The 53463-nt window shown below is 34.6% G+C and overlaps 5 protein-coding genes and 1 pseudogene across 10 annotated transcripts; 5 read left to right on the plus strand and 1 right to left on the minus strand.

Annotated features, from left to right (window-relative positions):
* Positions 1 to 1700: 1700 nt before the first annotated feature.
* On the plus strand, positions 1701 to 3518 carry LOC120263897 (3-ketoacyl-CoA synthase 6-like). Its single transcript, XM_039271876.1, has one exon. It carries the CDS (start codon positions 1766 to 1768, stop codon positions 3179 to 3181), a length of 1416 nt encoding a protein of 471 aa, XP_039127810.1. The 5' UTR covers positions 1701 to 1765; the 3' UTR covers positions 3182 to 3518.
* Positions 3519 to 6475: 2957 nt separating this feature from the next.
* On the plus strand, positions 6476 to 17604 carry LOC120262993 (ubiquitin receptor RAD23d-like). 5 transcript variants are annotated; one of them, XM_039270918.1, is made up of 15 exons: positions 6476 to 6608; positions 7645 to 7803; positions 9653 to 9706; positions 11980 to 12068; positions 12905 to 13064; positions 14309 to 14443; positions 14672 to 14806; positions 15100 to 15207; positions 15496 to 15618; positions 15908 to 16087; positions 16164 to 16208; positions 16281 to 16328; positions 16422 to 16531; positions 16617 to 16695; positions 17220 to 17604. In XM_039270918.1, the coding sequence occupies exons 1-15, from the start codon at positions 6543 to 6545 to the stop codon at positions 17322 to 17324; spliced, it is 1596 nt and encodes a 531-aa protein (XP_039126852.1). In that variant the 5' UTR covers positions 6476 to 6542; the 3' UTR covers positions 17325 to 17604. The 5 variants fall into 5 exon arrangements, with proteins under 5 accessions (XP_039126852.1, XP_039126855.1, XP_039126853.1 ...); XM_039270921.1 differs by having other exon boundaries at positions 17243 to 17604; XM_039270919.1 differs by lacking the exon at positions 16281 to 16328.
* A 1007-nt stretch (positions 17605 to 18611) lies between these two features.
* Positions 18612 to 24173, plus strand: LOC120263327 (CTL-like protein DDB_G0274487). 2 transcript variants are annotated; one of them, XM_039271189.1, is made up of 8 exons: positions 18612 to 18802; positions 18892 to 19403; positions 20592 to 20775; positions 20898 to 21122; positions 21249 to 21365; positions 21971 to 22045; positions 22163 to 22396; positions 23763 to 24173. In XM_039271189.1, exons 1-8 carry the CDS (start codon positions 18758 to 18760, stop codon positions 23967 to 23969), a joined length of 1599 nt encoding a protein of 532 aa, XP_039127123.1. In that variant the 5' UTR covers positions 18612 to 18757; the 3' UTR covers positions 23970 to 24173. The 2 variants fall into 2 exon arrangements, with proteins under 2 accessions (XP_039127123.1, XP_039127124.1); XM_039271190.1 differs by lacking the exon at positions 21971 to 22045 and having other exon boundaries at positions 18614 to 18802.
* On the minus strand, positions 23951 to 31653 carry LOC120263328 (ultraviolet-B receptor UVR8-like). Its single transcript, XM_039271191.1, has 11 exons — positions 31534 to 31653; positions 28691 to 28835; positions 28502 to 28612; positions 28293 to 28353; positions 28049 to 28167; positions 26897 to 26982; positions 26600 to 26801; positions 25703 to 25756; positions 25152 to 25262; positions 24934 to 24990; positions 23951 to 24428 (listed from the first exon to the last, which is right to left on the minus strand). Exons 1-11 carry the CDS (start codon positions 31563 to 31565, stop codon positions 24246 to 24248), a joined length of 1161 nt encoding a protein of 386 aa, XP_039127125.1. The 5' UTR covers positions 31566 to 31653; the 3' UTR covers positions 23951 to 24245.
* Positions 31654 to 33401: 1748 nt separating this feature from the next.
* LOC120263330 (membrane protein PM19L-like) lies at positions 33402 to 34524 on the plus strand. The gene is made up of 4 exons (XM_039271192.1): positions 33402 to 33567; positions 33667 to 33844; positions 33970 to 34015; positions 34100 to 34524. Exons 1-4 carry the CDS (start codon positions 33441 to 33443, stop codon positions 34289 to 34291), a joined length of 543 nt encoding a protein of 180 aa, XP_039127126.1. The 5' UTR covers positions 33402 to 33440; the 3' UTR covers positions 34292 to 34524.
* A 5133-nt stretch (positions 34525 to 39657) lies between these two features.
* On the plus strand, positions 39658 to 43412 carry LOC120263636 (annotated as a pseudogene).
* Positions 43413 to 53463: the final 10051 nt, after the last annotated feature.

Here is a 53463-nt window from a genome sequence, read left to right on the forward strand (position 1 = left end):
ATATATATATATATATGAGCATCGATTCAAAATTAATTTAATCAATCAATTAACACAAGATTAGCTCTCATTGTACATTATCTTAATCCTACTGTTGTTGCCTGTGGACATCTGTGTATGTCCACAGAAACTCTTATATATATGCACTTAATAAAAAGTGTATTTTTAATATAAACAAATATAAGTGTATAAATATTTATGGCTAAATTATATCTCTAAAAATAAATTAGTTTGGCCAAAAATCTCTTGGTCTGTTGTATTGTATTTTTGGTGTTCCACTGAAAAAAATATATTGAAAATTTCAGTTTATATAAAGTCACATCACAAATGTACATATCAAGTAATTAATTCTATAGTTATGCATGATTTTGATTTGCTTTGTTTTTATGTCATTTAAAAAAAATAGAGTTGACTATTTAAACATTTTGGAAACAAATAGTTATTAGAAATCACATGATTTAGCATGTGGGTCAATCACTGATGTTTTTTTTTATAAAAATGGATAAACCATAAATTTATTGAAAAAAAAACACAACAAACAAGCACTGTACAAATAAACTCTCATCAGAGATGAGGTACAAGTACAATTAGAAATAAATGAAAAAAACAACGAGAAGATAAAACAACTCTATAGACAAAAACCACCAACAGGGGACACAGATCATCAAAGCTGAAAGCTCTGTAGACGAAAGCCACCAATCTCTGACCTTTTATTATCACTAATTAAACCTCAACCTTTCAAATTTATTTCGTAGAAATCACGCATTTGAACAACAAGCACAACATTTAAAAAAACAGTTGAAATAAAAATGGTAAAATGAATACTTTTTCCTAATAAGATTTGATTGATGGTTGATGAACTTGATTTAAATTGGATAAATATCTAAAACTAAATGTTTTATTTTTCTTGATAGGATGAAAATTCTTTCCTGAGTCTTCAGTTTTTTTAGACAAGTTGGAACAAGTCTTTCAACTCAATCAATTGTGAGAGGGACGTTGACTTGTCAACCTGTCACTTAATGGAAACAAATACCAGCTTTCTGATAGAAAGGCCTTTAAATGGTGTATTTATAATAACTAAACAGAATGGAAACTTCTAAAAAACTAATAAACAAATAAAATCCCATATAATTAATAATATAAAATTTAAAATAAAACCATATATATATATATATTTGATAAGTGAAACAACAAAAGTGGTTTTTTACTTAAACAGTAAATAACAAATTCATGATCAAATCCTTAGATCGATAATATTATTACAGTATTGTATTATTTATTTACTATTTTATTATGATCCATATGAGTGGATATTGTTTTATTCCTTCTAAAATTATAAGGTCTTCGTGGTAGAATTCTAATCTCACCTCATATTTAAGAATCTCTTATAATCTAAATTAAAAAAAATAAAAAACACACACAAACCCTTTGAACCGAGAGTGAGAGAGATTCCAAACTTCCACTTTTGTAGATTTGATAAATATTTTAATATAATTCATTTTTTTTTTCAAGTTTATCACCAAAAATATTTAAAATACGTGACTTTCAGCTAAAGTTAAAAACAGTTCCCTTTGGGAGAGAAAGATGAAGAGAAAAAGAGATGGAGATAAAGACAGCGAAGGCATGAGGCCCATGCATTCAAACTCCTTAACTGTCCTCATTCATTACCTACTATAACAACACTATAAACTCCTCCTTCCTCCTTCCTCCATTACTACCATCCAAACTAGTCCTAAGTCCTAACCATTCATCATCATTCACAACCATGCTCATCTCCTCCTCCTCCTCTCTCAAACCCATCCTTCTCTCCTTCCCTCTTCTCCTCACCCTTCTCCTCCTTTCTCAATCTTCTCATCATCATCATCATCATCATCATCATCTCTTCCTCACCTCCTTCCTCTTCCTCCTTCTTCTCCTCACTCTCTACTTCCTTTCTCGTCCTCGCCCTATTTACCTCCTCAACTACTCCTGCTTCAAACCCACACCCACCTGCCGTGTTCCCTTCTCCACCTACATGGAACACGCCCGCCAAATGCCCTTCTTCGACGACCGCAGCGTCCGTTTCCAAACCCTAATTCTTGAACGCTCCGGCCTCGGTGAAGAAACCTGTCTCCCTCCTCCTCACCACTACATCCCTCCAACTCCTTCCCTTTCTTCCTCTCTCCATGAAACCCACACTGTCCTCTTCTCCGCCATTGACCACCTTCTCAAACTCACTTCCATCCATCCTCACCTCATCGACATCCTAGTTATCAACTGCAGTCTCTTCTATCCCATTCCCTCACTCTCCTCCATAATCATCAATCACTACAACCTCCGCACCGACATCCGCAGCTTCAATCTCTCCGGCATGGGCTGCAGCGCCGGCCTCATCTCCGTCGACCTCGCTCGAGACGTCCTTCAGGTCCATCCTAACTCTCTTGCTCTTGTTCTCTCCACTGAAATCATCACTCCCAACTACTACGCCGGCAAAGAACGTGCTATGCTCCTCCCTAACTGTCTTTTCCGCATGGGCGCCTCCGCCGTTCTCCTCTCTAACCGCAGCTGTGATGCTTCCATCGCTAAATACAAACTCCTCCACGTCGTCCGCACTCACAAAGGCTCCGACGATAAAGCTCACAGTTGTGTTTTCCAAGAACAAGACTCTGAAGGAAACCTCGGCATTAATCTTTCTAAAGACCTCATGGCCATTGCCGGTGACACTCTTAAATCCAACATTACTTCAATTGGACCTCTTGTTTTGCCGGCTTCCGAACAATTACTCTTTCTCTTCACCTTCATTGCTCGCAAACTCATTAATCCTAAGTTGAAACCTTATATCCCTGACTTCAAACAAGCGTTTGAGCACTTTTGTATTCACGCCGGTGGACGTGCAGTTATTGATGAGCTCCAGAAGAACCTTCAGCTCTCGGCTGAGCATGTTGAAGCTTCACGCATGACCTTGCATAGGTTCGGCAACACGTCGAGCAGCTCGCTGTGGTATGAGCTCAGTTATATTGAATCTAAAGGCAGGATGCGGCGCGGTGACCGGGTTTGGATGATTGGTTTTGGGAGTGGGTTCAAATGCAACAGCGCTGTTTGGAAGTGCTTGCAAACTGTGAAAACTCCTGTTGAGGGTCCTTGGTCTGAGTGTATTCACAGGTATCCTGTTCACATTCCAGAGGTTGTTAAGCTCTTATAGTTACTTAATTAATTACTTCTTTATCTCTCTTTCTGTGAGCTTTGAATCTTTGATGGTGGTTGTATGATGAAAGGAAGATCAAGATGGTGATGAAGAAGAAGAGTTGAAGCTAGCTAGTTGTGTGGATCTCTTTCTTGATTTATATTTTTATATTTTATTTTTACTTATTTTTAGAAATATTTCTGTGTTTGTGAAAGGTGGTGGAGAGACGAAGAAGAAGAAGATAGTGAGCAAATTAAATGAATGTGATGTTAACGTTACGTGAATTGATTAGCTTTTAATGTTATTTATTGCGCTTATAAATTTGGATTGGGATTAGAGAGATCATGATTCATGACGACTGTTTGTGTTTAATTTGTACCACTGCATGCAACGCTGATTGTTATGATGGATAATTAAGAATGATTATGGGGGCAAATATATAGACTATGTCAAAAAGACTCTGTCAAATAAATAAATAAATATAAAAATATTAATTATAATTAATATTTCTGTTATTATTCAAGTTAATAATTTAGACAGCACGAATAATTAGTTAACTGTTAAAACAATGCGTAATTTAAAATAGTAATCCATTATACTGCACATACTATAATCCAAATCATAATAAGCACATATATTAAAAAATAAACAGTTATACATGTTTATTTATTTATTGTTTATGATTCTACTTCAGCATGCAAATTGTATATATATATATATATATATTGGATCAATAATTAGTTAAATATTTAAGTTAAATATATATAGTTAAATATATATAGTTATAAGCATCATTTAATTTGTGACTATCCAAATCATGTATTGGTTGCAAAGATGCTACTGAATTGTGAATACTAGTATATATATATATGAAAAAACGGTTGAGAGTGTGTAAGTCGGGCATTTAAGCTGCGAGTTTGTTACAGTGTACTACCGGTATTGCATGTGATTTGCTTAATTATTTCGGATGGTTCGCTGTCCCTCATGGCCACCTTTTATACAACACATGAATAGTTGTAGACTTTATTAGTGAACTTTAACTTTTTTAAATAGGGGAAACATATATATAAAGAAAAAGTTAGAGCAGAAAGAAAATCAGTGGGGGTTAGTGTATAGACGTTGGGGGGTAGATGATGCTCAAAATTAAAAACTGGTCCTCCATATATATATAACTTATGAGCTATGCTTTTAACACTCTTAAAATATGAAACTTTTGAAAAAGTGGATAAACAACATCGATTAATAAAAAATGCTTAATAGTTGACCCACTGGAAAGTGGGAAAAAAACAAACAGCATGACATAGCAGAAAAAAGACGACAAAAGAAAAACATAGGCACTGAGTGACAGACCCCCTTAGGGCAAGAAAAACATCAGAACACTACCCCTTAAAATATGAAACTCACTAATTAATTTTTTTAAAAAAATCTTTTATAGATTATTGTTGATAATAATATTATTAAATACATTTTTATAAAAAAAAAAAATTATTAAATACATTATTTTATTAACTAAGAGGGATGATACAAATGATAAGGATGTGAGAGTCACTTAAGTAAATTATTTTGAATTCTAGTATTCATAGAGAAAAGTTTAGCTACTCTTTTAGAGTCGGCTTAAGGGTAAGGTAAATGAAGTAATTAATTGCTTTAGTCCCCTAATTTTTTTAAGGCCTAATCTTTAATTTAGATTTTTTTAACAACAATTTTAACAACTCAAAATTTGGAAAGACTCCAAGTAATTATTGTAATTTAAAGATATTTTAATTTAATATTTAATTAATGCTTTATAATCCTAGCTAATTTTTAAAATTTTAAATAATATCATAAAATATTAATTATTTTTATTTTAATGCTAATTCAGTCTCATATCTTCTGTAACTAATTTTTAAAAATTTTATTTTGATCCCTGCTAACTAATTTTTTTAAATTTTATTCTGATCCTCTGGATATTTTTCATGCATTTTTTCTCCAAGATTAATATAATATTCATTTATTTTAATTATAACTAAGAGCTTTTTGTAGTTTTTATATTGTTGCAACTGTTGTTATATTTTCATGAGTTTTGCTTATAAATTTTAAATATATCCCTTTCATCACAAGTTTAGTTGCATATAACAAAATAAATAAATATCTCAAATAAGTATTTATTGAAATTAAATTTTATTTAAATTTATTTTTTTTAACTTTAGGCCTCTAGTTATATTGAGCGCCACTGTTTATACTTTGCTCTTCTTAGAAAATTTGTAGGTTAAGAATTTATATAAATATACACATAAAATAAAATATCACTATATTTTTAACTAATAGATTTGTTTTTAACATAAATTCTTAATCCAGTTGGGAGAGCTTTAATCCAATATCAACACAGTATTAAAAATTTAAAATGAACACATCAAGAAATTTTCTTTATTTAATGAATTTTAGAAATGTTTTACATATCCGTGGAAAGCATTGGCGTGCAGTTGATGCCCAGCACATTGAAATTGAACTACATCATTGGCTCAAAACATGAAATTTTTTTTTTAAATATATATACTCTAATGTAGCAAAATGGTGGACTTATCTTTTTAATATATATATATATATATATATATATATATTTCAAAAGAGTGTCTCTTTAATTTCGGTTTTATGTATCTTCACTGTATTTAAGATGAAGAATATACTTAAAATTTAGCTTGTAATCTGCAACATGTCATTTGTTTTTTATTTTTATTTTTTAAAATAAATTATTAAGTTGGCATCAATTGGATATGCACCATTCTGTTAACTGATTAATCTAAATAATCCATTTTTTTTCAACAGAATCAAGATTAATAAAATAAAATAAAATAAAATAAAAAAATCAAATCAAATCGTGGGTTTGATAAGTTCAAAAAATTTTAAAATCAAAATACTTTATTAAATATTATTAAAAAAAAATCAATAAATAAAAAAAATCGACCATAAATAATTAGTGGTGAATAGTAGAATTTTTTATGCCGTACTAACGCACTATTATTTGATCTGTCCTTTTGATATTCTTTTTGAAACGGTGGCAAATCTAATATAATGTAGTTAATCATTTGTTTTTAATAATTAAAACATTTGTTTTTAATAATTAAAACAAATTTTTATTGTTTTTGAAATGAGTTGTGTAACATTTATATTACTTTTTAAAATATTTTTCTCTTTTTCATTTTTAAGAAAATGAAAAAATATCCAAGAAAAAATAAATAATAAATAAATAAATTTAAATAATAACCGCCATTTAACCCTATAAAACTCCGAACAAGTCCTCCATCGTCGTCTTCATTCTCTCTCTCTCTCTCTCTCTCTCGCGTTCGCGAGCTCGCTCGTTTCCTCCGTCGACGAAGGTAGATAGGGAAAAAGGCGAGCTATGAAGATCACGGTGGAGAGCAGCGATGGCTTCTCGTTCGACATTCAGGCACGGCCGAACGACTCGGTATTCGCCTCGCCCTCGAGTTCTTTGTGGTTCTATTGCTTCCTTTTGATCTTCTCTCCGTAAATCATTCAAGAATCATTTGTTTTTCTATTGTTTGATCTTGGATTTTGAAGCATTTTTGTTTTTCTTGAAAGGATGGAGTGTTTTTAGGTGCTTTGATGTTGCTTATAGTGTTGCCTTTGATAGAATTAGGCTAGGGTTTAACAATGAATTTTAGGCATGGTTTCTTCTTGGTTTTATTCAAGAATCATTTGTTTTTCTATTGTTTGATCTTGGATTTTGAAGCATTTGTGTTTTTTTTTGAAAGGATGGAGTGTTTTTAGGTGCTTTGATGTTGCTTATTGTGTTGCCTTTGATAGAATTAGGCTAGGGTTTAACAATGACTTTAAGGCATGGTCTCTTCTTGGTTTCTTGATGGTTTGATTATGTTTCATTTTGTATTATTTGTTTTTATTGCCTAATTTCGGGATGGTATCAAGAATTTTTAGGTCTTGCTTTGATTTCGCTGGAATTTTTTTTTTCCATTTCATGCCTTGTTGATCTTGCGCCAAATTACCATGATTTTGTGTCATATCTGTGAATGAGACTCGAATTTACTTGTTGATGCAGCTTGCTGATGTAAAAAAGAATATTGTTATTCTTTTTGGTTCTATTGCTTTCTCTTTAATCGCTTGTACTCCGTGAATCATCCAAGGATCAGTTGTTTTTCTACAGTTTAATGTTGGATTTTGTAGGATTTTTGGTTGATAGGAGTGGAGTATATTTATGTGTTTAGATGTAGTTTCTTGTTTTGCCTCTAATGGAATTAGACAAGGATTTAAGGGTGAATTTATGGCATGGTTTCTTGGTGGTTCCTTGAGGGTTTGATTTTGTTTCTGTTTTTATTTTTTATTTTCTCTAATTTCAAGGTGTTATCAAGAAATGGTTTATGTATTCTCACTGGAATTTTCCTTGAATGTCTTGTCAATCTTGTGCTGAATGAGCATGATTTTGTGTGATGTCTCTGAATGAATTTCAAATTTACTCGTTCTTGCAGGTTGCTGATGTAAAGTGGAATATAGGGAAGAGATGTGGGCAAACTCTTTATCCAGTTCAGGATCAGAAGCTCAAATATGGAGAGAAAGTTCTTAAAGATGATACTACGTTGAAGGATAATAATATCCGTGACAATTGCTCTATTTACTTGACGCGAGTGGTATATTTATTTATTTATTTATTTTGTTTTTCGTAGGTTTTTGGCACATATATATATATATATATATATATTGGGAACATCTACATTGTTGTGCTAGTTTGGATTTCTTATTAGTTTTGGTTGATCCTACTGTTGATTATAACCTGATCATAATATCTCTCATGAAACCATTGGTACACATAAAATGCTTGAATTAAAAATATTCAATAGTGACTACATTGATATTGATAATGTGTAATAAGATCAAGCTTAAACAATTACACATTATGTCTTATATTTCCTGTAATTTGATTTTACCTGACTTGAGATGACACAATGTATAACCCAAACTATATCTTTAACCCCATGCCATCTGTGTATGGTTGGAGTTAATGGTGTTTTTACCTGAAAAACCACATTGAGCTCATAGCTTCATATCACCATGTTTTAAAGTGCTTTTCCTATGCAAACATACAGAATCCACAAATCAATTAAAGACAATTGTAGTATTTTTTATTCATTGGTATAATGCCAATATGAAAGGGGCTTGATGCTTTGCTCCATATTTCTGCTGAATTAGGTATAGTTGCAAAGATACATGGAACTCCAAACTATATTTCTAAATCCCCTTTCAGTTGTGTTTAGGCCAAAAATCATTCCTAGTAGAGGTTTCTTTTTCATTTTTTGTATACTTAGAGTTGATGGTCCCCAAGATTGTCATGATAGAGGATATACTTGTTAAGGCAAACCAAACATATTATTTGGGTTTGATTCAACCAAAAAGCTTAAGCTAATAGGATGAGAAACCTAGGCTTAGATATTCAAATTCATATTTTCCAAATTAATCAATGTGGGACTACTTTAGTTAATCTAGCACATTCTCTTGACACATGCTATTTTTATTTTAACTAGCTATGTTGCAAGTAAATTGAACATATTAAACACAAGCCTTGGTAGCATATTAGATGCAAATCAAACATATTATTTGGGCTCGATTCTCCTCAAAAGCTTTAGATGTTAGGATGAGATACCTCGGCTTGATATTCATATCCATATTTTTCAAAATAATATATTAGTTACTTTAACAATACTGCTTTTGACTGTTTAATGTGCACAAGTCTTAAAGCAATGAGTTTCAAAGCAAAGTGCCTTAAGTGCCATCCCGTGCGAACAGTTCTGGATATTTCTGTCAACTAGAAATTTCCTTAACTTATTTTTTTGGTCTTCAAGTGGTTAAATAGTCTCCAATGATGTGCGGTTTGAATTTAGTTTTGTTCATTTTACTATGGCATGTATGTGTACATGACTAGTGTGTGGCTGTGCAATTATGCTTCTTCATTGATTGGTTGGTCCAACCTTTATACCATGATTTTTGCATGAGCCAAGAATATTTCCTAACCTGCATACTGAATACATCAAGTTATATGATTCTAATTCTAATGTCTGTGTGGTGCACATGTATGGTGCATATTAGGCCATTACCATAAACTGTTTCTTCTGCTGCTTTTGTTTGAATCAACTAATTTAAATAATGTATAAATGGCGAGTTGGTATATTATGGATCTGTTTCTTCTGCCATTGTCCTAACCTTTGATGCAAATTTTTTGAACTTTTAAATTTCTCATGATGATCATGACCTGCAGTAATCCTACAAAACAGCTAAACAACTTCTCTTCTGTTAATTAATACAGAATTTTGTTTTTGCTGCCACATTATGCCAGAACCTAAAAGAGGAATAATAAATAAATAAATAAAAGCTTCATTTTTCATGAGGGATCAATCACAAATATGGCAATAAATGTGAATTATGTCAAAGGTCGATGGTTATTATATTTGCTTATCCTTTTCCTGACTCATTAACTGCTTTCAGATTCCACCCAGACCTTCTAGAGTTTCATCTACCACCACTTCTACTACAACTGTGGTAAGGAGGCTATCCAATAGAAAATATTGTATATTTGTATAATGAATAAATCTTCCAATTTCTTTTTTCTTTTCATTCTCGTTTATCTTGAATTTGTATTAGTTTCATTTATACCTTACCTAAATAAAATACCTATTATGTTTATTTGAGTAGCTTTATTGATACCTTTTGACTTATTTAATTTTGTCGCTGGTTGCAGGCCTTGAAAGAACAGCTCCTTTTATGTAAGCCATGATTTGGTAGTGTAGCCCTAAGTTTTTGGCTGAATAAATATTCTACCTCTTCACCTTTTTTGTAAATTTGATTCTTGAGAGACATTTTTCTTTACTAAAAACCTAGATGATGCCAACTTTAGAAGCTCAAGGTCCATAAAACTCACTTTCCTCTTCTTCCATAGCTTTGCTTTTGATTGTACTTGTCAACAATCCAAATTTTGAATTCTAGCTGTTAAGGTTATTTTGTTGAAAAGGCATGTGCTTTTCAGCTATGATTTTTAACACAAAGCTATGTTTTAGACATATAAATGTTCATTTCTGAAGACATTTTGTTAAGCAGTTCATAGATTTTCATCTCACAGCTTTTGAATTTCATCCTCTTCTTGAAAAAACTAGGAAGCTTTTTATAATCAGAAGTTTTCATTTTCTTGGTTCTGAATTTTCTATGAAATTTCATGCTCTTATCACGAGGCTGGAAAATAGTTTGCTTTCTAAGAAGGTCTTTGTTGGGCGCTTCTATATCTGAAATTTTTTTTTTGCAGTTAAATTGTTTCCGTCTCTTATTTTTGCTTTTATGTAGTATTTCTGATTAATGAGGGTTTTGAAACATTCTCTTATAAGATTGATGTGTCTCTTTGCTGGGGTTTCTCCCAGCAGTTCCTTGTTGCTTTTCAAGTTGACATTAGAAAATTACAGGGAAAATTAGTGAATAGATCAGCTCTATTCTGATTGCATCACACTTCAAGAGAGAATAATACTCTTTGGTTCTTCACTGGTGATAGGGATCCTTTCTGGATCTTATGTCTCCTTATGCATAGAGGAATATTGAACAGAGGGTGAAAAAATAAGAGTTAAAGAAAGAAGAAAAAGCTAAACGAGTCCCTTTTGGTGAACTAATACTTAAATGTGTTCCTCACTGCCTCATGTTATTGTAGTCGTGGTTTTTATATTGTTTTGGACAAGAAGATGAAACTACAATTACTGGTTCTACCTTTACTTATCCAAATACTTCTTCCAGTTTGTATTTTCCTCCCTTCTTGATGACCCAAAGTTTGTCTAGTTGTGGATTTGATCGTTATTGCTATATGTGGAAGTTAACCTATTCTGTGTGTGCAATTGATAACTTGAGGATTTATTTCTTTGCATATTCTTGACTAGAGAGAAATTTGATTACTTATCTATGACTTGGGTTTTGTGAAGCCTATCTGATACTTTGTCTGAAGAATTACAAGCTTAAGCTCCTTGAAGAAGTGCATGTTTAATTTTTTGCATGCAACTTTTTTTGCTTCTTTTGGTAACATCTTTAGAGGCTATTTGATGGTGTGGCAATAACTTATATAAAGTTGTGATTTGGGAAGGTTTTAGTTATCACAAATTAACTTCTCTGGCAATCTGTCAGATTGAAACAATAACTGCTGGTGGCGCAGCAGTTCAGGAGATACCTTGTTACTCTGACATCCTTTTTTGGTGAAATTGTCCACCGGCAACTCATATTCTTATTAATAATAATTTTTTCATTTATCTCTACATCTATTTATTGGCACCTCATTTCTTTGCTAACATTGATATATGATTATACTGATAAGACCAAACTTGTAGTGTAAATTAGTCATCCTTAGCTGAAGAATTTAAATAGAGTATTTACACTCTGATTTGAACCTATCTAGTGATGTTTACTATCTTTTTGTATTGCTACATCTCTTGCTTCAGAGTAACTTTGTGACAAGATGACCATTAGATAAACTCTATTATGACTACATAATAATTGCCGTTTTGTTGGTGAAACCAACTAATTTTTTCTTTCTTTCTTCATATTATAATTTATAAATAGCTAAACCATTTGAAATTTTAGAAGTATGGAGATGGACCATTACAAAACTTGCTGGTCTTCTTTTCTGAATCATTTACCTCTCCAAATGTTAAAAACTTTGCAAATTGTTTACAGTTACAATTTATTCTTCTATACAATCATTTTTTTTTTTTTGGTTTTTCAAACTATGCCTTAAAAATTTTCATATAAATTTCTAATTAGGATGCATTTCTCTTGATTTGATGCAGGTTCCATCTTCAAATTCTGTGCCTCCGAGCTCTACGAATCCAGATTCAACTCCATCTCCACTTACAACAGTAACAGCAAACTTAGATGTGTAAGTTTGTTGAGCTGCTGAATATTTATAGTCAGTGATGTCATTATATTCTTTTTGCATGTGCAATTTGCTATGCTTTTTGTTTTTATTATCTGAACTTTTTGTTTTTTTAATCTTTTTTATGTTTGGGTATTTGATTTTGATTTTTTGGTGAAATGGTTCCTCAGTTCTTTTATAATGCTTAGAAGGTGTTTGGTTGGGGGATGAGCCCAACACCTGATAAACCTTTTTTTTTAAATATATTTAATTATTTAAATTATATTTAATAGTTAATTGTAGAGACATTATTAATTTCAACAACCACTTGATATTCTTGAGAAAAATAAAATTGTTATTTTATAACGGCTAAGTTTGATTAGTCTTAAAATATGTTATAGTTTGGTCAGTCTAGATAAAAATTTTCGTTAAAACTCAAATTGAAAAAATTCTCTTAACCTTTTTCACTTATCCTCCAACCAAACATCCCCTTAATATGTTTATCTTGTCGAACAATTGCTTTCTCAGGCAGGCATTTTTTTTTCCTCCTAGGAGATGCTTCTCTTGTGGTTGATGGAAGAACAACACCAATCTGACTTGGATTATATACCTTTTAATATATACGCTTGGCTTGTAATAATTGTAACAAGAGTTGTGTCCTTATCATTTGGGACTTCAACTGGCTTCCTACCATAACCTGTCTTTTTTCTTGAATGTGCCCAAGGGCAATAGTGCATATCTGAAATAGGCCATGATCATAGTTATGTTATTGGCATGTTTCTTCCTTTTTCTTATGAGATTGTTTTGGTAATTTTCATTTTATGTGGGAATTTTTAATCACTGCCATTTCGTCTGTGTAGCCACAGTGCAAATCTTCCTGCTGGCAGTAGCTTTGATTTAACCATTCAAAGCTTTGATAGTGATATTCGTGAGGGGGCTTCGAGGAGAAACGATGTTGATCGTTCTTCATGTGATGCATTTGAAAACACTATAAAAAGGGCTCTTCGATACCAACCTACAGTAAGATTGGCTGTTTCATCCTTTAATAATGTTTGTTTTGGTTTTTACCAATTTTTTCATTTTAAAATTTTCCATAGATTATATGGGTAAAGATGGTTTCTTGTATTCAATGGTTTTAGTAGTTGCTATGGTAACGTTGCAGAAGAAAATCATTATCAGCTTTATTCTGCACTAATTATTTTTTAATCTAATTTAATTTCTTCAGGCATATCCACATCTTTAAATCTGTTATTGTTCATCTGATGCATTAGCAAATTACTTATTTTTGGTTATGTCACTCTTGCCCAAGTATTTTACTGCTTATAATTATATTTTCATTTAAATTTACAAAATTTCGGCTCCTAAAAAGATATGAATTGAGATTTAACTCAAGTATATTATGCTTTGAGAGCAATTGTTCTCTTCAAACAAGCAGAATGTTGAAAAGGGGGTCGTATGCCCATTACTCCCTATAGCTTTGTCATCAAACTTTGATGTGAATCACTGATTAGGCACTTTACATGCATGATGTAATTCAAAAATTGGAAGCTTTGTTTTTGTTTTCACTTCATCAAACTTTGATGTGAAACACTGATTAGGCACTTTATATGCATGATGTAATTTAAGAAATTGGAAGTTATCAAATCTGGTGCAAGGAAGTTCTGCCCCTCGAAAAATGTTGTCACATTAACTGATGATGCAAATGACCATATTTTATGATGACCTAATCTACTTCTATGCGCTAAAACTTTGTTTTTAACTTTTTATGTTTTATCATGATTATTCATGCCACATCAGTTTTTCCACATACACATTTGTCTAATGAATGTTCTCATGTTTCATTGATGGTATTATTTTGAAAAAATAAACATAAAAATATTTAGTCTCAGTAGGGTGAGTTTTTATTTCTTAGACAAAAGCACTGAATAAAGGTTGGGAACTAAATTGTTGAAAACTCAATACTGCAAAGTGGTTCACCTTTATACAGTTGCAAGTACAGCTACAATTTTAGTTGTGAGCCACAAAATGGAGGCTCAACACTGAACTTTTTGTCATGGAACAATCTGAATCATCCTAGTTGTGGTTAATATTAATACTCTGTATAATCACGCAATGTTATTTTTTAGTTACTGTTTGCATGTTTTGTGTCTTTCCATTTTATTATGATTCAGAACATGATTCTCAGTATCATGTGTTTTATGATATATTATTCTCCTAAGTTATCTCAACCATCAACACTCTTATATTCTGCTTTGTTGTATAAGGTTGTACCTGCACATGTGGGAGATTCGCCCGTGGCTTCTCAATTAGCACAGTTGGCAGCTGTCCAAGCTTCTCAACACACACAGACTGCAGCTGAAGCTTCTCAACCCACACCCCCTGCACCCCCTGCACCCGAAGTTAGTGGCAATGCCACTCCTTTTGAATCTCTTTAGAACTTGCTAATTCTTATTATTCTTAATACTAATGCACTGTTCAATCATACTTAGTTACTGTTTGCATGTTTTGTGTCTTTCCATTTTATTATGATTCAGAATATGATTCTTAGTATCATTTGTTTTATGCTATGTCATTCTTCTAAGTTATCTCAACCATCAACACTCTCATATTCTGCTTTGTTGTATAAGGCTGTACCTGCACATGCGAGAGATTCACCAGTGGCTTCTCAACTAGCACAGTTAGCAGCAGTCCAAGCTTCTCAACACACACAGACTGCAGCCGAAGCTTCTCAACCCACACCCCCTGCACCCCCTGCACCCGAAGTTAGTGGGCGCAATGCCACTCCTTTAAATCTCTTTCCATAAAATGTTCAGTTCCTTTTCAATTTCATTTCAATTGTTTGTAACAATAGAACTTGCGAATTCTTATTATTCTTAATACTAATGCACTGTTCAATCATACAATGTTATTTTCTTAGTTATTGGTTGCATGTTTTGTGCCTTTCCATTGTATTATGATTCAGAACATGATTCTTAGTATCATTTGTTTTATGCTATATCATTCTTCTAAGTTATCTCAACCATCAACACTCTTATATTCTGCTTTGTTGTATAAGGGTATACCTACACGTCATAGAGTTCTAGCACAGATTGCAGCAGTCCAAGCTTCTCAACTCGTACAAGCTGCATCTGAAGCTTCTCAACCTGCTACCCCTCCATACAAAGTTAGTGGGCCTAATGCTACTCCTTTGAATTTCTTTCCACAGAATGTTCAGTTCCCTTCCAATTTCATTGCAATTGTTTGTTACAAATAAAACTAGCTAATTCTTGTTATTCTTAATACTGATACACTCTACAATCATACAATGTTATGCTTGTAGTTACTGTTTGCATGTTTTGTGTCTTTCCGTTATATTTTGATTCAGAACATGATTCTCAGTATCATGTGTTTTATGCTATGCCATTCTCCTAAGTTATCTCAACCATCAACACTCTTTTATTCTGCTTTGCAGTATAAGGGTACGCCTGCACGTGCAAGACTTCTAATGCATCTTGCTGCAGGCCAAGCTCCTCGATGCAAACAGACTGCAGCCCAAGCTTCTCAACCCGCACCACCTGCACCCGCTGCAGCTGAAGTTAGTGGGCCCAATTCCACTACTTTGAATCTCTTTCCACAGAATGTTCATTTCCCTTCCAATTTCTTTACAATTGTTTGTTAAAAATAAAACTTGCTAATTCTTATTAATCTTAATACTGATACCCTATACAATCATACAATGTTATTTTTTTAGTTACTGTTTTCCATTTTATTATGATTCAGAACATGATTCTCAGTATCATCTGTTTTACACTATGCCATTCTTGTTAGTTATCTCAACCATTAACACTCCATTAACACTCTTATATTCTGCTTTGTTGTATAAGGGTTTACCTGCATGTGCAAGAGTTTCATTAGTCGCTTGCCCACAGACAAGCAGTTCAGCAGCTGATGCTCCACTCCTACCATCTCTTGTATCACAGCTTGCAGCAGCCCAAGCATCGCAACCAGCACCCCCTGCACCCAAAGTTAGTGAGGTCAATGCCACTCCTTTGAATCTGTTCCAGGTATGTTTAGTTCCCTTTAGATTTCATTACAATTTTTTTTTACAAATAAAACTTGCTCATTCTTATTATTTTTCAGGATATTCATTACAGAGGGCTTGACCATGTGAAAGACAATCCACAGGTAACTTGAACTCTGTTGGTTGGGATTTATGATTGTCATCAAGTAGCATTTTATCTTCATGTTCCTGTATAGCTCCGAGCATCGCGGGCTTTGGTGCAAGCAAATCCTCACATCCTAGAGGTTTGCACATGTCTATAAGTCGAGGCTTACCTTGTTCAGCATGCACTGATTTGATTACCTTACACTTACACTAGTTAATGTTGGTGCTCACAGCCAATGCTTGAGGAGTTGGGTAGACAAAATCCTGACGTTAGGCAGAGTATTCAGGATAATCTAGCTGAGTTTATGCAAGATATGCTTCAACTTTCTCAGAGACCAGTGGGGTCAGTTGCCTTTTCAGTTTTGCATAATCTATCCATTTATGTTGTAAGAAGTTGTATGGTGCTAATTATGTTGCTATTTAATCAGCAATTTAACAAACCAGTCAGCTGATGCAATTCCTCAAGAAATTACATTTACCTTAGAGGAGCGTGAAGCCATTGATCGGGTATGAACCATCTCTTTTTTTTCTTTTTTTTCTTTTTTAAAGTATTTATCTGATGAAGTTGATGACCATCTTACTCGTCTATGTAGTTTAAAAACTGATTCACAAACACAGGTGTGATAGGCCTTGATTATCTCTCTGGTTATAGGGTGTGTATAGAAGTCACAGGAATTTCTTTATTTTCTTAATTGCTAGTGCTTTGATAAGTTTAAATGCTCTCTAAGTATTTTATATTCAGAAGTTACATTGGCAATGTATTTTCTTTAGTCTGGTTGAATAAATTTTATTTTCCAAAAAAATCAGCGTGAGTAATCTTATTTCTATCAATGCTCATGCAATATGAGCTATATTGACCATCTCACTTAATTATCAATAAATCTTAGTTCTTATCAACATCTTGTGACACCCAATGCTATCATGATGTTGTTGAAGTTGCATTGGTGTCATAACCCACTAATAAAAAGATCAGCACAATGTAATTTGTCAGCTATTTCCTGATGCTATCTTTTTTGTTTCACATTTATCAGCTTGAAGCGATGGGTTTTGACAGGAAGATGGTAGTGCAAGTCTTCATCGCTTGCAACAAGGATGAGGCGCTGGCTGCACACAGTCTTTTGAACAATCATGACTGAACTTGAACATGCATGACAGAACTTTGGGCAGCTTTTGTTTTGTGTGGACAAATAATCTGATTAGAAGATAATAGTACCTTACAAACACTGCCATTATTCTTTTCTCCTTTTCAGCCTTTTTTTTTTTCTCTTAGATTTTAGCGTTTGGTGATTGGTTGCTTTGATGTGGACTTTGAAAATATAATGTGACATTTGAGGACGCACTATTAGTGTTGCAGAATATTCTCAAATGCTGCTTTGTGGGGCTTAGATTCTTAACTCCTAACAGGATCTTTTTATCATTTTTGGGAATATATTTGCAGAAATATTTGTGCCTTTGAAATGAATTTATGTTATATAATTCATGTGTATGTACATTTTGAGATTGAAGGGAAAAAAAACACTGGTCAGAACATAGATGTTATTATTGACCATAAAAAAAACTCTCTTTAAAGGTTTAAGTCTTCATTTTGAATGAAAATAGTATACTACTAAAAAGGATCATTGGAAAAAAAAGACTTTTAAGTTGACTTAGTCAAATGAATTAGGCATAATATTTAAATAATAAAAAAGCTACTAACTAATATATTTTTTATAAAAAGACTTCCTTTAAATATGAAAATCCATGAAGACTCCAACTTAGTCAAATGAATTAGCCCAATAGACAAGGCACTTGCTTCCATCAATCCCGATCAATTCTATGGAGACATCCCTCTTGAAATTCCAAGCAGCCCTAAAAACTAAAAATAAGAGGTTTTTTTTTAAACCATAAATCATTTGATAAGTATACAAAATTTATCAAGGGGAGGAATTTTTTTTACTACTAATATGCGACAAGCGCTTTCCATTTAAAAAATTGATAAAAAAATAGACAAATATAAAAGTGTACTAGTTATGATGGCTTTATAGACCATTTAGAAAATCTTCATGTCTAGCAATCATAGAGGATTGTTCTTTTCATGGGGGGATCTATGCTCATGCTCGTGAATAATATATAAATAGTACTATACCTTAATTATATAGTACAATAATAACACCGTTGGTTTTTTTTGCTTTTAAGTATTATATTATTGGATTATTTAATGGTTGTCTAGAGGAAATTTCTATTTAGATATATTTCATATAATTTTAATATAAAAAAATTAGAATAGAAATAAAAAACTATACCAAAAGGTCCAAAACACAGCATATGGAACACTCTCTTGCGCAAGCCAACTAAGCGCCCTAGTGAGGGACATGGCCCCGCCAAAACAAGTCAAATCAGAAACTCCAACGAAATCATGGAAAACGAACCAAATATCCCTCTTCTGCTTTGAAACTTGAAACCCTCTCTCTCTCCCTCTCTCTTTTCTCTCAACTGAAATATCTTTTACTACTTTCGTTTTATAACTCTTTCTTACTTTCTTGAAACCCATTCATTTCTCCATCGATATCTCGATCTATTGATTGATTCCATGAGCGATTCCTCCGCATCGACGACATCAATCGGCGAAGAAGAGGTTTTCGATCTTGATTTCTTGCTCTCTTCTTTGGAATTCCGTTGATTGCTTCTTGTTTCGATCTTGATTCGCGAGATTATATGGCGTAGGATGGAGGCCGGGGAGGTAGCGAGACGTCCTCCGGTGAGCCGGAGCGGGCGGCGGAATCAGGGCGGCGCTGGCGCGACGTGTTCTGGCTCTTCGTGTTTCTTGTCCATCTTCTTGCCTTCGGCTTCGCGCTGGGGCTTCTTGGGATGAATCGGTTCCAGGGGCCCGATCGGCTCAACATCGATCGGTATCGGAACATCACTGGCTGGGGCGGAGGCAATCGGACGGTGGAGTTTGGGGACCGAACTGTCGGCCATGTGCGGGTTGACCTGACGGAGACGTTCTGGCCACTCTATGGGCTCGCCGGCGGCGTGGGGACGGCGCTGGCGTGGGCTTGGTTGGTGCTGTTGGGTTCTAGGGCAAATCAGATGATGAAGCTTTCTGTGCATATCTTGACGACTTATCTTGCGGTGGTGAGCGTGTTGTGCTTCTGGGGCGAGCACTTCTTTTGGGGCGTCGCGTTCGCTGTTGGAGCTGGGCTGCAGTTCTTGTATGTCATGTCCGTCATGGATCGGTATAAAAACTTCTTTTTTCCTTCTATGATTTTATAATTGAGATGTTTTGATCTGAAGAAATTGTTTGATAGTTTGATTTTAATTGGGATGCAATAAAATAGAGCATGATCAAGAAATGCACCCACATGTGGTCTTGGACTGGTTCTTTTTTTTACAGGAGTATTAAGAATAGTATTTCTTCAAGTCTACATGAAATATGCTCATAAACATTTCTTGATCTTGCTGATTTAGGTTTAAATTTTGTTCTGACCATGAAGTGCCAGAAATTTGATCATTGAAAATTGTATTTGATATAGAAATTGTTGCCTATAAAGCTGATCAGGTTTCTTGAATCCATGCCATTGATACTCAATTTCTCCACTCGGGGGTGTGGTTGGTAATAAATTGCATTATATGCCAATTTAATTCCCAGCTCTTGATTCATCATGTAGACCATGTTCTAGTTGGAGTTCAGTAGTTGCATGTGAAGGCATCCAAATTGCTGCATCATATATCCTGTATTCAACTTACATTTGTTGGTGATCACGCATGTGAATTTTATCAAGTGGCAGTGGCATGATCTATTTCGTAGTTGTGTAATCATGAATTATTTGCTGGTTTTATATTACTGTAAATATAAAATTGTCTTTGTGTAAGAAAAACATACTTTTCCTTGGAGGAAATCATCATTATTGCAATAAACATGTTGGCTTGAGCTATATACTAAATGAATGGCTGAGGTTCCTTGTTATGCTCTGTGCCTCCTGTTTCTGTTTTAATGCCATGGATGATTAGAAAGAGTTCTTTTGGTCCCTCCCTCTCTATTAATTTTTTCTTTCAAGATATTCCAATATTTTAGCCATTTATAGACTTTCACACTGCCAATTTGATATGTGCTAATTGATTTCCTTTCCAGCCATATATTCTTTTTGCATTTCACAACACTCCATGTATAATGAATATATTAAATCTCTTAAATTTGAATTACTAATTTCGTAATTTTGTTGGCTATGAACAAGTGTAGTGGTAGTTAACATCAACTGACCTCTTTTTTGTGGCATAATGTTTTCTCTGTTTGTTCTTTAGATATTGAAGGCTTTATTTTTATTTTTATCTTCACTGGATGTTGTTGAAGCTAACATGTCGGTAGACATTATATTCAATGAGTCCATGGTATACTTGATCAGCTTTTCACTGAATGTGTCTAGGATCCCCTTTACAATGCTTGTGTTGCAAAAGGCTGTGAAGATGGTATGGGAACTACCTGAGGTGATGAGAGTGGCCTATGCCTTTGTGTTTGTCATGCTTTGTTGGCTTGTGATATGGACATTTGGAGTAGCTGGCACAATATCTTTAAGCGCGGATGATGGTGCACGCTGGTGGCTTCTTCTGGTGAGCGGGCAAGTTTTTACCTCATTAGTCTGTCAACTATTGCAAACTGCCGCTATTCTTACATTTGCATAATGCCTAAAAGCCTCTTGCTGGTGTAGATTATCTCTTCAATGGAATTGCAGGTCTTTTCTGTCAGTTTATTTTGGACAGGAGCGGTGCTTTGCAACACAGTTCATGCGATAGTCTCTGGAATGGTGTTTCTTGTTCTTATCCATGGTGGTCAAGGAGCACCATCAATGCCTCCAAAGCCATTACTTAAGGCACTTCAATATGCTTTGACAACTTCTTTTGGTAGCATTTGTTATGGATCACTTTTCACAGCTGCTATCCGAACATTACGGTGGGAGGTAAAACATCATTACTTAATTGGTGAATTTTGTTAGGACCTTATTTCTTGCTTTCAGTGCCTCACGGCCCTTTTAATCAATATCAACCAGCCCCATTCTCTAACATATTGATGTACTGTAATTCAGATCCGGGGAGTGCGATCAAAAATCGGCAACAATGAATGCTTGCTTTGTTGTGTTGATTTTTTGTTTCATCTGGTGGAGACACTAGTCCGTTTTTTCAATAAATATGCATACGTGCAGGTGAAACTCTTTTCCTACCGTTAAATCTCATTTTGCTGTTATGACAAGAATTTCCTGGTGATCCTGAAGCATATATGTTGATTGGTAGTGTTTTTTATGATGCAAAACCTGTAATGCACCTTGTTCTTGCCTCCTATTTAATATGATATTCATTTTTCTGATTGCTTTTATGATGTTGAATATCTACTGCTTTTTGGAAACCTTTGCATGTACAATTTGAATTTTCTAGTCTTCTATCTAATCAAAGCATTAAAGTTTTATGTGTCTTGACTGGGATAATATCATGGGGCGGTTTATTTTCTTTTGGGTTCTTAAATTTGGTGCTCCATGGGCCAATCCCATGCCATGACCTGGAGATTGCTGAATTGCAAGCAATAAACAAATTCTTTTTATGTCAACATCTTTAGCCGCGGGTGTAATGTCCATGACTCATCAAATATTAATTGTTGCCAATATCTATGAGGATGTGGCTGGTGGCCTTAGCTTATCTGGCTTAATGTTCTTGGTTACATTGTTGTTAAATAATCATGAGACTTAGGTTTATATTTAGCCTCATATCATTGAATTAGTTAGTGTTTAATTGGAAGTGTGCCTTTTCTTCTCAGTCTATAACAACATCTAGTGAATACACCAACCTTTACCTAAATTACTTGCCCCTTCTGGATTTCCCAAACAAACTGGTAAGCGTTTACTTTTGACCGTATTAGATGCTCTGTGCTTTCTTCTCTATCAGAAGCTAACGTTAGCTGTGGCAAATGAATGACTTGTAGAATGTTTATGTGATATCTTTTATTTAGATAGCAGTCAATGGCAAAGGATTCAATCATTCGGCTAGAGATGCGTGGGAGTTGTTCCAGTCCACCGGAGTTGAAGCCCTTGTAGCCTATGATTGTTCGGGCGCCGTTTTACTGATGGGCAGTATTCTTGGGGGGCTTATTACTGGAACCTGCACAGCAATTTGGACTCATTTTAAGAGGGATGATAGAGTTATTATGGTTGGTACCACCTCCATGTTGATAGGAATGATCCTGGTATGAGTTTCTTCCGCTTTACTTTTTAGTTGCTTTTCAACCTCATTTATCTCTTCAGGCAAAAAGAATCTTAGTATTAATTAGTTAGAGCCTCTGCACTTGATTAAGTTAAACAGCTTTTGTTTCAAGGTTAAGTTTGATTAGATACATCTTAAAATTTAGGGTAAAATTACTTTTCCAAATTTTTCATGAGATGTGCCCTGTTTTTTTGTGAGTGATTAATGGAGCAATGCGCATGAAACTGAATTGAGGTAAAATCATCAAAGTAAATTTTTTCTTATCAACCAATTTATTTATTTTATTAATAATTATCCGTGCAATAATATTGGGTGGAGATTATTTGATGGTTTCGCCGTTGTTCAGTTCCATGTGGTGCATGTGCGAAAAGACTGATGCACATTGTGATCAATAAGAAAGTAAGAGGTTTTAATTGATAAATATTAAAAATTCAGTTTTTAATTATTTTAGAATTTAAGAGACTAGGTTTTCCATAAAATTAGTAACTCTTGTTAGGTTCAGTCTAAACAGTTCTAAATTGGTGTAAAGTGGGCTTTTAATGGTTGTGCTTGCTGAGAGTCTCATTGTAACTGGTTGAGTTATTAATGATAATTACTATGTTTGAGTAATTACTCACTTGAATTGAATTGGATCCAATTTTTAGGTGGGTGGTGTGAATTAGAATGTAATTGCTCACATGACGTTAACATTTTTTTTTTTATAATAAACATGGTTTTGTTGATACTTTTTTTTTTTTCTTTTTGTTTTCACTCGCATGGCATGGCATTGTTCTTTTATAACATAATTAATGAATAACAAATTATTTGAGGTATGTTGGTGAAGGATGATTTCAAAGTGATAAATTTTTTTAAAAAAATTATTTTAAAAACACTGCAAAATACTATGGATTTCTTACAAAGTTACTTGCTCTGGTTGCATCATGATCCGTGTAAAATATTTAAATTTTTATGAACACCTGGTACAAAAATTAATAAGAAAACAAGCTTACTCTGCTCATTCCTTGTGTTATGCTAAGAGAGGGTTACAGATTATCAAAATAATACCAATCTGTGCTCTTCTGACTCTTGTTGAAGTAGAAAAATAGAGGGAGACGTACTTGGGTGGGTGATGTGAAAAACGGCCCTTCACGGTTTATGTGAACTATCGGAAAGTCATTGATTAATTAAAATAGATAGATCGTTGGTAAAGTACAATTTTGTCAGTTGCAGTTAGCCGTTATCTTCTTGGGCTGTACAAATCAGAACATTTAAGTTTTATGTCAATGAAACGTTTGTGATTTTCTTTGATTTTCAATTTTAATAGACTAAATGATTTATGTGTGAACAACATAAATATATATACTTTTCAGGTGGGCCTGGCGGTGGTGGTGATTGAAGGTGCGGTAACATCAATATACATATGCTATGCAGAGGACCCGTCTCTAATCCAGAGATGGGATGATGAGTTCTACAACCAAATGGCGGAGGCTCTTCACCAGCGTTTGCAGTATCGCAGTGCAAGAGCCGGAAGAGTAACAAGATTGGATCAAATCCCAGATACACCATCCCCAGTTTGAATAAAAAAACAAAACAAAACATACAACATGCACCCCCACCGTCCCAAGTTTGGAAGAGTAACAAATCCCAGACACACCACCCCCAGTTTGAAAAAAGCATACAACACGCCCCACCGTCCCAAGTTTAGTTGTGATCTTACATCTCATTTAATTTATACAAAGGTCGGTTTTTTTATTTAAGTTAAACCTTTGAGATATAGATTATTACCTGTGTAAGTCAGGGATGTATGATTGCTGACTTGTTTGTTGGCAATGATGGGTGTTTTTGCTGCTTAACTATTCATTTACCCATTCTGCGACTGTCAAGGTGTGCCGGCCACCGCATGCAACAAACTTTGCACGCCACCGGCCACCTGCAGTGCTGTTCTTTGGTACTGGTAGGTTGATAGGAACTTCCATCGGGTGCCCAGTTGTCACCTTTCTCCCGTACCCAAGGCGCCCATGATCTCCTCGACCGAACTGTAAATGATCATGAGAACTAGGAGGGGCATATGTAGCTAAAGCGTACAATTTAGAAACACAAGGAATATAAGACATCTAAAAATTCTTTGAACTTTATGGTGGTGGAGACTGTAATGACACCTAAGTTCTAATCACTCAGAACTTCACATTTGATTATGGTTTCAAAAACACCTGCACCGATTAATTCCATCCTTTTGGCAAATGTCAAAAACTTTTAAAATTCTTAATGCTAAGTGTTATGACATTCATATACCAGCTATACATTTCTTCTGGGGCTCCATGATTGCTAAGAATTTGTGAAATAAACCAAAACTTTTATTCCTCTATAAAAATTTATAATACTACCATTTCTACACATCTTAATAATAAAATATGTTGTTCATAAACAGATTTGACATAATAAGCCTTCGGTGCATGAAATAGGTCAATTAGCTATACGAAAAACCTCCTAATCACCTAAAATGCAGTCTGTGATAAAAGTGTCTGAGTATAGAAAACTTACTGAAAACATTCTCCCATCTCTTGTAAGCGCTACTGAATGTGTGCCTCCACAGGACATCTGAAGTTGTCCAAAACACATTGATTTTATGATCAATTTCAGAGCTTTTCATAATGTTAAAATAATTGCAAAACAAAAAACTTTACCGACTTTAGTAAAACCAAATTATTTGAGAACAGCTATATGGAATGGCCATGATATGCCTGGTAATCAGTTACTACCTGAACAATATCTTCTGCTGCTAGAAGCTGGACCTTCTGGGGAACCATTTTACTGCTTTTGTCATCTCCAAATCCAAGCCGCCCATGTTCTCCTCTTCCCCAAGCATAGACCTATCAAAATAAGAAGAAAAACAGTTGACATATACGAGAATATTCACTTGTAAATGGAAAAAAATGAAAGATGGGGTTGGCAACTCTGAGACACTTCTGACAAGGTTCTGTAGTCGCTCATAACATTAAGGCAACTTAATACAGAAAAACACAACTCTATTACATTCACTTTTGAACTAAAAACAAACATAAAGCACATGAATGCAAACATTTTAAGGCATTGAGTCAGGCATGAAATTCATATTTTCTTTTGTATACATGTATACACACACATGTTCATCCATTCGCAGCAATGCTGAACATAATAATGGCAGGCAAAACCGCAACATAAGTGAAATGCAAAATAGAGTAGACAGAGACCATACAATTAAGCAAATGCTATGCATACAATGAAAACCTAAAGCAGAACCTATAGTCTACACGAACAAAAGAAAACTTACCTCCCCCTTTTCGGTTAGTGCTGTAGAATGCCATCCACCTGCAGCAATATCAACCTGGAATAAACATTGATCATATAATTTTGTCTAATAATAATAATAATAATAATAATAATCAAATAACCATAGATCATATAAGTGGTAAATACAAAAACTAGATAACTGAGTATGGGACATATAATGCATTCTTGAACTAAGCTCAATGAGGTGTACGCATATGCAAAAAAGTTTCAGTGAAACTCATGCTCTAGTTTGAAAGCTGGAAAAAATGACTACAGGGGTGTGTGTGTGTGTGTGTCATTTATCATAATAACCAGAGTAAAAGGAACTTGATATCAAATAGAACTAACTTATTGTGTCATTCATCATTCATAGCTAAGGATGCATGTGTTTAGAAATAAAATGATATTTTCTCTATAGCTGTGAAATGAAGGGAAGCAAATCAGTAACTCATTATTACATCCTGAAGCTATAAATGCCACTGCCGATATTAAAGTTCAATAATAAAAAGTAAACAAAATTATATATGAACTTTAATGGAAACTAGAGTTCTATGAACTAAAGTAAGTTGCCCAAGAAACAATATCACTTTGAAGTATCTACAGAAAACAATATCATCTCATGGATGACACATGTAAATAATGTGATGGACACGATAATACTTTGATATCTGATGTCATTCCTTTTTGAATTGACAGAATATATCAATATCAATCAAATAATTGCCTATCATGTTCTCATGTTAATAGTCTGTGATTTTACATGTAAAATGTATCAATTTCAGATTAAATGGACAAATATTAGGATGGAACCAAAAGATTTGTATTTGGAATCAAATTATCAAAGTATTTCAAGAACATCCACAAGATACAATAATATTGTTGACTTTGTGGTACATACCAAAGTGAGATCAGATAGCCCTTGGACAGGAATTGGTTGTGACCTTGGTTGAGTATCTCCAGTTCCCAACTGTCCATACTCATTGTTTCCCCATGCCCATAAAACTCCATCCTCCAGGAGTGCTAGATTGTGAAATGCACCAACAGCAATCAGCCTCACTTGTTCAAGGCCTTGTACTCGCACAGGAGTTGATATTTGTTTACTAAGAAACAAGTTCAAATGGAAGATCAGTAAATTATAAAATATCCATGTACCAAGTTCAGCAAAAAATAAATAAATAGAATGGAAGACATCTACATATCTCCAGGGGGCCATGGTTGGCCCCAGGTCCAGACATGCCCCTCCACTGTTAGCACGACCGAATGGGTGCCACCTGCTGCTACCTGAAACAAATGAAAAAAGGATAATAAATAAGAATGGCCAGCTTTAATCTCACATTGATTTATTTTCTTGTCAACAAACATAAGGCTACATGTTCACTTTCATGTTCATTTACAAGCAACATTTAAATTTTACATATATGTGATACATTATATACAAGTGTTGCTTGAAAATCATACTTTACATATTCATACAAGGATTTAAAAATTATTCCTAATATACTACACTTGAAGGCTCATCCAAACGGGACATTCAACAATCATCAATTACATTGACCACATTTCTTTTATGCAAACTTCATGAAGATAGAAATGCCATGTGAACTTAAACAATGAATTGCAGTTTAGATTTTTGATGTTGCTTAGAGGATGAACAGATTTGCAAAACCTTCTCTCTTCTTTTTCTCCAAAATTAATATGAAGACTCAATCAAGAAACCAGGTCAAATGTTCAAATGATCATGATCCTGGTGATCAGAATGGTGACACTTTTAACAATGATCTCATTTCTCCTTTATGTTGAACCTAAATGGAAGGTGTGGCTTCATTCAGTTTTACAGGGAAATTTGCATCATATCCAACCATTCCATCTCAAAAGTGTTTAAGGGGAAAACCTTTTTTTTTTAAAAACAAAAAATGAGTTTGGTAACACCAAATGAATTTGCATTCAAAGAATTCTTAGATGGCATACTACCACTTTGGTGTTGAGTGGTCATCATACTATCACTTTGGCGTTGAGCTTGAGGATTTGCTATTTGCAAGGTAGGTTGCATTTTGTTTTTCATTTGTTTGCCTTTCTATCACCTCATTTATTTTTCTCTTCCTCTTTCAAAATAATTTCTATTAATGTTATACATCCCTATTCCCCTTGGTAGTCTTTTGCATATCTTAGTAACTCTATTGAAAATCCCTTGAAGTGGTGGCTTGATCTAGAGAAACAGTGACTTTAAATCTGCATCGCAAATCAAAAAATAATTTTCCAAATATGATTTACATCAAGAATACCAAAATATTAAACTACTTAGGCAGCCTGATTAAGGTATAATATAATCATAATTTGCTTCACATACCTGCCGCACAGAAAGCTTTGGAGCGCATCTTTGAGGGATTGCAATATCTCTCCTTAGAGCCTTGCTACCATCTTCCTTCCTCTCAGGTTCCTCCCCACATTGACCATACTCATTCCCGCCTGTATATACATACACACACAGCAAACACAATACATTGAAGCACTGACAAACCCTAAAAAAGGCATCATGTAAAAAATATCATCTACAATTCCCTCCATACTTCGAGTGTGTACATAACACTTACCCCAAGCATAGGCTCGGCCTTGATCATCTACCGCCAGGCAATGCCAACCATCAACTGCCGCCTGAAATCAAAACCACAAAGCCAAGGCAACAACAAAAAGCAAATACACTGTTTTAAAAACAATCATCTGTCAAGCAAATCCAAGCTCAGATGCAAGTGAAACTTTCACTAACTTATCATCATCCTTTTTACTTTGTTTTTGAAATTACCTGAACAATCTTGACATCAGCTAGGGCCTTGACAAGGCTAGGGACGCTCTCAGTTTTAGTCTCTTGTGGGTGGCCCAGTGTTCCCCTCTGGTTCCATCCCCATGTATACAACTATTCATCCCAAGAGCCAAGATATCATTAGAAGAATGTTCTAGTCCATCAAACCATATTATCATTAATTAGCCATACATGACCATTCTCTGAGATGGCAAGGGAGTTCCGGCTCCCAGCAACTGCTGCAGTGATGTTCTTGGACTCAAGGCCCTTAATGCTACAGGCCCAGTCCTTCTCCTCCCAGTCCCCCATACCCAGCTGCCCATCCTCCCCTGATCCCCTGCAACATACCAAACCCTATACCCATCAATCATATAAATCATTTTCAAGAAAACAAGACAAGGTCAACAACCTCTGAAAGTAAAAGATTAATAATTGCAAAATCTGTCAAAGTGTGATCCATAAATTACATGGCAACCAGTCAAAGAGAGCTATTCATCTTCAATGCAGAAACTATAAAGAAACAACAAGATGCTCAAAACATGAAAGGATTAACAAAAAGTCAAAACTCTCCAAATCTAATGATCATCATTCTAAAATCTACATAACTTTTACAATAAAATGATATTTCACTTTGATGCAACAATAACTGGGGAGAAATAGCAAGCTTCTCATACCATGGAAGGATAAACACACAAGCATCTTCCGATATAAAACACAGAATACTTTGTCATCTTAGAGAAAGAAGTCTTGAAAATGCTAATTCAACTGAATGTAACAATATCAGCTGAGACGATCAACAATGATGCAAGATGATTACACATGTACACCATGCAAGGAGTAGCATACAAGCACTCCAAATGTAAAGCCCACCTTTGCCTACAATCTTACCAGAGACAAACCAAGAAAAGTTTACCACCACAATTCAGAGGCAAGTGAGGAAAAGAACAGTAATATACTCATAGAACACAGAAATCAATAGAAATCCATTTTCAAGTTTAAAACACACCTTATATGTAACTTTTTAAAGAAAAAAAGACAATAAATATATCATCTGATTATGGCAGCAAGAACAGTAACTAAGGAAAACTAGCAAGATGCTCATATCATCCAATTGTGGCAGCAAATGCAATGACTGAGGAAAAACTTGATGCTCATACAACCAAAGCATTAACCAAAATTTCACCACAGTGATCCAAGCACTGAAAAAATAAAAATAAAAAATAATAATAATAAAAAAAAAATCAATTAGACAATTAGGGCAGAATCATCACTCTAGAGGATCCTAAACTTAAGGCCACCATTTGCTGAATAGGCTACATCTCATTGCAGCAGCAATAAATGAGAAATATTAGCAAGATTCTCATAAAATGAAATAATCAACACTCACACACAAAGCTAAGCCCACCATTCTTAGAAATATTTTCAAAAAGAAAGAGGCCACAATATATTTTTCCTCAACGAACCAATATCAACTGAAAATCAAATCATCAAGTAGATCATACAATGCAAGAATTAACACACAAGCAACTCCAAACTAAAATTCCAGCACTTACCATTCTGATGATCCTTCGAGAAAAACACAGAGAAAAATATATTTTACTTCACCTGGTTTCGAAAACAACAGGGAAAAAAAGGCACAACAAGATTCTAAGAAAATCACGAATAAATCCACAAGAACCTCCAAATCAAAACCCTAATATTATACGAGACCTTGACATCAAAACCCATTCAAGAAACAAACTAACTTATGCAAGAACAAATGCACTGACAACTCCAAAATAAAACCTCAAGGGGTGTTTTGCATTCTTCTCTGAGTGCCTTTAAAATTGCTTAGGTAGCTCTCACAGCAAGATAGATAGGCAGCTCAGCTTACTTTCCTAACCTAATGTGTCAACAAGATTCTTAAAAAAATTCAAGAATCAAGCAACAAGATTCTCCAAATCAAAACCCCAATATTACATAAGACCTTCTAGAAAATCAAAACCAATTCAAGAAACAAGAAAATCAACTCCATGCAAGAATTAACATGCAGGCAACTTCCATAGGAAAAAAAAACCTACCATTCTACTGATCCTTTGCAAAAAAAACCAAATCAAGAAAACTCTATTTCACTTCAACTAATTGCAAAAATAACAAAAACTGGAAAAAATGCACAATAATCAAACCACATGAACCTCCTAATCAGAACCCCAACATTCTATGAGACCCTCGCATCAAAACCCATTCAAGAAACAAACAACCCACACAAATGCAAGACTAACATAGGCAACTTCAAAACAAAACCCTACCATTCTAGTGATCCTTCAGATAAAAAACAAATTAAGAAAACTAAAACTCTATTTCACTTCACCTGGTTTCAAAAACAACTAAGGGAAAAAACACACGAATCAAACCACATGAACTTGCAAATCAGAACTCCCATATTATATGAGACCTTCGCATCAAACCCATTTAAGAAACAAGAAAATCATTTCAACACAAGAATTAACGCACAAGCAACTCCAAAACAAAACCCATCATTAGTGATCCCTTTAAAAAAAGATTAAAAAATAAAAATAAAAATAAAAATAAAAATATATCAAACTCTATTTCACTTCACTTGATTGCGAAAACCATAGCAACTGGAAAACAAAACACAACAAGATTCAAAAAAGAACACAAGAATCAAACAACAAGAACCTCATCCTTCACATCAAAAACCATTCAAGAAACAAGCAACACGCCTCAATGCAAGAATTAACATATAGGAAACTCCAAAATAAAACCCTAACATTCTAGCGATCCTTCCAAGAGAAAAAAAAATAATAATAAATCAAGAAAACTCTGTTGCACTTCACCTGATTGCGAAATCAATGCACAAATAGAGTAAAAAACAACAAGATTCTAAAACAAACACAAGAATCAAACCAAAAAAAAAACATCCAAATCAAAATCCCAACATTCCCTGAGACCTTAGCAACAAAACCCATTCAACAAGAAGCAACCCACTTCAGTGCAAGAACAACAACCAAGAAAAATCAACAAGATACTCATACCATGCGAGGACTACAGCATCGCTGGTCGCCATGGAAGCGTGTCTCCTTGGGGTTTCGATCGGAAAGCGAAGCAGAGAAGAAGAGAAAGCAGTGAAGAAGGGAGAAAGAATGAAGTGAAGAAAAGCTTTGGAGCTATTTATAGCATGAGAAGATGATGGGGTTTTCATCAGGAATTCAGGAAGTTTGATGGATTGTGGACCGTTGGATTTCCTATTGACGGTTGTGATTCGCTGCAAGTGGACCCGAGTCCACTAAGGCATGACAGTGGATGCCGAATTGGATTCTCAATGAATTTAATCAGGGGTTATATTTTATTACAACATTTGGACTTCAAAATGGTTTTTAAATAATAATAATAACAAATATATATTATTGGTTAGAGATATTTTTATTTTAAAAAAGCCACAACTGACAGTACAAATTGGCTGAGAATTAAACATTGGATTTGTGTGCCCTAATCCGATAATGTCAGGTGTAAATTATAAATCTACACTTATAATTAAAAATTTATTAGTGGAATTTGAATTTAAGATTTTTAAATGTCTTACAAAAATGTTTTTTTATGGTGAAATTAATATGATATTTTTGATATTTTTAAGATGATTTATAAGTTAACTTTTGTTTTGAATGAATAATAAAGTAATAATATTTAATTAAAAATCAATACATTATAAATATAAAATAAAAACTTGTAGACTAATTTATCATCTCTAATCTTAATGGATTATTATTATCTTTGTCCAACGCTTCTGTTTTTGTAGGCAATATATTAAACGATTGCATCAAATTTTTATTCTTATTGTGTTACAAATCATATATATGATTATATTAATTATTCAGTTTCTAACTACATATCATTAAAGATGTTAATATATACATTATTTTGCTCAGAAGTGATGGAAAGTATTACTTATTCTATAAGCAGCCGCAACTGAAGGTGAGATCGCTAAACCAATAGCTTGGGACCTCAGATGTCTCATCTAAATTTTAGAAGCACTGAATTTTTTTATAACTTTATTATTATAAATATAATAATAATTTATTATAATAATAATAAGGTGTTAATTAAACAGGTTTTGATTTGAATGGTAGAGGTTTTTCTGCATGTAAAAAAAATCAGATTTCTTACAGGTTCTCAATATCTTATCTAAAAAAATCTCAATATACTAAAATTAATAATAAAAATAAATAAATGACGATAATGAAAGAGTATGGATGTGATTCTAGGCGAGAAACACTCTTTATTTAAAAATAATTAAAAATATATATAAATGTTGAGTTAATATTTTTTACACAAACCGTGGACTAGTACAACAATGGTTATTGTACTTATAATTAAAAGTTCTCAAGTTTGAGTCTATCAAATTATAATTCATTTTCTGAGTCTTCTTTTGCACAGTGAGAGTTATCCTAAGAGATCAATCAAATCACCGGTGTACTTTTATATCATTTTGTTTTTTACTTTATCGTTTATCAATTTTATTAATAATAATAATAATAATATCTTTACATGTTTACATCATTATTTTATATGAGTTTTTGAGATCGATCATGATTTTTTTTAAATAAACACCCAATCCAGAGGATTTGGACACTGGTGTGATTTTCAACTTAGTGTCAATTTTAAAAAGAAAATTATTATTTAAAAAAAAAAAAAAGGATCACCAGCAGCACCATCGCATCGCCATCCACGTATCCATCTGTCATTTAGCATCTGTTTGCCTCTCAATCCTCCCACGTATACCACTCCCATGCATATATTTATTTATAATAATTATCTCTTTTTTTCTTTTCCACTATACTTCATCACTCATATTTATCCTCTCTGAAGGAGGATTAGGATTAGATAGCATTTGACCACACACACACACTCACAAACAAACAAGTGAAAAGAGAGAACCATAAGAATGAGGGAAAATGGAAGCAGAGCTTTCATGGGACCTCTCCTCTTTGTCAACCTGGTTATGTATATTCTTGTTCTTGGACTTGCAGGATGGTCTATTGACAAGTATATTGACAGAGAGACTCATCATCGTATGTTAATTTTCAGCTCATTTTCTCATTCTGTTTCTGTTCTTGTGGTACTTAATTTCAACATGAATTAATGGGTGTTTTTGTTTGTTAATAATGTAGATCTTGGTGGTAATACTTCAACTGGTTTTCTGCTAATCTTTGCTCTCATGGCTGGTGCTGTGGGTGCATGCTCAGTGCTTACTGGAATGCTTCACTTGAAGGCCTGGAGAAGTGATAGCTTGGCTGGAGCTCTTTCCTCTGCTTTGGTTTCTTGGGCTTTAACAGCTTTGTCCTGTGGGTAATCACAATTCACTTTTACTTGATGTGGAAATCCATTTCCAAATTTTCAATTTTTAATTCTCTATAGTGGAACACATTTGAGACTTGAATTACTGAAATCTGTGTGTTTTTACTGCTGTGCAGGCTTGTATGCAAGCAAATCATACTGGGAAACAGAGGCAGGCGTTTGGTAACAATGAGTACATTCATAATTTAAAATTCACTTGAAGTTGTTGCATAAGTAATTTGTATTTGTACTTTTTATATATTGCAGAGAACTTTGGAGGCATTTATCATAATATTGACATTAACTCAACTGATGTACTTAATGTTGCTTTATGCTGGGGTGATGAGTACTAAGAGTGGCTCTGAATTCAGGAATTACAACACTGAGTATGGAGTGATAATGACACAAAGGGATCCCATGGATACTGGAACACCTGCTGCTACTACTTCTGGAGTTTAAATTAGTGTTTTTGCTTTCCATTTCTCACTTTGTAGAGCTTCTTTTTTACTTACTGTTGTTGTTAATGTTTTCCATTTTCTTAGTGTTTGAAGGTTCAGTAATTTTGGCATGAGATAGTTAATGAGTTTAGAGGTTATATGAAGGATCAATGAGTGAGGATTCAGGAGAATAATGTTTTCTGTTTTTATTCTTAAGGAAAACAGAAATGGAGTGATTAATTATGACCCAAGAGGCTTGCAATGATGCTCAAATATTTGCTGCTGCTGCTACTGAAGTTTAAATGAGTGTCTTCATTTTCTTTATTCCCACTTTATTTTTTTTCTTTCTTTGTTCTTTCAAATTTTCTTTTTCGGTGGTGTTTGTGGACTAGTCTTCGTTTTGGTATGAGTTTGGATTTACACTCTCTCTCTCTGAATTTATGTTAAATTTCATATGAACTCGGGAATCGAATGTTTTCTCTTTTTTATTCCCATGGAAAACAGAAAATGGATCTGAATATCATAAATTGATCATTACCAGAGTTGGCATTTCTTTTGGTATATTTTACCCCAATATGATTTTTTTTTTTTATACTGTGACAAGTGTAATTAAGTTAAAAATTAAGGTTTAATTTAGTGTTTTTTACTTTGCTCATGTGAGATATGTTTGGGAGATTTCAAGTTTGAAGCTTTTAAATAATTTATTAAAAAAATTACAGTTAAGTTAGATATACATATGGTAGGGGATCGATCATCCAGTTTTATTTTTTATTTTTTTTTAAAAGTGGATGAACACCATGAAACTATTATCACTATATTGTAATTTAAATTTGAGTAATGGAAACTTTTACCAGTATTTTATGCACACTATGAATCCATTACCATTAGCACAAGTGTAGTTAGAATCGTACGGTTCTCGATACGAATTTTATGATTCATATCGTTTTTTATCCGTAACGGTTCGAATCTTATAAAATAATCGAAATTGATCTGTGAATGAATCGTTTATGAATCGAGAAGATCAACGATTCCTAGTTTTTGAAAAGGTGGATCAACCACATAGCATTAAAAGCAAAATAAGAACAAAAGTCAACAACCACTAGGTGTGGTTGCGAACAACAACAAAAGAAACAACAAAAGAAACAACAAAGATACAGCAAAGAACATCCGCCCCGAAAGCCAGCGGCCCCCCCACACAAGTATAGTCATCACCTAGCCCGCGTCAGGAAAAAGTGTCTCCTCTGGAGTCTCTTCCACGTCAATCGCCCGGCGGCCGATGAACTCCAGGCTTCTTCTAACGGTATTGATGTCGTCATCCATCTTCTCTCTATGTCCCTCTGTGACAGAAGAGCACCAAGATATGATCATACGATCAATATTCAGAATGAGGCAATGTATATGCATATGATTGGCCTTGAAAATACAATTATTTCTAGCAAGCCAAATATTCCAGATAATTGCTTTCGCCACTAAATCCCCAAACGCCTTTTTGTCATTAGGCAACGATTCCTAGTTAATACAAGTTTTGAATTAAAAAGGGAAAATCAAAGGAAAAGGAAGAATAAAAAGAGTAAGAAACATAAGAGGAAGGAGAAATTTTGTTGTTTTATTCCAACATCCTCAACAAAGGCATTTTATACCATCTCTTCATCTTTCATGACATTCTTCTCTTTTTCTTTTAATTTCTTTATTATAATGTATGCGATCAACTATTTTAATTATTATAAAAGTTTTTAAAATTAGTGATTATTTAATTAATCTTTAAATTTGTTATCCAAAAACAAATTCAGAGATTAATTAAAAGATAATGTTTTTTTTTTAATTTTAATATCAAATTAATTTGTTATCTTAAAACTCTTGTTATGGAAAGAAATCTTTTTAATTTAAAAACTAATCTTTAACATAATTTAATCTTTTTGTGGTTATTCTATTAATTTTTAAAACTATTTTTGAAATAACTAATTTTTTTTTAAAATATATATAGGTTTGCTTAATACTTGAAAATGTCTTCTAAGCTCAAAACAGGATCTCAAACTAAGAAAATGTATTTCAAACTAGTTTATATTTAATTCATGACTTAGAATTTTTATTTTTTTATTTTTTTATATAATCATGTTATATATATATATATATATATATATATGACTTTGAAATGTTGAACCGAATCTTACGATTCGATTCATGATACTCGATTCACAAATTTAGAATTTCGATTCATGATTCGAATCTCTATTTGACTACCTTGATTACCACCATATTGCAATCTCAGGTAATAAAAGTTTCCTCTTATACAAATAAGGTTGTTCCTTATGCATGCTTTAGGTAAGGTAATATAAGGCTGCTCCTTATGCATGCTTTAGGTAAGGTAAATTTTTTTTTTAATTTATTTTTTAAAAAAGTGGATAAACCACGGATATATTAAGAAAAAAACAGTACAACAACCTACCCAAAAAAAAAACAGAGAGAAGAATACAGACCCGAACAACAACCATAAGAAGTGATCACAAAACAAAATAGAGGGGACACAGAAAGAGGGAACGCAACCACCTCAAAAATAGATAAGGTAAAAATTCAAAGATAGATAAGGTAAAAATTTAGTAGCCAAACAAAAATAAAAAGTTATTTTTTTAAACTAATAAATAATATTCATATGTCAATAATAATATTTATTTTCCAAATCCGATGTTCATAATTTCACCTAATAAGTTATGGCGTAAATTTTTAGATAATTTGTTTAACATGATAATACGATATCCATGTCACCATGCCGCATTCCCTGGCCACTGTCAAAGTTTGGCGCTAAAATTATAAAAATATAAAATATAAATTTTTTCCATTAAATAATAAATATTAAATACATTTTTATTTAAAGTTTAAGTCAGAGACATATAGATGTAGATCGCGCTCACAAGCTCAACAACACTTTAACTCACGTTCAATATTTTTTAAAATATTAAATACTGAGTAAATTAAATAAGTAAAAATAACGTTAAACTTGGCATAGTAACTATGTTATATTTACTATTTGTAGGGGTACATATGCAATAAAACCCCTTGTCTTTGTTTAAATCTCATTGAACTGAAGATAACTAGTTCGAAGCGACATCTCACGGCATCGCCGCCATCCCTGCCCTTCTTCTCCGATTGAGGAAGCGCTGACATCGAATTGATTATAGTGTTCTGATGCAGATCTCAGCACTTGCCAGTACAACCTGCACAACTACTCCAATAGAACATAAAAGGAAACACCAAATCTTAATTAAAATCACACGGATCTCACTGATCCTTACAAACAGACACTCAGAACTCAAACACATAAAACAAACTCAAAACAATCACAGGTAGACAGAGATAAGAGGTTATTCGCCTGGAGATCTCATACAGCCATCACTCGCTCAAGGAGGAAGATGAACAGAGAAATGGCAGATCAGATGCTTCAATAATTACCTCCAATTTCCCAGAATGAGCTGCATGTATTCGGATTGATGGAAAGGGATGGGCCAAGATGTCTGTCACAGTGAAGAGATGGAGATTCATGTTCTCAAACCCAAAGACGAAAGAGCCCTTGCCTTCCCAGAGTACCAAACTTAACATTTCAGGGGTACATAATGTAAATTCACCTTTTTTAAATCTTCCGATTTTACCAAAACACCCTCCTACGCCTGAGAAACGACATTAACTGCTAAGGTTAATTGATGTCTTTCCCCCCATCCTCAGCAATTCCAGCAACGAACCTCATTCTCATTTCAATCCAATCCCATTCTAAGGCGGTATGCAACATGTTCGGTGCTTGCGTTCTAGTTTTCAGAAGGTTTAGTTTTCGTTCCGGTTGTGGATTGAATGAGTGATGCTGATATTTTGCTTATCTTTCTGTGACGCTTCTTTGTTTCTTTTGCTTGCTGACGATGGTGATCGCTGCTTATCTCTTTTTTTTTTTTTTTTTCTTTTTCTTCTTCAGATATGGATCAGATTTGAGAATGCCCTTAATAGGATTTTAAGGATTTGATTAGATCTTTGAATCTTCAAAATATTTTTTAAAATTTCTAAATTAGGATAGTTATTTCAAATTTTTTTTTAATTTCCTTGTTCTCAAGATTATGTAATTATGTTTATTTCCTTATTTTGATAATTGGGCTTCTTTCAAAAAAATAAAAAATTATGTTTAGCATCATGGTTTGTATATAATGCGCATTGTACTTTATGCAAAAGTGAGTGAAGATTATTCATATCTGGTGGATTTTTCTGTTATTAGATCGGGTCTGGAAGCCTTCTTCTTGTTTTTTTTTGCTAGATTTTTTGTATGTCAATTTTGGTTATATAAACAAATTCACCTTGGGATTGCTTGTTGCTGTTTGTTTTATACAAGAGATGGTCAGTTTCTCTATTAAGTTATATAAGTTTTGATATCTAAGCAGGAAGGTTTTTTTTTTTTTTTACCTTATCAATTGTGAAATTGATTTTTATTTTATTTATTTATTTATTTATTGCATGATAGCTATTGATTTTCTTTTCATCCTGTGTAGCCTATACTTCTTCGTCTGGTTTTTCATATCTGATTTTGCTTGCTTGATACCAGCATTGCTCCATTCCTCTGATGTATCTGCTGTAATTAAATTCCTGAGCAGTGTTATACTAAATCTAGAGTGCCACTGTTTTTCAGTTTTAGTTTGAATAGACCACATAATGATATTCTGATCTTATGGAGTTATTTGCTATTCTACTCAAATAGCTACTTGTAGTGACCCTTCTCTTTCTGTTCAGGTTCATTGATATTTGAAAGCCATCTTCAGAGAATGGGAAAAAGCACCAAATATGGATCAATTTTCTTCATATGGTTTTTGGAAATGATGATGATATAAGTGATCTCGATTTCATTTGCCAATGCATTTTAATTCAGTCATTTTCCCTAAAAGCTATTATTAATTAAAAATAAATTTGAACTATTTATTTTTTATTAATATTAACAAAGGGAAAGCTAGCTGTATAAACAAAGCAACTCTTGCTCCAATTTGTCCATTGAGCGGGAAAGGGACTGAATTCTCCACTGAAAACCCTGGTCGGGGCTCAGCTCCTCCATGGCCAACTCAGCCCAATCCCTTCTTCTCTCTTGTATCTTCCCCTCTGATCCCAGATCCCATCCCTCTTTTGTAAGGAAATGGATTCTTTTTTGCCGGTTTTGCATTTGTTATCTCTGAATTGGCTGAAATTTCATTTGATTATGATACACAGGGGTTCAAGAGATTCTTAAATAGCAACCATAGGTTGAGCCTTTGGAGGAATAAGAGGGCTTTGGCGTTGGAACATTTGGATCTGGTGTGCGCCAGAGCTAAGGAAAAAGATTTGACGGGCTCTTCCGGGGTGAACGAAAGTGGATCGGAGGAGCCATCCATGGAATCTGGTTTGGTTTTTGGAATTTTGTTTATGTTTGCGTGCAGCTCTGTGGTTTATTGGTGTTATTTTTTTTAAAACTTAGCAGATTTGGAGAGGGAACCGAGCGCTGCCATGATTTTGGCCAGATATTATTATGATTTTAATCCCTATGAGCCTACTCCGTTTTCCCGTACTGTCAAGCTGGTAAGCCTAATTTTGCAGTGATGATTGCATTTCTATGAATTTGTTAGTGTTGCATCTGAGCTATTTCTTGCCGAGGAATCAGCTTTGTCATTTGTAACTGAGAGGAAATGAGTTTGAATTATTAATGTGTTCAAATCCAGACGATGAAGCATATGTTCGTACGATTGTGTTTTCCACTGTAGATTAACAATCATATTCTCACTTCAGTTGAGGCCTTTCACCTGGTGTGATTTTAGTTCTCCTTTATTTATTGGTGAAGCATGTGGATAATTTTAAAGCATTGCATGCGCAAAAATCAAGCATAAAGATATATACGTTGGCTCTGCATTCATTAATATTTTTGTGATGGAAGAGGCTTACCAGTGTAGTAATTATTGATTTGTGCGCCGACAAAACTGAATTATCTGAAAGTGTGAAAATTTTTCTTCTTAATTGGCTATCGTCACATTTTCAGAAACTTTTCAATGGATTGGACATTTTTATTCTTTCATTGCTTTTAAATTATATTTGGTTTATATCGCAGCTTTCAACCACACTCTTAAATATAAATTTAAGTGAGTATACCAAGCCAATTCGGGAAGTGCTACAAAGGTTAGTACATGATCTCTTGTTCCTTTCATGGTGATATGGACTACATGATGCAGATTAACTCTTCTTCTGCTGAGTGACACTAATGGAGGCCTCTTTTTATTGGCATTTAGTCTTATGGCCAAACTTGAGAAGGCGGATTATGCCTTTTGCTTCACCGGTGGAATGGCTGTCTTGGAAATTGTCTCGGGCCTTTTTGAATCTGGTGTGGCATGATTGAATTAGTACCTATAGTTTCCACCTTTGATCTAAAAATAAGCTATGCTTGTTGTCTTGTAGGTCAAGAAATTGTAGCAGGAGATGACCTATATGGTGGGTCTAACCACTTCCTATCGGAAGTGGTTCGAAAAAAAGGAATTATGGTGACGTTAGTCTCTTGCCCCTTCTTTCTGAAAATATGCATTATTTTCAAATTTTGTGCTGTTGGAAATAAAAATTCGATCTATGTGATGATGCAGACGTGTTAAAACTAGTGATTTGAGTTCTGTTGCATCTGCAATTGGCCCTCGTACAAAGCTTGTTTGGTTGGAGAGCCCATCGAGTCATTGCCTAAAAATTGCGGACATAAGGGTAAAGAAGTGGATCTCTAAATTTTTATTTCTAATGTCTGTGATTTAAGGGCCATTCTTAGTGGTAATGAAACACAAGAATTGCCTAAATATAAAATGCAAGTATGTTGACATGCGACTAATTAGTCTATATATATTTTTTTTAAAACTAAGTTGTATTTGCTGAATTCTGCTTAAATATTTTCAACAAGTACTCTTGTTAAGAAAAGCCTTTTGATTTATATATAGTGTAATTGGACTGCACTGATTTGTTTGGAAACTTTGGTAAGTGTTAACTATTGAAAGCTTTTGCAGAAAATATCAGCAATGGCACACTCACATGGTGCTCTCGTATTGGTGGATAATAGTATTTTGTCTCCAGTTCTGTGTCAGCCTTTGAAGCTTGGAGCAGGTATGCGCACGAACCTGTAAAATCATTTAGGATTTAGAAAGTTGTTTGCCTATATCAAAGTGTATGACATTCTGCTGTCTTATCTCCTTCTTGTAGACATTGTCATGACCACAACAACTAAATTTATATCCGCCCTCGGTAATGGTACGCCAGGATTTCTTGCAGTAAAAGACAAAAGGTCGGCAATCTTTTTATTACTATTATTCCGCTAATTAGTGCGGAATCAAAGCATGGAAATGAACTTAAATAACTGTTTTATTTCTAGTTTGGCAGAACAAATAGCTTTTCTACAAAATAAGAAAGGCTCTGGGTTAGCATCATTCGATTGTGAGCTCTGCTTACAAGGTATTTGGACAATGGCTTTGCGTGTAGAAAAGCAATAGGTGCTTGTAACCACTTTTACTCCATGACTCTTGTTTCTGCAGCTTAATTAGTGCCGCACCTGCACTGATTTCTCCATCCTTTTACATTTTTAAGGCAAAAGACTTTATGTTTCCTTTTTCCTTAGTATAAAATCTATGAAGACATAATCATGCTGGTGTATCCCGTGAGATGTTTGTTCACATAGCTTAAAAATATAATAAAATGTTTAAAAATCTGTCCATTTGATTCTTTGGAGAAATGCATATTGTCCACGGGAACGACATATTACCCTAGTATTTATTAGTTTGTGTTTGATCTGTTACTTTTAAATTCATCAAATATGGATCAAGTAATGCTACATATTGCTAGCAAGATAGAGTCGATTGAGGTAGTGCCATGTCTTTGGACAACTGGTAGATGCCCCATGAGGGTGAAAGGTTTCAAGTGGAGTGTTGTAGAGGACGAGGTAGACCTAAAAAGTGTTAAGCAAAAACTTTTCTAAAAGACATGTCTAGTTTTTGTTTATCTAGTCTTTTGGTTTTTGATATAGTCTTTTGGCTTTTGATAGAAGAACGTGGAAAGGAAAGGATTCTTGTAGCTGAAGTTAAATAGTTTGGGCTTCTTGTTGTAAAGCTGCTCACCTCCAAATTTATACTCATTACATGGCATGCTTTTTTCATGATTGATGAAGAAATTTTTTGACTCCCGTATTTTAACTTCTGACAGATAGATTTCTATTATTCTCTGTTAATGATGGTTGTTGTCTAGTTATGTTGTTTCCATTGATTATACTAATCTTCTTTTGCCAACAGGAAAATGCACAGAAAATAGCTGAATTCTTAGCATCCCACCCCAGGGTTAAGAAAGTGGACTATCCTGGACTTCCTTCTCACCCGGGGCATAAATTACACTTCTCTCAGGTATCTGAAACTAAATCAGAATGACAAGAACTGGGGAAAATACTGATTCCATTCTTTCTCCAAATCTAACAGGCAACAGGTGGTGGTTCTATAATCAGCTTTTCAACTGGATCATATGCTCTCTCGAAGCATATAGTTGAGAACACAGAGTGCTTTAGCATCACTACCAGTTTTGGTAATTATTGAAGCGTTTACTTGACTTAGAATTAATAATATATTATCAAGTGCTATTACTGAGTTCGTGAATCATCAAAGTAGGTTTATAATCATTAGCAAAGAATATGGCACTATTATGCTTCTTGATGTCATTTGCTTCTTGTCTTGGGTGTGTAATTTTCAGATTGTAACAACGCATTACTCATTTCATATTTCAGGAGATGTCGACTCGTGTATTAGCCATCCATACTTAATGGCTGACGTGAGCATTCCTCCCAAAGGGCTAGTGGCCGAGGGTTTGACTAAAGACCTTGTTCAAATCTGTGTTGGCATTGAGGAGGATGTAGATGGTTTGATTGCGGCTCTAAACTATTCAATTACAAACGGACCAAAGTAATACTTGAACAACACCACATCCCCCTCTTTATTTATCAGCCATGTCCAAAGAGTGTTTTCACAAGCTTGTATCTATCCAGTCTTGCTCCTCTGCTACTGAATAAATTGTTGGCATGTTAGATAGGTGTCTAGGTGTCTAGGATGTTAGATGGTTTTAAAACCGGACTGGATAGCGAACCGGTTTCATATTTGGGTCACGGGTCAGTCGGTCCGACCGGATGACCGGATGACCCGTTCTGGTCTGACCGGATGACATCATAAATAAATAATTATTTTAAATATTATATATATATATATAATATATACATATAATAACACACTTTATCATATTTTTAATAATAATTATCTTATTATGATATTTTTAATCATAATTATCTTATTATGATTTTATCAAAATTGTTGAAGATTCAAATAATTAATCTAGATAAAGCAACCAATAAAACTCCCTAAATCTTTTATTTCTTAATCTATTATGATGATAAATTACTAATTATATGAGGATGAGACAAGACATGAACAAAAAAATTCAAAACAAAACTAGAACTAAGTATGGTTAATTAAATTCTCATATTTGATCATCATTACCATTAAAATAAAAGAATAAAATAAGTCCTAAATAATCTATACCTCTTAAACAATTTATAAGTTTCTTTTTTTTGTTTATTTTCTCATACCTCCAAACTCTAAAGTTCCAAGAATTCAAACAATATTTTCGATAAATCAAAACTCAAAGAGCATCATGAAATCAAGAAAAATAAAAGAGCCAATTCATGCCCTAAGTCGTTTCTTACAAAAAACCCAAAAAAACAAAAAAATTGAAAAACCGGGTTCCATCCGGTTTTTGGTCCGACCGCCGGTTCACCGGGTTTGACCGGTTCAAAATTTGGTCAACATTAATTCTAAAACCGGACCGGACTATGGGCCGATTCCCGGTTTTTCCGGTCCATCGGCCGGTCCGGTCCGGTTTTTAAAACATTGGTTTTTATATGATTTATGACATGAACTTATTTTCTTTCTAATAGATGTGGCAATCCATAATTGGCCTTCAGACTATATAAAAGCTCATAGTTGGCCTGTGAACCGTATCAAATTGTGTTTTTGCTGTGTCAGGACCGGACCGGACCAGGTTGAGCCATGATTTTCAAACCCGGACAGGATGGTCGAACCGGTTTAAGTCGGCGCCGGCCTAAAAACCGGATTTTAAATGACTCGGACCAAAATTTGAACTTTATTCTTTACAACTCATTAAATATAATAAATGATTGACCCAAGCTCAAGAAGAGTAATGCTATATGAGGCGAACAAATCACACGAACCAGCCACACGACTGATGTGGCTGGTTACGTGGATTTTTTTTTTTTTTTTAAATTAAAACTAAAAATGAGAATCGGGCTTAAAAACGAGGGCATCTCTTTCTAATTAGGGCAGCGTGAATCCCCTCTCCCACTCCCGCCGCTTCCCTCTCCCTCTCTCGGCCGCCCTTCAAGCCGCCTCCTCCTCCCTCACTCACGGTCGCCGTTCAAGCAACCGCCTCCTCCCCCTCTCCCGGCCACTTTACTCTCCCGCTCCTGGTACCTGTTCCGACCGCTCTCTTCCCTCCCCCGCTCCCGCTCCTGATTCCCAGCTTGGTTGCCGCTTCCCTCCCCCGTTCCCGGCCGCTGCCCCTCTCTTAGTTGGCTCTGAAGAGAAACTAGGGCACAGATTGGCCCTAGTTTGTGTCTCTCTCGTGTACTCTCGTGTGGGACTCCCTCGCGCTCTCTCTCTCTCTCTCTCTCTCGTGTGGCTCTGTGCTCCCGGCCGCAGCTTCCCTCCCCCGCTCCCGGCCTCCGCCCCTCTCTCGTTTGGCTTTGAAGAGAAACTAGGGCACAGATCGGCCCTAGTTTTTGTCTCTCTCGCCTTGAAATCAGGTACGGAGGCAATGATGCCCTAAAAATCATGTCCTCGTCTCTCTACAACAATGGCATATTGGCTTGGATGGCCTAATAGGCAACCACCACTGTTATTGTTGTAGAGGGAGGGGGAAGGATGGGAGAACATCAATACTGTCTAATCTGAGCCTCTGTTTTAATTCTATTGGTTGATATATTTTGTTGCATCATGTGTATTTCTTTCTGTCGATGTGGCTGGTTCGTGTGATTTGTTCTCCTCATATAGCATTACTCTTAGTTGCAGCCCTTGATTATAGAAATTGGGTGGCGTGGCAACTGTAGTTGCAGCCCTTGATTCGTGTTTATCCATGCAAAAGAACAGAGGGCAAGATCTGAGCCTTTTTATTCTTCTTAAACTGGTTTTTTTTTCTATTTTTTGATATCTATCTTGATGAAATTGTGAGGTTCATGGTTTTTCTTCAAAAAATTCATTATGGGGGCAAGTAGATTTTTTCTTCAAAGATTGTGCACAAGCTAACGGGAGCGGGAGATTCTTACATCCAAAGATTCCGGTGGGGGCAAGTGGATTTTTGTGATGAGCACCTCTAAGAAATTGTACGCTGGTGAGGTAAGCACATAAAAAGTAGACAAATCCTAGCTTTCAAAGATGGCGACGTTCGCGGAGGCACCTCCCGACAATTCGAAAGCCGGAGAGAAGATCTTCAAGACCAAGTGTGCCCAGTGCCACACAGTCGAGAAGGGCGCTGGCCACAAACAAGGTTCGGAACTCTTTGTTTCTTGTTTGTTTTTCTCTTGATTCGCGAGAGGAAGTGATCTCATGTTGATTGAATTTCTTTTCTTGTTTTACGTGATTTGTTGATGCCATGATTGATTATTGAGCATTTCTTTTTGATTGTTCTTCATGGTCGTTCTTTTTTTCGTGTTATTATTGTATTTTTTTGAAATGATGGGGATCTGCGAGTATTGGGTTCAATTTGATTTAGAATTTGGGAGCCCTATTTGTTTTCTGATTGTGAATTTTTTTGTTTGTTTGTTTGTTTATGAGTTGTTTTTTTCTCGAGTTTCTTTTTCTTTTTATTGATTTGAATTATGCTTATTGTGGCTTGTGAATCTAATGATAGCGCCAATGTTAATTGCCAATCGCTATTAATCTTGTTGTTTTGATCAGATCTGATGCATTTGGTATGTTACAACTTGATTTGAATTCAGATGTCTTTAATAATCTGTTGGGCTCTCATTGATTGTCACAATTATGTTATGTGATTGTTTTGCTTGATGTTGTCTCTAATTCATTCTAGCCAGCAGACCTGTATTTTAGGTAAATTTTTAATTGTATATGTCTTATCATGGTTCTGATTTAAGAGTTTGCTTGGTTTGAAAATTTTGTGGCAGAACTTAAATTATGACGAGACATTTTGGCAGGCAATGTACCCCCTTGTTTTTCTATTTCTTGGATTGATTATTGAGAACCAGATGGAAGATTACTTGAAGCTCAGGATATTTCAACAAAATTGAATATCTTCAGATTACATTTTGTGCAGAGACATGTAATAGAATGAAATAAAACCTAGAAAAATTATAAGATTTTAATGCTGCACTTGTTGGGGAAATTCATATATATTTATCCAGATCATCCTTCACTTCAATGAAGGAATTGAAAGTTATCTGCTGTTAATTTTTTGTGAAAGGTTAAGGATTTCCATCTGTTTCATTACATCTTTGTTGTTCTATACATCCATTGCATTTTCTATTCATACGAGAAGCCTTCTAGGTATTGTGTTTATATTATTTTTGATATTTTGTTGCATTGCATCTGGGCGTTTATATAGAAGAAGTTCAGGTAGATATCATATTGCCAGTAAATTTTAGAACCATACTCAAGTTGCTTGTGGTCTCGTGTACCGGACATGGTTTAAATTTAGATCAACCTCCTCAACCATTTGATCTTGTTTTTATTTTTCGGACCCCTTTATCATCAAATGAAGACTACTATGATGACGAGTACAAAAGCAGGATCAACGGAGAAGATAACAAGGTCCTCCCCAATTTCAAGACCTCCGCAGCTTATAGTGCATGTTAATAATGTCATGGTTGACCAAATCATTGCAACTGAAGTTCACCAAAATGAGCAGCATTATGAATCATCATATTATTGTTCTTTGAGTATGTCAGCCAGAATTTTGCTCAGGTTTCTCTTTCTCCAGCTTTAAGGGGACTGATGAAAGATTTCTCATTTTCATATTCACAAGTTTTCGTATTCATCAGTGGGACATTTTTTGTTGGGTATTAGGAAGTTGTATAAATTGACTATTGTATAAATTCAATGGGACATTGATTGTTGTAATTGACTATTGTAATACAAAATAAAGAATGCCACTGCGAATTAAAAATACAAATCAATTATCTTCATCAGACATAAGCAACAACCATCTCCTGTAACATGACCACAAATTCTTATAACACAAACAAACCATCTCTTCATCAAACATAAGCAACAAACACAAAAATATTGTAACATGACCACAAATTCTTATAACACAAACAAACCATCTCTTCATCAAACATAAGCAACAAACACAAAAATTTTGTAACATGACCACAAATTCTTATAACACAAACAAACAATCTCTTCATCAAACATAAGCAACAAACACAAAAATTTTGTAACATGACCACAAATACTTATAAGTTATAACACAAACAAACCATCTCTTCATCAAACATAAACAACAAACACAAAAATTTTGTAACATGACCACAAATTCTTATAACACAAACAAACAATCTCTTCATCAAACATAAGCAACAAACACAAAAATTTTGTAACATGACCACAAATACTTATAAGTTATAACACAAACAAACCATCTCTTCATCAAACATAAACACAAAAATCTTGTAACATGAACACAAATACTTATAGCACAACCAAACCATCTCAAACATCAAACATAAGCAACAAACACAAAAATTTCTGGTTTTCCTCCACGAGCATGAACATGAATACGAACACAAAAATTAACCCTTGCGACATATAAGTAACTTGCACCACAATACGATTCCCTGAAAAATTAAAATGGAAAATACATCACAACTTCATATCACCAACAATCTTAATCAGCAAGTATTAAATACAAAAATAAATATATAATAAGATGTAACTCACCTTAATCAGAGCTCATTGCATTGGCTTGTAGAACCTAAAGAAGAAATGTGATGCATGTCCAGATTGATCGATATAGAATTTGAATTCACCTAAGAAAAGAGATTATAATCAAACAAATCATTACTTAAAATTAAATGATTCAAATAGGTACATTGGACATGAATGAGAATTACAAGAGAATTACCACACTCTCTTGTGTGCAATGATCATCTTGTATAAATTTTTGAGCTAATGCATCTCCCTTTGTTTGTGTCTTCTGCCAATAATAACATGGATGTTACACAATCAAATAAAAAAATTCATCGAAAAAAACTAAGAAAGTAATGGATATGATACTACATAAAAATACATTTTTCTTGTTTCTGATTATTATTTCTTCAACTTTTGACTTCTTCCTTTTTGATGGTGGACGACCCTTACTCCGCACCTTTAAAGGGGTGAGAAATTTTTGGTGTGGCACATTAGTCGCCTCCGACAACATATGTGTAAAGTTTTCCTTGCAAGTTGTGTTGTCCATCAACTTCTCAATTGCATCATCCACATGTCTCATCAAGAACATGCATTTGTCATTTGACACTGCTCCAAGTTCTGCGGCTTTAGTAAAATGAGAACACAATTTATTGTAACGCAGTTTCTCACCACTTGTCTGTGGGTCATCATAACAATTTTGTACATATGTATGCATGCGTTTGGTGTCCTTCCTCCATCGTGGTAAAATATACATAGAAGGAATGTCTTTCACATTCTTCTCAATAAGCACCTTGCAAATGTGCCTACAAAAAATCCCCCTGAACTCAAACAGCTGATAGGAGCATTTAATGTCAAATTCTTCCTCATTAGCATAAACATTGTATACCACTTGTTTTCTGAATGTACCTTCTTTCCCCTTGACAACATCGGAAACCTGAAATGAGCAGACTGCCCCATGCACACCAGTGATACTAAGATTGCAATATATCATCCCTCGCAACTCATCTTGAAACAATTTAAAAATTTCATTTGTGTATGCTTCTTGTAGTTGCTTCTCAAAATAGCAATCAGTGATCAATGGAAAACATGAGTTAAATGAAGCAAAATCAGCTTTGTTCTCTTTCTCAATCTTACTTTTCAAGGCATTATCATATTGCTCAACAAACTGCTTCAATGAAGTCGTCGGACCAACATAACCATCAAAAAATGCATTAACACTTTCACTTCTTTGAGTGGTAGGCATTCCATCCCAAAATATGCCTTTAACATAAACTGGAGCCCAACGATCACGAATTTTGAATAGAGAATTTAACCATTCATTGCTCTTAATGTTATAGTGCGCCATCATCTTCAAGTATGTGTCTTCAAACTCTTGAGTATCCACTGCTTCATACGTGATGCGTTTCAAAATCTTCTTGATTGCTTTGTATTCATTTAAACCTCGAAGCTTCTCAGGAACCTTCTTCATGATATGCCAAAGGCAAAGGCGGTGATGAGAATTTGGAAAAACCAGTCTAACTGCACCTTGAATAGCCATACACTAGTCTGTAATAATTGCTTTAGGAGCCTTGCCTAACATACACTCCAGCCAAGTTTTGAAGAGCCAGACATATGTTTCTGTATTTTCCTTTGATAATAAACCACACCCAAACAATACTGTTTGTCCATGATGATTTACACCGACAAACGGAGTAAATGGCATGTCATACTTATTCGTCAAGTATGTTGTATCAAAGGAAATTACGTCACCAAAAGCTTCATAAGCCGCTATAGACCTCGCATCCGCCCAAAACACATTTCTCAAGCGACCTTCCTCATCCATGTCAATCAAATGGAAAAATTTTGTGTTTCTTTGTTGCATGCGGGAGAAATATTTTCCAAGTGCAACGGCATCACCAACACCAAGCCTAAATTGCCTTGCTTTCGCAATATAATTCCTACAATCTTTCTCAGTGTATGTTAAATTTTCATAACCCCCACTTTCAACCGCCAAGGAATGAAAATTTTTGCTCAGGCTTATCCCCGCTTGGTCGTTTAATTCAAGCCTTCTTTTGACATATGTATCAATTTTTTTATTGCACTTTTGGAAACGAGCTTTTTGTGGGCTAAGTGCATGATTATGCTCCAAATTAACACTTGAAATGGTAAATCTCCCATCATTGCTAACAATGACATTAATCTTCGCCGGACAATTTACTTTAGTGGATAGCCTTGGGTTGAAAGAGTTTTTTGAAGTAGATATTCGTTTGCCATCTCTTGAACATGCTAGCGTGTAGTATTTCAATTTTCCATCATCACCTAATCTTGTCCTTTTTTTGATGATGCCAAACCCTTCATGCCGTGCATACTTGACATACAATTTATAAACTTCTTCTTCGGAATCAAGTATCATACCGGCCTCCGGTACAATATTTTCAACTAAATCCATATGTACCGGCTTTCCTTTGGCATGTATTTCATAGCCTGAACATCCAACTTCCACATCATCTTTTCCTTTCTCATAACACCCAAGTATCACTTCTTCCATGTTCTTGCTTTAAATATACTTCTAAACACAAATTAGACAAACAATAAATTTTCAAGGTAAACAAGCAATAAACACTCACATTTTTTTTAGCAACATATAAATTTAATTACCCACCATGATCTCCATATAAACCAAAATAATAAGAACAAATTTAATTACCCACCATGACCTCTTTATAAACCAAAATAATAAGAACAAATGTAATCACCCCCCATTATCACCCCCCATGATCTCTTTATAAACCAAAATAATAACAAAGTTAATCACCCACCATGATTTCTTTATAAACCACAATAATTGTAATTAATTATGTTTCCTACACAATACTAACTTAATCACCCACCATAATTTCTTTATAAACCAAAATAATAACAAAGTTAATCACCCACCATGATCTCTTTATAAACCACAAAAATTTTGTAATTAATTATGTCTCCTACACAATACTAACCTAATCACCCACCATAATTTCTTTATAAACCAAAATAATAACAAAGTTAATCACCCACCATGATCTCTTTATAAACCACAATAATTGTAATTAATTATGTTTCCTACACAATATTAATAAAATACTTTTGGTAATACAATCTTAATCAAATAAATTATACCTTTGTAGCGTCTGCCGGAACGGGACCGAGAGCTGGGAAAGAAGCGGTGGCCGGAATGGGACCTGGAGCTGGGAAGGAAGCGGTGGCCGGAACGGGACCTGGAGCTGGGAAGGAAGCAGCGGCCGGAACGGGTACCAAGAACCGAGATGGAAGCGGCGGCCGAAACGGGTACCGGGAGCAGGGGAGTGAAGCGGCCGAGAGCGGGGGAGGGAAGCAATCAGGGGAGCGGAGGAGGAAAGTAGTCGGGAGCGGGAGAGGGAAAGCGGCAACCAAGCTGGGGACCTGGGAGCGGGGGAGAGAGGCGTCGGCCTAAAGGGGGACCGAGATAGGGTGAGACAATCGCTGGCTGGGAGCAGGGGAGGGAATCGGTGTCGGGGAGGACTAGGCGGCTGGAACAATGGGCCGGAGTAGGGGAGTGAATCGGCCGGCAGTGGGAGATGGACACACGAGAGAGAGAGAGAGAGAGAGAGAGAGAGAGAGAGAGAGAGAGAGAGAGAAAATGAGATTAAGCCCGATTCTCGTTTTTAGTTTTAATTTAAAAAGAAAATCCACGTAACCAGCCACATCAGTCGTGTGGCTGGTTCGTGTGATTTGTTCGCCTCATATAGCATTATTCATTGACATTTTTACACCTTCCCACCACCCTATTCGCGGACTATAATTCTTTCCACAACTTGGCACCTAATTGTTTCCTCAATTCCTCTAAGCACACAGCCATATTTTTGCACCCCTTTAATTAAGTAGAAATTATTATTATTATTACCACTATATGTTTAAATATCATTATTTTTCCACAACAAAGGGGACAAGTGTTAATTATAAGGGGGTTGAATATCATAATTTGTACAAATATTTGTGCTTTGTTTTTAAAAAAATATAATTTTCAAATTCAAATAACCGTCAAATTCTAAAATTCAAATCTTTTGCAAATTCGCATTTAACTCTATCTCTTTTAACATTTAAATTTTAAAAAGTAATCATATAATTTTTGTGAAATTAATATTGATTATTTTAAAATAATCATTGTTGTCGCCTATTAGTAAAAAAAAATAATCATGATTATGACTTGGTAAATTTTAATATATTAATATTAAAAAATATTTTTAAAAAATAAATAACAAATTTTTTACATAACAATATCATTGACCGGACACTCGTTCATATAAAAGTTATACTTTATATATATATATACTTCAAGATTTGATTTTTATTATCATGCATAATTAAAAGATGATTTGTTTATAAAATAATTGAGTCCGATTTAATCCTGTTGACCTTTGATCTTTTTTGAGTTAAAGCCCAATCAAGCTCTGAAAACTTTGATTTGAACTAGATATTGACCAATTTGGTTGATGCCCTAAAATGGACTTGGGTTGGGTCAATTTTAGTCATACGTTTTTGGGTTAAAAAAATAAAAATAAAATGAAGTTATGTTTAATTTGGTTGTATTGATTTTAGTCAAACTTACATGCAACATATAAGCCATGCTTTTTTAATAAACACTTTTGTCATACTTGACTAGGGATAGGCACCGAGTAGGGATGTAGAGCCCTTTCTCAATTACTTTCTTATCTTAAGGCCCTGTTTGGGTAACCCAGTTTTCCTATATAATCCGTACATTATAGCAGAAAAAAATATTTTGACGGATTTATACCATAATGACTGTTTGGGTACTAAATTTACACCCCAAAAATATGGCATAATGTGGGGATTCTGCCATAAAAAAATATTCTAGTGGAACTTGAATATAATTTTATTGTGAAAGTCGTGACCTTTCGCCCTCTCTCCTTCGCACGAACACTTCTTCTCTGCGAACAGTCAACCGGATCCAGAGCCTCGCCTTGTTGCGTTGCCGACTGCGACGCCCACAAGCTTGAAGCCGTTGCCGGAGTGGAACATCCAAAGCACCCTCCCGCCTCCGACAGCTGTGTCGCCGGTTGATGAGCGGCAACGCCGACCCCTGCAGCCCTGATAAGAAGGTTTAGGGTTTGATCTAGGGGACGACGACTCTCGAAGTCTATACAAGGGCTGGTGTTGTGGTTTTCTTGTTCCACCTTTTTTCATTCTTCACGCG

This window comes from Dioscorea cayenensis, chromosome 6 (assembly GCF_009730915.1).
Source record: "Dioscorea cayenensis subsp. rotundata cultivar TDr96_F1 chromosome 6, TDr96_F1_v2_PseudoChromosome.rev07_lg8_w22 25.fasta, whole genome shotgun sequence".
NCBI lineage: Eukaryota > Viridiplantae > Streptophyta > Magnoliopsida > Dioscoreales > Dioscoreaceae > Dioscorea > Dioscorea cayenensis.

Coding starts and splice junctions, on each gene's coding strand:
- LOC120263327 (XM_039271189.1), top strand. CDS start 18,758: ATGAGCGATTCCTCCGCATCGACGACATCAATCGGCGAAGAAGAG. Junction 20,776..20,897: donor CACGCTGGTGGCTTCTTCTG/GTGAGCGGGCAA, acceptor ATGGAATTGCAG/GTCTTTTCTGTCAGTTTATT. Junction 21,366..21,970: donor ATAAATATGCATACGTGCAG/GTGAAACTCTTT, acceptor TTTTCTTCTCAG/TCTATAACAACATCTAGTGA.
- LOC120263897 (XM_039271876.1), top strand. CDS start 1,766: ATGCTCATCTCCTCCTCCTCCTCTCTCAAACCCATCCTTCTCTCCTTC.
- LOC120262993 (XM_039270918.1), top strand. CDS start 6,543: ATGAAGATCACGGTGGAGAGCAGCGATGGCTTCTCGTTCGACATTCAG. Junction 16,209..16,280: donor ATGTGAAAGACAATCCACAG/GTAACTTGAACT, acceptor GTTCCTGTATAG/CTCCGAGCATCGCGGGCTTT. Junction 16,532..16,616: donor CTTTCTCAGAGACCAGTGGG/GTCAGTTGCCTT, acceptor CTATTTAATCAG/CAATTTAACAAACCAGTCAG.
- LOC120263330 (XM_039271192.1), top strand. CDS start 33,441: ATGAGGGAAAATGGAAGCAGAGCTTTCATGGGACCTCTCCTCTTTGTC. Junction 33,568..33,666: donor TGACAGAGAGACTCATCATC/GTATGTTAATTT, acceptor TTAATAATGTAG/ATCTTGGTGGTAATACTTCA. Junction 34,016..34,099: donor GAAACAGAGGCAGGCGTTTG/GTAACAATGAGT, acceptor TATATATTGCAG/AGAACTTTGGAGGCATTTAT.
- LOC120263328 (XM_039271191.1), bottom strand. CDS start 31,565: ATGGCGACCAGCGATGCTGTAGTCCTCGCATG. Junction 25,757..26,599: donor GGCTATCTGATCTCACTTTG/GTATGTACCACA, acceptor TGTTTATTCCAG/GTTGATATTGCTGCAGGTGG. Junction 25,263..25,702: donor CACTAACCGAAAAGGGGGAG/GTAAGTTTTCTT, acceptor TTATTTTGATAG/GTCTATGCTTGGGGAAGAGG.